We start from the raw sequence: 72,089 nt of genomic DNA on the forward strand, positions 1-72,089 counted from the left end.
CATATTCCCCACTCCTTTCAAAAGGCCCTTCTCAGGGACTTTTCTGGTGGTCCAGTGGCTAAGACTCCATGCTCCCAGTGTAGGGGGCACAGGTTCCATCCCTGGTCAGGGAACTAGAGCCCAAATGCCACAAGTAAGAGTTCACCACATGCCACAACTAAAAATCCCGTGTGCCGCAACTAAGACCTAGGGCAGCCAAATAAATCTTTTAAAAATTATTTTGAAAAAGGCCCTTCTCAAGCTCAGCTCAGGTCAGAAGGAGCAAGTGTGCATCAAGGCTACATGCCCAAATCCTAATCCCAAGACTACCAGTGCCAGTACCTTGCTGACAGCCTCTCTCCTGAAGTTGCTCATGTAGGCTCTACCAAAAGGGAGACCATTTGCTCTTCAACAAACATTTGCTGACCCATGACTCTGTGCATGTCTCAAGGCTAGAATATGAGGATACAGGGTTGAACTGCGGCTGCCCTCAGTGAGCTCCCAGTTAAGTATGTGAAGCAGACACTAAACAATGCCATAGGTCAGTGCAACAGAGGCCCCAACAATACATCAGGCACAGGGGTGAGAAGGTGGATAAGACCCTGTCCAGCACTCACCACCTCACAGACACACAGGAAAACAGTAACAGTAATGGGTTTAGCTGCTGGGAAAGAGATCTGCTTGGGGAGCTAGGGGAACTCTGAAGAGAGAGGTCTAAAGGGAGTGTTGGTCACAACGCACTGAGAAAGTCCTGGAAAATCGCCAATTGGATGCAGGCAGTAAAGGTCCCTGTTTTGTGCTTCCGTTGAGAAATCAGATTAGCTGCCAGCCACAGAGCCTCAGGCCAGTTTCTGGGTGCTTGGAGCAAGGACAAGGAAACTCAGGGGAAGCTTTTGCTTTTCTTGTTGCAGGCACAACTGTGACGCAAACTAAAGTTTGTCTGCTTCCTGAGCCTCCTCCCAGGATCTGTTCCAGTTGCAATTTCTCCTTATCTGAAAGGCCTTTTCCAGAAAGAGGCTTAGATAAATCCATTCTATGTGAACAACTGGTAAGAGCAGTGCCTCCCAGGTTGTCTGAGAGTAAGAATCACCTGGTGTCATTCCAAATTGTATTTTTGATCTTGTTTTTTTCGTGGTGTGATATTGTGACTTATAATAAATATATATTTGGTCTTCCTCCCCATTTCTGGTTGTTGTTGTTCAGTCACTAAGTCGTGTCTGACTCTTGGCGACCCCATGGACTGCAGCATGCCAGCCTTCCCTGCCCTGCACTGTCTCCCAGAGTTTGCTCAAATTCATGTCCATTGAGTCAGTGAAGCCATCCAGCCATCTCATTCTCCGTCACCCCGTTCTTCTCCTGCCCTCAATCTTTCCCAGCATCAGAGTATTTTCCAGTGAATCAGCTCTTCGCATCAGGTGGCCAAGGCATTGGAGCTTCAGCTTCAGCACCAGCCCTTCCAGTGAATATTTAGGGTTGATTTCCTTTAGGATTGACTGGTTTGATCTCCTTGCTGTCCCAGGGACTCTCAAGAGGCTTCTCCAGCACCACAGTTTGAAAGCATCAATTCTTTGGTCCTCAGCCTTCTTTATGATCCAACTCTCACATCCATACATGACTAGTGGAAAAACCATAGTTTTGACTATATGAGCCTTTGTCAGCAAAGTGATTTCTCTGCTTTTTAATACATTGTCTAGGTTTGTCATAGCTTTTCTACCAATAAGCAAGCTCTTTTAATTTCATGGCTGCAGTCACCATCTGCAGTGATTTTGGAGCTCAAGAAAATAAAGTCTGTCACTGTTTCCAGTTTTCCTCCTTCTATTTGCCATGAAGTGATGGGACCAGATGCCATGATCCTAGTTTTTTGAATGTTGAGTTTTAAGCCAGCCTTTCCACTCCTCTTTCACCTTCATCAAGAGGCTCTTTAGTTCCTCTTCGCTTTCTGTCATTAGAGTGGTATCACCTGCATATCTGAGGTTATTGATATTTCTCCTGGCAATCTTGATTCCAGCTTGTGCTTCATCCAGCCTGGCATATCAAATGATGTACTCTGCATATAAGTTAAATAAGCAGGGAGACAATATACAACCTTAACATACGCCTTTCCCAATTTGGAACCAGTCCATTGTTCCATGTCAGGTTCTAACTGTTGCTTCTTGTTGTGCATACAGGTTTCTCAGGACACAGGTAGGGTGGTCTGGTATTCCCATCTCTTTAAGAATTTTCCACAGTTTGTTGTGATCCACATAGTCAAAGGCTTTAGAGTAGTCAATGAAGCACAAGTAGATGCTTTTCTAGAATTCCCTTGCTTTTTGTATAACTCAACAGATGTTGGCAATTTGATCTCAGAGTTCCTAAAACTTGTGAAATATCCTAAGTGATGACAGCAATAGAAGTATTTGGATATTCATAACAAACCCCTTTCAACCCATCTGAGTTTATGGTAATGTGGTGACTTTTGGAAAACTCCTAAGGATGGGGACCTCCAGAGGGGAGAGGGGCTGGAGGTGAGTCAATCACGAGTGGCCAATAATTTAGTCTATCAGGATTATTTAGTGAAACCTCTATAAAGACCCAAAAGGACAGGGTTCAGAGGACTCTCAGGTTGGTGAACCAGAACATTTCTATGTGCCACCATTCTGGGTCCCAAACTGCATGAGGACAGGAGCTCTTTTTTGTTCAGAACCTCGCCCTATGTATCTCTTCATCTGACCAGTGGTTAATATTCTCTAGTATCCTTTGTAATAAATCTGTGATCTAGTGACTAAACTGGTTTTCTGAGTTCTGTGAGCTGCTCTAGCAAATTAATTGAACCCAAAGGAAGGGGTAGTTGGAACCTCTAATTTATAGCCAATTGGTGAGAAGTACAGGTGATAACCTGGACTTGTGATTGATATCTGAAGTGGAGTGTGGTCTTACGGGACTGATCTCTTGACCTGTGGGATCTGACACTATCTCTGGGTAGGTAGTGTCAGAGTTGAGTTGAATTGTGGGTAGACAGTGTCAGAGTGGGATTGAATTATAGGACACCCAGGTGGTATCAGGCAATTGGTCAGTGGTGTGGAAAAGCCCACACTTGAGAATTTTTGGAGCAGAATCTTACCTGGAAATTCTTATTCAGTAAGTCTGGGTAGGTTCTGGAAGTCTGGTTTTTTGTTTTGTGTGTATGTGTGTATTTTCCTAGAGATTTAAACAAATTTAGTTTTAATTGAAAGACCTATTTGCAGGGCATCAATGAAGATGCAGACATAGAGAACAGACTTATGGACATGGGAGGTGGGGTGGGGGAAGAAAGGAGAGGGTGGGACAAATGGAGAGCGTAACATGGAAACATATACACTACCATATGTAAAATAGCCAATGGGACATTTCTGTATGACTCTGCAAATCGATTCTTTATCAAGGGCTCTGTGAACAAAGTAGTACAAAGAGCATTGCTCACCACTCAGATTTACAAGGGTTAAGTCATAACCCACTGCATTTGTTGATGGACAGTGTACCCTGAGATGAAATCAGGATTAAAACAGAATGAGGCACTCTTTGCTTTGGACAAGCAGACACCGTGGATATTTAGATGCATGTCTCAGGAAGAATGTTAATGACCCCAGATTCTTGCATCTCTCGTACATAAGAAAGCATACTTAAAATCATTAACTTGAGATATCCATTCTTTGTAAATAACAATAATCTTTTACCAAGAATGTATGCTTGACTGCTCATGTCTCCTAGCTGAAAGTTGTGGATAAACTGGTTTCACCCCTACCACTTTGGAGCATTTTCCTCAGAGCTAAGTGAATGGCTGTCTCCCTGACTATAGTCCTCAGCAAGACAACAAATAAAACTTAAACTCATGACTCTTATGTTGTATGTTTTTCTTTAAGTCAAGAGCTTCAGGTTAAAAAAAAAAAAGAGTTTCAGGTAATTCTTTAGGCAAATTTGGGAAACCATGATTTAAAGCATTGTCTCCAGGAATTCACAGTAAAGGCTTTGATTCCTAATGTGGAATATCAAACACACATACCTGAGTGATAGAGTACAAAGGTTTTAAAACATAATAATAAAATAGACAGTACTCTGGAAGAGCATCCCATAATTACATTCTCTCATATACTATAAATATTAGCACATGAGAATCTTCTAGCAGCCTGGTAAACTAGGTAGGCCAAGGATTCTTGTCCCAATTTTAGGGAAGAGGAAACCACACCAGAGTGTAGCTTGTAATGTAACTGGAGAGAAAACAAACATGCATTAAATGATGCAAGAACAACACTAAGTAAAATGCCTGCTTTCGTAAAAAAGGATACTTTGTAACATGGTTTATAAGGTCTGAAGGGATGTGGATGGAACCCAACAGCAGACTGAAGCAGATAGGAGTCTGAAGCTTCCCCAGAGTAGGAGATATAGATATCTGTGTTTGGAAACTCAGTTATTTTCCATGGCACCATGAAGTTTTTCTACACTGCATTGTCATGTGAACTATACCAGTTACATTTTCCACAACTACATATTGTACCACAAACCAGTCTGACCTGCAAGGGAAGTATAAGCTTTGGTCCTTTTGCAATGCTCTGCTGCCTAACCAGTTTGTGTTTGCAAAATGGCACGTGATCTGGTCAAGATGGAGATGTCCTAGTAAAGGGAGGGTGGTGATTTTATGACGTTTTGCCTGGGATCCTTTCTAGGCCTACCTAGGGCTTCAGATGCAGTGAAGTTGAAGGATTTCATCCAATTGTATCATGTCTCTTCTGGATCAGGCATTCTGCTGCCAGCTATGGGTGGGTTTTGAGAAATCCTTAGTCTAGGCAGGAGAGAAAGGAAGACATATACATGACCAGTGATTACCTAAGTCAGGAAGAATTCCAAAGCAGAATAAGTAACATTATATGGTGGTGGGCCAGGAGTTAATTGTGATCATGGCCAATCCTGGAGTGTATACTGGAGGAAGTGACATTTTCACTGGTTGTTGAAAGATAGATAGGTACTGCAAAGAGAGAAGGGCATTATAACTGGGAATCTGGGAGCAAAGGTATCCGAAGCCTGAGCCCAAGGGAAATCTACTGGCAGCCCATTGCTTGGATGGGACAATTGGGAGAAATCCTTTGGGCCTTATATTTGTGGGGAGGGGACCCAGAGTGGCTGTACCTTATTCTCCTTAATGGACATCATTAAAATTTAATTTTGAAAATTCTCTCTTTAATGATACTCCAAGGGGAGATGGTTCTATGGCATCACTGACTCAGTGGACATGAGGTTGAGCAAACTCCAGGAGATAGTAAAGGACAGGGAAGCCTTGTGTGCAGCAGTCCATGGGATCGCAAAGGGTCAGATATGACTTAGCGACTGAACAATAACAAAAGGGGCCTATGAGCATTACTGACAGTGTGGCCTCTCAAGGGGGAGTATTTGGGGCAGCCAGTGCTGGTTGAGTTGTCCCAGGCCCTACTATCTTCCATGAATGGCAGTTGATGGGCTCAAGTATTGAGTTATCAGAAAAGGATTGCAGAGGACTTCATATAAAATGCTAAGGAGTTGTAGATACTGTTGAGACATTGAAAGGTTTTAAGCAGAAAAGTAATATGTTGCATATACACCTTAAATCTCTCTGGTTGCTGTCTGGGAGGTGGTTTAGACAAAGACAAGAGTGGAAGGAGAGAGTCTAATCAGGAGGCTACTGCAATAGTCCAAGCGAAAAATCATAGGGCTGAAGCAGAGCCTGTAGCACTGAGGATGGCGTGGAGAAAGAGGTGGTTAATAAGACGCCTCAGAGGTAGAATTAACTAGCCTCTGTCCTCAGTGTGTGTGTGTGTGTAGGGGAATAAGACGAGGGAGGAGTCAAGGATCACTGCCTAACAAGTGCAACGAGAGACTGTCTTCTGTACGAGTTTGCATTCTCCTCAAGGGGCAGCAGGAAAGAGAGGAGGGGCAGGTCAGAGAGAGCAGGGAGAAACCCAGAGGCCAGGTGGCAAGCAAGGAAGCCCCGCCCCTGGATCCGGCCCCTCCCCCGACTCCACCTCTTCTCCTTCTTCCCACCCACCCCGCAACTGCAGCTCATCCTCGAGGGCGGAGAGAGGTGGTATTTGAGTCCTCCGGTATCCCAGCAGGCAGTGCAGCCTAGAGATGCTGACAAAGGACCGGAGGGAGCAATCGCAGCTGCTTTCCGAGGAGCCGGTGTTGCCAAGGTGAGAGTCCCCCACCGTCCCGTCACCCACTTTCTCCGACTTCGGGAAGACGCGGAAGTTACGTTGCCGAGAGACCCCGCGGAAAGAATGAGCCGTACCCAAACCCAGAGCTTGGCTCTGTGACTGACAGCCGGGCTCCGCGGAGCCGGGACCTGGGTGGGAGGTGGGGGGAAGGCAGATGGAGTCCTTGCTGCCCCATCTCTGACTGTCAACTGCCTCGCGGATCGCGGATCTCCGCCCCAGTGTCGGGCCGGCTCTTGTGTGTTTCGCTTTTGCCCAGGCGGAGGCAGCTGGCTCGGGATCCTCCCGGTGGCTGCCAGGCAGAGTTCGGTTGCCCCGGGGATGCGACTCCAGGGACAGCTCTTTAGTGGATGTTTCGAGGAGGGCTAGGGGAGGGAGGTCGACTCCTTCTTCGGGCTGTCACCGTCCTCGCCCTTCCTCCAGCCCAGCCCGTCCCCGCGGCGAGCAATTGGAAGGAAATCGGCGGGGCTGGAGTGAGGCGTCCCGGGATCGCTGGAGGGCGATGAGTGGGGCGGAGAGGCTGGGAGTGACAGGAAACGCCTTCTTGAAATATCAGTAATGGGTGGGGGGTAAGGGGTACGTGGCCTGTATCTTTTCCTTTCCTGGACCTCCGCACGGATCCTGATGGTTGCACCAGCTGCTCGGCTGTAAACAGGCTCACATGACCGGTTTCACATGGAGCCGGCCGGTGTGGGGACGAGGGCTGGAAAGGCAGGGCCCCAACCTGGTGGAGCTGAAGTCCTAGGATGGACCGTTTGATCTCCCTGCTCAGCCTTCCAACCCTTCGTCAATGCTCTGTGATGTCCCCTCTGGATAAAGTAGCTGACATCTCTCCTCTCTGGAAGTAGCATTTCTGTCCCAGTAGAATCGAGGAGACCTAACTTGGGGGGAAAAAGTCCAGATGGTTTTTTTTTTTTTTTTTAATCTTTGAGGGCGCTAAAGAGGACAGAAACCTGAAAAATTGGGTCCTTTGGATCTTGCCTAAAAAACAGTGGTGTACTTTCAGAATGCATTGTGTTAATGTGAATTCCAGATAGAAGGGGCAAATCTACTTCTTCAGGCAGGGCACACACGGGAATAATATATTCTTTTTTTTTGGAATAATATATTCTTGATGATGAAATTCTTGTCCACTTGTTTCCTCTAAGTGCTGGGAAATCTCTGCAGAGAAAATATCATATACAGGATATTGAATAGAGGATGGACACCAGCTTTTAGATTACACATATATTTGCCTTATAAAGCAGTGGGAAGTTTGGAAAACAGGAAACAGGGCCACATATTCCTTTCAAGTTGTTCACATCTACTTAACCAAACAGGATTCAAGATTAAGCTAGTTTCTGAAGCATTTCTAGAACTCTCAGAGTAAGACATTTACTCACATACCAGGATCTTTGAAATTTTTTAATTCCCTTTATTTATAAAATATATTTAAATGTAATGGACAGTATTCAGTACAAAATTACCATGTTATAGGCAAAGATAGAAAATAGAACAAATAGCTTATAACATAATGCATGTTTCTCCCCTTAAATTGTTCTTGCACGTTTTCTTCCTAAATTTTTTACTTTCAATTTTTTTTTCTCATGGATCTTTTACATTTAACTCCAATTTCTGAAAAGCAGAAAAGAAGAAACTGCAAGAAACGCTTCCCATGTCTCTAATAGCTCAATAAAGTAATTCATTCTTTTTCTGATTTTAAAAAGTTTAAGATGAAAGAGAAAATTTAAATTTTGTCTGAAAGAGATTATTAGTGTTCTGAATCTTGTTTTGCCACTTTGTAGCATTCTGGAGAACCTTGCCCTACAATAAATAGATTAAGTGATTTACTCTTTGAGGCCCTCCATTTCTTCATCTGTAATATGAAAGTTTTGTTTTAATCTCCAGAGCCCCTTATAGCTCTCACATTCCACAAAATAGTGCAGTTTTTGATTGGGCACTATTCTTGGATAAAATAAGCTGGTTAAATAAGCCAAGATATTGGTATCAACTAAAAGGAACATACAGTAAGTAATAAGAAGTACCTAGAGTCCTAGTAGAAATAGGAATTGCATTCTGCAAAATTCTCATTAGGTAATTAGGTAAATTAACCATGGAGGTTGAACTGTACCTTTCTCTCCCTCCTCTCTGTCAGGAAATTGAAGATTGCTTCAGCTAAATCCTGCCTTCCAAATTAGAAATAACAGTTCCTCCTGACTTTCTTGACCTTCAAGGCATAGTACAAAGTCTGATTCTTTCACTCATTCCAGCTTCTACCTGAATTAAATGGGCTATGTGGTCAGTGATGAAATTAGAATAAAAAAGCTATAGCAGGTTCTCACCTTGGCAGTACCTTGATTAGATCATCAGAACAAGTATCAGGTTTTCAAAATTGCATTTTGCCAGCACATTCAGAAACTGTCAGTCTCAGGGATTGATTCATACTAACCAAACTCACAAAAGATTTCTATGTTAATATGAATACCAGTTTATTAACTTCAAGGGAGACGTAGAACCGCCAAGCAGGTCAGAAGATTCATGTACACGCCAGGGTACCCTTTGCTCTTGACCCTGTGGGAACACATAGAAATTGCTCTTGACCTCCCCTTTTTTCTAGAGTCTGTGTGGCTCACTTCTTAAAACACTCAGTAATTGATACAGTCGACAAGATCATAGCTTGCTTTTTATATAAAAACCATTTTGGTCACACTTGTATGGATATATCCTAGTCACCTGATTCAACTTGAGCCACCTGAAAAAATCTCTAAAATCTGTTTCTTCTCCATTACTCCTGCCTTAGTGTAGCCCCTCACCTCTCCATGCCACATTCATTTAATATTTATTTATTTTTTATGGTAGATACTTTGGAGTGAGACCCTGTGCTTGAGTGGTGAGTGGCAACCAGTTTCCTATTTCTGACCATATCCAGTCAGTTCCCTGCTCTAAATCCTTCCAAGCTTCCCTTGGCCTGCAGCAGTGGTTCTCAAAGCATTGTGTGCATCAGAATCATTCGGAGGGCTTATTAAAACCAGATAGCAGGGCCCCCAGCCCCAGAATTTCTGATTCAATAGGTCTAAGGTGGGACCCAAGTATTTGCATTTCTAGCAAGTTCCCAGGTGAAGCTGCTGCTGGTGGTGTGGTACCACATTTTGAGAAACGCTGGCATCCAGAATCAAGTCTAAACCTCTCAAACTTGGCTTAGAAGATTTTCACCATCTGCCTCCAGCTTACCTTTCCAGCCTTCTCTTTTGCTGCTCCCCCACACATGCTATTTTTTAACCATAGGCAATGCTAAAGCTCATTTTAAGAGTCCCTTTCAAGCCTCCACAAATACTCTTGCTTGGAATTCACCCCCATCTCCCTCCACTCCTACTGCAAACCCCTATTTAAGGCAGACTGTCACTTTCTTTATGATCCCAGAGGATTTTGTATCTATCAGCATTTTAACTCTTCTCACATCTTATCCTAATTACTGTGTATGTCCATTTTTCCTACTAGACTGAGTTTTTGGAGGGCTGAGACCATGATTTCATCTTTTCTCCATATTCCTTAGCATAGTGCCTGGTATATAATAAGTGCTCAGTAAATGTTTGTTGAAATAATTTGTGATCCTCAAACTTCTGAGAGTGCTCTACATAGCAACATATGTATTTCATATAGTTAATTAATATGGACTTTGAGAATTGTACATACATCTTGAAATAACTGAAGACATATTGGGATTTTGTAAAACAAAAGTTGCAAATAACTAGTTAGAAAGAAATGTTTTTAAAAAGACATTATTAGAGGGCATCCTTATTTCTTTTGTTTATTTATTTATTGGCCATGCCACACAGCATGCAGGATCTTAGTTCCCTGACAAAGTATCAAACCCGTGCCCCCTGCACAGAGGCCTATTCACTGGACCACCAGGGAATTCCCCATCCTTATTTCTTTTAAACCTTAAAACGTACACTACTCAACTTTTACATCGTAAATATGTAAGAGCCTAGCAATACATATCATTTATAGCAGTCAATCTTGTAAGATATCAAATTATACAAAAACTAGAAAGTGTATAAAAACAAAATTGCCTAATACTGAGCAGTGAACCATCTAATATAGTGTGAACAGTAGAACATTGCTTGTGAAAGAGTCAATTTTAGGAACAGACCAGCCATTAAAAAGCCTAATAGATAATACTAGAAGCTCAGAGATGAGGAAAGCTGACTTTATGAAATGGGAAGGCAAGAGAGGTTTTAATACCAGTGAGAGTAAAACAAAAGAACATATTGCTCTTCGCTATACACTATTCAGTTGGCCATTGGCAGTGCCTGCACCATGTATGGTAGAAAGAGATAGCCTCTATGCCCAGATAAAGGGGAACTGGCCTGAAGGTGGAGCTGGGTACCCTAATCAGTAAACACAAGAGCCAGGGACAGGTAGTAAGTAGCTGGTGCACTGTAGCCACGCAAATGGGTCACTAGTTTCTGGGGGAGGCTGTACTTCGAATCATCCTTAACTGTTTCAAACTTTGAACCACTTTGATACAAGAATCCCCAAGAATTACTTTTTTCATTTTTCTTGCAGCCTCCTACCCCCACAAAAAGGGCAAACGTCCCTGTGTATCTCAGAGCCTTGTCCTCCCCTTCCTCTGGTCCATCCTAATTGAGGACAGAAAATGGTCACACTTTGGAGTACTGGTCTCCTCCCAGAACTGAGGGTAGAAAGTATAGGTGCCGATTTCAGTGTGTTGAGGCTTTCTTTTTTTTTTTGGAGGGAGAGTAGTTTGCAAATTGGTCACAAGGTGGTGTGCACACATAAGGTTTTCTTTCCAATTTCATTCATGCTTGCATTTCTGTGCTTTAGGTACAGAGGAAAAGGATGAGGCAGTTTCCGGTCCCAGGAGCTCCCAGTGGTATTGTCTTTCTGTAAGGTCGGGGGTATATCAGAGCCTCAGATTTCTAAACCCTGCTGGCCTAGTTGGGCTCTGAGGAGGCAGGGATGATGAGGAGAGGGAAGTGGGAGGGAGGGAGGAGGGGAGAGGCAGCTGGGAGTGCTGATGCTCTCCGTTTTTCTCTTACCCCAGCCCATGGCAAGTAGCCACTATAGATTTACTGTTCCTCTAATTGGGATCGGTTGCCTGTCTTTTGTGGATAAAGGGTGTTCAGCTATGGGGAAAGGGAGCTGATGGAGGAGCCAGTTATTAGTGGACACCTGTAGGTTAACTGCTGAGTTCAGTATCTTCTAATGCCTAACACCGATCTCTAGTCTTCAGATGCAAAAAACAAAACAGCAAAACAAAACAAACACAACCCCAGAGAAAAACAATATAGCGTTATGCCTGAAATCTGGAGAGTCATAATTACTCCACATAAAACAAATGTCAATTATTCACTCTATCCAATAAGTACATTAAAAAATAATGTAATAAAATTACTGAGATCCTTGTAGATCAGAGCAGTAGATGAAGTCAACAAAGAGGGGACATTTGAAGTAGGCTTTGAAGAATGTGTAAAATTTTGGTGTCCAGAGAGGAAGAATAAAGTAAACTTTGGTTGTGCTGTGCTGTGCTTAGTCGCTCAGTCCTGTCCGACTCAGACCCCATGGACTATAGCCCACCAGGCTTCTCTGTCCATGGGGATTCTCCAGGCAAGAATACTGGAGTGGGTTGCCATGCCCTCTTCCAGGGGATCTTCCCAACCCAGGAATTGAACCCAGGTCTCCTGCATTGCAAGCAGATTCTTTATCATCTGAGCCACAAAGGAAGCTCAAACTTTGGTTACTGACAGCCATAGCTCTGCTTTCACAATCAGGAAAAGAAAGTATGTGCAACTTAGTAAGTGAAACTGTCTGGTTTTTTTTTTTCCTTGATAAAACTGAAAAGGAAACACATGCATCAAGACTTGAATTTTGGATCATCCTTTGAGAATTCTTCTTTTATGGAAGAGCAGGGGAATTTTCTAGAGATGAGGGCATGAATGGCCATCAGCATCAGGGAAGCAGGATTTTTGAACTGAGACACAGAGGAGATGATTATTGTATAGGGAAGTGTGAGTCTGAAGACCAGAGTTCTGCCACCAATATCCTGTGCAACCTTGGGTAAGACCCTTAACCACTCTGGGCCTGCTTTTCTTATTGGTAAAATGAGAAGGGTTAGGAGCTGACATTCTTTGACTCTGTGTGTGCTTGACTTTCGGAAAGCAACCTTATTAACTGATTTGCCGTGAGGTTTTACCAGCTTAATGTATAATCTGTCCCCAGAATTTTTGCATTTTATCATTTTGCAATGTTGACTAGAGCAAAAAGAAAGTGTTAGTCTCCGGAAAACCATTAATTAAAGGCAGGTGTCACGCTCCATCGTGTTTGTTGGCAGAGTCTATAATATCGCACTGGTGACCTGGTGCTAATTCCTCCCTAGTCTCCACTGGTTGGAGTTTGGGAGGCAATTTATATCTTAGCCAAGATAAGTGAAAAATGGCAACAGAAATCTGAAAAGAAATAGTAAACTGCTGAAAATGGTGACCAGGGGACAGACAGCCTATTCATGATTCATGGGAAAATATTTAACTCGTAAAGAGAAAGCTTCAAAATTCAAAAATAAGAATTTCTACTAAGCCATCATTTAAAGCTAATAATCTACTCTGACCTGGGCCAACTAACTTCTTGAGGTTAGAAACAAGAGTTTAGCACTTGTTCTGTGTGTTTAATTTTGACTTCTCAGTCAGATCTATAAACCGTCTCATACTCCTTTGTGACAAAGTTTTACATTTTCCTAGGTTTGCAAGTCATCTTAAATAAATCTTAGTTTTTCTCATTGTATTGAGTTTCTATTGCATATAAACTTATCTTAAATAATTAAAATCATTCTATTTAACACATAGGTTAAGGTTTTCAATGTTATTAAAAGATCATAAATTGGAAAGTGCAGTTAACGGATTTTTCACACATGGTTTCTAAATTCCTTATGTTTCAAAACTGGCACCTTTCTCAAATTAGCCTCTAGCAGAGTTGTTGTTTGATTCAACTTTTTTTTTTTTACTTTTAAATTAGGTCTTCATGTGGTTCAGAATTCAAAAGATATAAAACAGTATTCAGAGAAAACTCCCTCTCACCCCTGTCCCCAGCCATTCAGTTTGTCTTGCCAGGGGCAGCCCTGGCTGTCCTTTCAAAGGTATTTTACCCATATCCAAGAAAAGAGGTTTACACAGTCTTTTATCTCCCTTTTCCACACAAATAGTAGCGAACCCTACAGTCTACATTGCACCATGCCAAAGAGCTTCCCCTTTCTTCTTGATAGATAGCTGGTATCCCAACAAATGACTATATCATACTTAATATAATGAATCTCTTATTAGTGACCAGTTGGGCTGTTTCCAATCTTTTGCTGTTGCAACAACTAGCCCTACTTGCATGCCAAACTTCATTCTATGTGCCTCACATAAATTATTTTATTAATACTCAGTGCTGAAAAAAAAAACAACCCCCCTCCAAAAAAAAAATCCCTCAAACCTTTCTCATACAGGATTTCACACAAGGGAAATATTTATGCCCAACACGTTCCTAGAAGTAGAATCTCTAGATCTGAGGGTTATGTGCATTTAATTTTAGTAGGTATAGTGGATGTGCCAATTTATATTTATATCCTTACAAGCAATGTAAGAACATGCCTGATTGCTCCCACCGTGTACTGTCAAATATTTTTATTTTTGCCAATTTGACAGGTAAAAACATGTATTTCGGTATAGATTTAGTTTGTATTTCTCTTGTGAATGAAGTTACACATACTTTTGTAACTTTAAAAACAATTTGTATGTCCTTTTCTATAAAATATTACAGTGTTTGCTCATTTTTATATTGCATTATCTTTTTTTAAATGATTTGTGGGTCCTCTATATATAGTAGGGGAATTACACATTGCCTATGATATGAATTGAAAATGTTCTTTCGGCTTTACTTATAAAATTTATTTGCCATGCAGAACTTTAAAAATTTTTATATAGTTGAATTTATTATTTTTTGGCTTCTGGTTGTTAGAGAGCCTAAGATTATATAAAAAACAGATTTCCCATGGTTTCTAGTGCTTTTGTGTTTTTAAAAATACATTGAAAGCTTTGTTCCATTTGGGATTTATCACAATTAAATTTTGGAATTTTATAAGGAGTGAGGCATAAAATCAACTTTTTTTTCTAGGTGGATACCTGATCTTATCAATATTTGACTGAACTATGTTCCACAAATTAGAGATGCTACCTTTTATCATAAGCTAAATTCTCACCTTGAATTTTAGAGTAAGATGTTGAATATTATTTAGTGATGCCAAATTTGGTTGTTCTTTTCCTGATAGCTAAGCTTATTAAGAAATTGTAGGGCTTATCATTTTCTATTCAAAAAAATATCCCAAACTTCCAGGAGTACATTATACAAATAGAAATGTGTATAGCTCTTAACAAAGGAATGAAATTCATGGCAAATAAAAACTCAGAAGTAAAATAATTTTATCAGATGCTTTTCAGAATAACTTTAGTTTTCTTTTATTGAAATGGACAGTTAGTTTGGTATAGTGGAAAGAATACTGGACAAAGAGAGGCCTTCTGGCATTTTTTATCTGTCTGGTCTTTTCCTAATTTAGTAATAGCAGCAAATACTTAGAGTAGCACCTTGCCTATAGCAAGTGCTAAAGGCTTTACATATATCAATTCATTCGGTATATATAATTAATAAGAAGTTTGTAATCTGTTGAAAATTAAACAGTGGTAAAATATTATTATTAATAAAAATGTCGAGTGCTTTGAGCTTAGTCAAAACAATAACAACAACCTAACACATATGAGCTACAGGCATGCTGTAAAGTGTACAAATAGAAAGTGGGATCTGGGGCAGCCTGTGGAGGCTGACCTTACCAAGGTTCTTCCTTACTTTCACATTCTTGTGTCTTTGCTTATGCTGATCCCCCGGAATGAATGCCCTCCCTGCTTACTCCCCCCAACACAGAAGCCTTTCTTTTCTTTAAGGGCCACCCCAAATATTATCTCCTGGCCTCTCTTCCAGGTAGAATTATCCAGGCAGTCTTCTAATTACCTAGCACTTTATATACAGCAGTATGCATTATAATAAAGGTAGCTTAAATATTTGTTTTTTCTCGTCAGTTAGACTAGAGTCTCCGGAGAGCAAGGCCAGTGCATTATTCATTTTTGTATCTCTGTGCAGCTCTTGACATACTTTCTCACTTAAAAGATTGAGGGCAGGAGGAGACAGGAGCAACAGAGGATGAGATGGTTGCCTGGTATCACCGACTCAATGGACATGAGTTTGAGCAAGCTCTGGGAGATGTTGAAGGACAGCCCATGGAGTCACAAAGAGTCAGACATGAGTTAGCGACTGAACAACAACAATGTTCAGCTGGGAAAAAAGAATAAAAATGTGCATACATGATTATACAGTATTCTATTTGATAAAAGTGGACAAAGCCCCAGTCAGAATCACAGCCCTGATAGCTGGTAGAAACCAAACAATGTAATCATTTGTTAATATTTCTCTTTGAGTGTATGAGAACCTGAGTGCAAAGTATTAAATGGTTTGTGGCCTATTCTAAAGCTGTGATCTACAGGGTGAAACTCAGACATTTTCTGTGATTGTATATTTTTGCTTTCACATTTTATTTTACAAAGCCATATTTGGGGTGCTAACTAAATAAGACTGTTGTTGATCAAAATTAGATTAGGAAATAAATGCAGAAACATTACTTATCAGACAGGCAGACTTCTGCCAGCTACAACTTTCTGGAACATATTCAAGACCCCCAGAAGGAATCCAAAAAGGTCTCTGAAGTTGGAAGAAAATAGCTCTCACAAAGCTTGTGTACTGATGTAGGAGGGGAGGCATGGTGCCACTTGCATGCCAAGGCTTGCTTACTGACTTGACTTTTCATAGAAAACTCAGCAAGTTTGGATATTCGGCTTCTTTTCAAGACATTTTTGTTTGTGGGTTTCAATAGAAAAAAGATTAAGAGAACTGTCCCACCCATGCTGCCAGAAGGCACTAACTAAAGCATTGTTGTAATGATTTTTTTTTTTTGCCTTTTCATGCTGTTGATGGGGTTCTTGAGGCAAGAATACTGAAGTGGCTTGCCATTCTCTTCTCCAGTGGAGCACATTTTGTCAGAACTCTACACCATGACCTGTCCATCTTGGGTGGCCCTGCACAGCATGCCTCATAGCTTCATTGAGTTACACAAGGCTGTGATCCATGTGATCATTTTGGTTAGCTTTCTGTGATTGTGGTTTTTCCTCTGGAGGCTGTGGGATTGTAGTTCTTGACTCCTCTGTCTGCCCTCTGATGGATGAGGATGAGAGGCTTGTGGAAGCTTCCTGATGGGAGGGACTGGCTATGGGGCAAACTGGGTCTTGCTTTGGTGGGCAGAGCCAATGCTCAATAAATATCTTTAATCCAATTGTCTGCTGATGAGTGGGGCTGTGCTCCCTCCCTACTAGTTTTTTGACCTGAGGAGGCCCAGTCCTGGAGTCTACAGGCTCTGTGGTAGGGCTAGAGGCGACCTCCAAAAGGACTTATGCCAACACATGCCTCCCAGGACTGCTGCTGCCAGTGCCCCTGTCCCTGCAATAGGCCACTGCCAACCCACTCCTCTGCAGGAGACCTTCAAACACTCACAGACACGTCTGGCTCAGTCTCTTGTGGGGTCAGTGCTCCTTTCCCCTGCATGCTGGTGCGCACAAGGTTTGTTTGCGCCCTCCAAGAGTCTCTGTTTCCCCAAGTCCTGTGGAAGCTCTGTAATCAAATCCCGCTGGCCTCCAAAGTCAGATTCCCTGGGGATTTCCAGTCCCTTTCCTGGATCCCCAGATTGGGAAGTCTAATATGGGGCCTAGAACGTCTGCAATAATGCGAGAACTTCTTTGGTATTACTGTTCACAAGTACGTGAACTGAGAACTTCCAGATGTACAAACTGGATTTAGAAAAGGTAGGGGAACCAGAGGTCAAATTGCCAACATCTGTTGGATCATAGAAAAAACAAGAGAGTTCCAGAAAAACATCTACTTCTGCTTCATTGACTTCAATAAAGCCTTTGTGTGGATCACAATAAACTGTTCAAAATTCTTAAAGAGATGGGACTACCAGACCACCTTACCTGTCTCCTGAGAAACCTGTATGCACAACAAGAAGCAACAGTTAGAACCAGACATGGAACAATGGACTGGTTCCAAATCGGGAAAGGAGTACGGCAAGGCTGTATACTGTCACCCTGCTTATTTAACTTATATGCAGAGTACATCATGAGAAACGCTGGGCTGGATGAAGCACAAGCTGGAATCAAGATTGCTGGGAGAAATATCAATAGCCTCAGACATGCAGGTGACACCACCCTTATGGCAGAAAGGGAAGAGGAACTAAAGAGCCTCTTGATGAAAGTGCAAGAGGAGAGTGAAAAGGCTGGCTTAAAACTCAACATTCAAAAAATGAAGACCTTGGCATCCGATCCCATCACTTCAGAGCAAATAGATGGGGAAAAAGTGGAAGCAGTGGCAGATTTTATATTCTTGGGCTCCAAAATCACTGCAGACAGTGACTCCAGCCACGAAATTAAAAGAGCTTGCTCATTGGAAGAAAAACTATGACAAACCTAGACAATGTATTAAAAAGCAGAGAAATCACTTTGCTGACAAAGGCTCATATAGTCAAAGCTATGGTTTTTCCAGTAGTCTTGTATGCATGTGAAAAGGGAAAAGGGAAGTCGCTCAGTCGTGTCCGACTCTTTGCGACCCCGTGGACTGTAGCCTACCAGGCTCCTTCGTCCATGGGATTCTCCAGGCAAGAATACTGGAGTGGTTTGCCATTTCCTTCTCCAGGGGATCTTCCCGACCCAGGGATCGAACCCAGGTCTCCCACATTGGAGGCAGACGCTTTAACCTCTGAGCCACCAGGGAAGTCCAAGCATGTGAAAGTTGGCCCATAAAGAAGGCTGAGTGCCAAAGAATTGATGCTTTCAAATTGTGGTGCTGGAGAAGACTTTTGAGAGTCCCTTGGACAGCAAGGAGATCAAACCAGTCAATCCTAAAGGAAATTGACGCTGAATATTCATTGGAAGGACTGATGCTGAAGCTCCAATGCTTTGGCCACCTGATGTGAAGAGCCGACTCACTGGAAAAGACTGATTCTGGGAAAGATTGAGGGCGGGAGGAGAAGTGGGTGACAGAGAATGAGATGGTTGGATGGCATCACCAACTCAATGGACATAAATTTGAGCAAACTCCAGGAGATAGTGAAGGACAGGGAAGCCTAGCGTGCTGTAGTTCATGGGGTCACCAAGAGTCAAACATGACTTTAGCGACTGAATAATGAGTGTTAAAAAAGTGAGTCTTGAGTTTTTCCCTTGTAAGTCATGGAAGGTTACTTTATTTTTTTTTTCTTCTTTAAGAATTCTGATTGGCTCACATAAAATATGTTGTAACAAAATGTATTCTTTTTTTTTTTAAGTCTGAGGTTTTAAAATACTGACAACCCTTGGGTCACACCTCTTTGAGGGTGATTAAATAGGAAGCCTTCTTTATTCCTGTATTCAAGTTTGTAAGTAACTTATCATAGGTTGATATCCCGAATGTGAAAGGAGCGTGTGTAAGTTTCTTTGCAGAGTTTAGTAGAACCTGTATAAGTAAGCCAAGAGGAAAAGTCAAAAGGCACGTTTAAATGATTTGGGGATTGTTTTAATGTATGCTAACCATGCTAGTCACAGCTAGCTCATGAAAAACAGTTATCACTCAGCTGGCTTTCTCTCTTCTCTTTCCAGATTGCCAAAATGCTTTGGAGTTTTTAACTGATTTTTAAGAAAAACCCCAAATAGATTTGAGACTGTAAAAACCGACGCCTCAGCGAGGGGGATTTAGTGCCAATGCATCAACAAAAAAGACAACCAGAGTTAGTGGAAGGAAATCTTCCTGTCTTTGTGTTTCCCACAGAGCTAATATTTTATGCAGATGACCAGTCAACACATAAGCAAGTGTTGACACTCTATAATCCCTATGAGTTTGCCTTGAAGTTCAAAGGTGAGTCTCCTAGGTCTATTGTATCGATTTGAACTACTCCCTACTAATTTTTGACTTGTAGAAACTAAAATTTTTTAAAAATCACTAATGGCCATTGTGACTTTTTCTTTCAGTTTTGTGTACTACTCCAAATAAGTATGTTGTCGTTGACGCTGCAGGTGCAGTAAAGCCTCAGTGTTGTATGGATATGTAAGTCAAAATCACTTCCTGGTAACATGTTTTCAGTGTGTTGATATTTATGTGTTTAACTTGCAAAAGATCTTTTATTAAAGATGCTCCACCTTGGCACTCATTACATTTTGAATTTTTGCTGAGAGTTTGTCTATCAACATTCTTTTTAAGAAGTTTCTAAGAAATTCTAAACAGGTTGGCCACATAATAATTCATTATGTTGGAGCCAAGGTGTGTGTTAATATTTCCATGAACATTTCCTCATGGTTGTGCTTTTAGTCATAGCAGAGAGATTTATGGAGTTAAAGTTCTAACTTAATCCTATACATTTCTCTAGCTAGAATAGGGAATTTAGCCTTCTTTGGAACATCTTGCTATTATAGTGACATTTGAGGGACTAATAATGCTACACTCTGAGAACAATAGTAATATAAATTCATCTGAAATGATTCAGTAATAAAACTGAAAGTTTGTCTATACAAACAGGAAGCAAGTGTATAATTACTCATCTGGAAAAAGTTAGCTGAGCTCTTCCAGATAATTTGGTCTTAAAGTGTCAGATAAATGATTGTTTGTTCAAGCTGTTCATATTTAACTTTCACTTTAAAACTAGTGGTGACCAGATGGATCTAATGACCAGCCCTTAATTTAAGCTACCAAGTAAACTATTGCTTTAAATCTTCAGTGAGAGTAAGAAGCAGAGGTCCTTTCTCTTGCATATATTTTCATCATCTCAGAGCCATAAAATGATGTATCTTTGAGGATATGTTTTTTTTGCATATTTCTTTGATTTTCATTGTGTACATGATAAGCAAGGACTATTCCAAAAGAAATATAGTATCTTGCCCCATAAATGTGTTACCTTTGACCTAATTGTTTTGTGTTCTCTATTTAGAATAAAGTAAAAATGACTGGCACTGAAGATAACTTTCATAAAAAATTACACTTCTTTATACTCTTTTCAGAGAAATACAGAAATGATTTGTTAGCCTTCTGTTGCATTTGTCTTACTGGATTAACTACTTATTCGATTGCTTATTTTTGCCTTTGTGCATGGACTTCAGTTTTAATTGAAGTCTAGAGTGAGGTTTGTTATTTTGTTATTTGAACAATAAATAAGTGGCAATAGGAATTTTTGAGACTTTTGTGGGGAAGAAACAATTTCGTATACCCTCTTTAGTGAATATTGCTACACAGAGATATCCAGGAAAAAAATGTCATTGTGAAAAGGAATTTCCTTTACCTATCCTTTTATTTTAGACTCTTATTCATCAAATATTTAAGAACTACCCACTTCTTTGGGGTTATACTGTGATTTTTTTAAAAAAAAAGACATCATTAACAAGTTTCTGTATTTGACTATTTGGTTACACTCAGTTAATGTGTATGAAATCTCTTGCTGAATTCTGTTTGAAACCTAAACTGCATTTGTTCTTTTTCAATGTTTCAGTGTAATTCGTCATAGAGATGTCCGATCCTGTCACTATGGTGTAATAGACAAATTCCGTCTCCAAGTTTCCGAGCAAAGCCAGAGGAAGGCTTTAGGAAGGAAAGAGGTTGTGGCTACTCTTCTCCCGTCTGCAAAAGAACAACAAAAGGAAGAGGAGGAAAAAAGAATAAAAGAACATTTAACTGAAAGTTTATTTTTTGAGCAGTCGTTTCAACCAGGTACTTTGGGTTGGGTTGGGTTTTTTTGTGTGTTTTTTTTTTTAGTTTGGGTTGTGTTTAAAGTCCTTTTGAGGTCTTACATGTTTCTTACTTTAAATGAATCAGGGAGCAAAGAATAATTACTAGAACAATAACCTGCCACTCTAAACCTAGTTGACTACTGCAAAAGTGAATGTAGAGATTAGGTACCTAGAATTGAACAAGAGGCCTCGAGCTGGCCTTTTAGGGGAGAAAATAACTCCACTAGACGGGGCTGTAAGGCAGGGGAAGTCATTGCCAGAGCTCCTCAGTCTATAAAACCTGAGACTGCAGGCACTGTACTTTACAATGCTAGCACAATTTGGCAATTCTGTACTTTTGTTTCTGTGACTTTCCTATATCCTGTCTCATTGAATTAATTCGAAGAAGGAGAGAAATTGTGCTTGGCAGTAGGCCAAGCTTGGTGCGCTTTTCATATAATTTTGAAAAAAAAAAAACTCATTAAAGTTGAAGTTAATTAAACTAAGTAGATTATAATATCCCCTTCCCCTGTGGGCTATTAATTGAATCCCTCTCCATTCCTCATTTCCTTCCAGCTTAGATATTCAGGAGTGTTATGATATATTCTTTCAACATCGACACTATCCTCGTAGTCAACTCTTTGGACATCATTCCCCCATCCTTTGATCGTCTCATTATCTCCCTTCAACCCTATTATAAAGGGAGGAAGAGAAAATTTTCCATAGAAAAGCATGGTGACTTTTTGATTGTGATAGATGAATGTGATAGCACCTGTTCTTGAAATCTAAACATTATATATGAGGGAATAAAAAGCATCTACTTGTCATTACATTAATTTATCAATTCCTATCAGTTTGTTCATCTTAGAGTGTTTATTTTGACAAGACAGGCATTCGCTGGAGGCAAGTGTCTTCTCTTTCCATGCAGGGAGTGCCTGGGTTCACTAGTGATACCAGGACTAGGAATTAGGTAGTTAGTTAGATTGTTTTCTTCTCAGCAGCTGTGATTAACTGACAGGACTAGTTTTTCATGTTTTGAAGCTGAAAGAGAATCTCTGTCAAATGTCACTTTGATGTCCAGTCAATACTGTGAAATGACTTATAAATAGATGTGAAATGCAAAATTCCTCTTTTCAAATGCCTTCTATAGAAGAAAGGCCATCTGAGTGTTTGGTTTGGGGTGTTAATTTTGTAATTTCAAGTCAAGTGGTCATTGGAGATCACTTTTGTATTTAACAGACTGGTGTGATGCCCAAGAGGGTTTAGTGTTTTACATACATTTTTTTCTTTTCTTTTTAAATTTGTTAGAATTCAAGTGAAAATCATCCTAAAATACAAATGTGTATTAATTGAACATTTTATTCTTATTTTATGTTTATAACGAAACTTTGTATCTCAGGTACATTAGAGAATTGTTCGAACAAGATTAAAAAAAAAAAGAGAATTGTTCTAAATGTAAAATTAGAGTAAGTAGATGAATAAAATAGGTAATATTGACATAGTACATGGTAGTCTCTGTTTTGGGGGGGGAGGGAAACACCTCTCTAAGCCATCCTTGTCAGGAAGCTCAAGAAGGCAGGCACCTTATTTGTCTGGTTCATGATTATGTCCTTGGCACCTAGCACAGTGCCCGGCACAGAGTAGTTATACAGGAAATGTGTGCATGGGCCTCAGTAGAAAGGCCGGACATCTCACCTGGTAGTCTGTTAGATTGTTTTTCTTCGTCTTAAAAGTTTCCAAGGCTCCTGCTACTTTGTAGAGCAAGGGTAATACCACAGTAGAGCTCCTCACTCCCCACAGTCTTGGCCAGCAAGTCCCATTTGTGGGTAGTTACCCCAATGCTTCTAATAATATGGCAGGAAATTGAGTAAAGTAATAGAGTGTAACAGTAAGTTATTCAATCTAGGCTCACAAAATGATATTTTTAGCTTCTCTTGTTTATTAAATTAATAGTAAATTATGTGTGGTTTCCAGTATATGGAATTCTAAGTTTTTCATTATGTTTCTCTGAACCAGAATGTTGAAACAAATTGAGATTGTTCTATGGGAGTCATTATTTTTGCATGTCTTTAGCTGTAGAAAATGTTTATTAGGTATGTTATAGGCACAACAATATTGTGAGGTTCTCTCTTTGAGTTTTGCTGGAAAAATGACTAGAGGCTCTATCTCAAGATATTTGGATCTTAAAATGTAGTGAAAGGCAGTAAAAATGAGAAATTCTTCTCAAGTTTATGTATTGTATAAAAGACATCTTAGTAACAAATTAAAGGAAGGAAACAATACCTATAATCCCACACACTTAACAAATCTGCCTTTATGTGTTCCGTGTTACTTTCTAGACCTTGTCTATGAGCATAAATATAATTATATGTATATATATATATATATATATATATTTCATTTAACAGAAATTGAAGAGAAACCCACAAAGCATACTTTCACAAAATACCAAAGCCCAGGTCGTGAAAAAGGTGTTTTAAAAGGATTCATCTGAATCTTAGTGGGTTTATCTTAATTATATTACTAAAAAAATGCTATGTATGATGCCAGGTTTGAGCTAGTGCTCTTTGGCTTAAGAAAACTACTTTCTTTATTACTGATTATAATAAAGAATTGAAAATGACCTAAAAGTCTATAAATTGGGAATTGATTAAATTACAAATATTCAAAAGATGGAATGTCATGCAGACATTTACAAGGATTTAATAGAATGGGCTTCCCTGGTGGCTCAGTGTGGGGAAGATCCCTTGGAAAACGAAATGGCAACCCACTCCAGTATTCTTGCCTGGGAAATCCCATGGACAGAGGAGCCTGGCGGGCTTCATTCCATGGGGCTGCAAAGAATGGACACAACTTAGTGACTAAACAGCAACACAATATACTGACATAAAAACAGATTCAAATATTTTTCTAAGTGAGAGGAAAAAGTTAAGAACAGTATGTATAATATGGTCTCATTTAAGTAAAAAATCATTTTACATGTTTATATGGGCATTTATAAAATCTGCAAGGATCTATATACCAAGCTATTAACAGTGTTATCTCTAAGAGGATGGGATTACAGAAGAACCCTTATTTTTTTCTGTATCTGTAAATTTTTTCCAACCCTGTAGTATCAGAAAAACTTTCCACTTTGAAAAATGTCAAGCATTTATGTGAATGTTTTTGAAATTTCTCTAAACAGTAAAAATTCCTTGAAATTATCTTTACTGTGGGTTTGCATTGAGCAATGCAGTTGTCAGAAATATTTGCCTTGAAACTTACCTTTGCAACAAGTACAAAAATACCGTATTCATTAGCAAAAGACAGACTGGTTTTTAGGCATTTATGCTATTGTTTCATCTCAAGCAACAATCACTGTAAACTTTGAATTTGTTTTCAGCTATCTGGCTTCGGTGAGGCTCAATTAAGCTTCACACAACAGCTAAGGTATTAATAATTTAGAAAAGCTGCATCTAATAATAAAATGAACCGTGTTTTTCATGAATAAAACACAAAGATTGTGTTGCTGTTGGCTATTTCTTTTAATGAAAAGAAGGGTAGTGGGAAAAGCTGTAAGACATAAAATGCTGGTGGGTTTCTTAAAAATATGCATATGAATACTGTATAGTTCTGTACAGCCAGATCTGTAGAAGGGCATACCTGATAATAAATGTTTTTAAATTTTATATTATTATAGTAAGAACACAACATGATGTTTACTCTTTTAACTAATTTTTGTGTGCAATATAGTACTGTGGACTGTAAGCACAATGCTATACAGCAGATCTCTAGAACTTACTCATCCTGCATAACTGAGATTTTTATGCTCATTGATTAGCAACCTGGCCCCTGGTAGCCAACATTCTACTCTCTGATTCTATGAGTTTGTCTGTTTTAGATTTCTCATACAAATGGAATCATGTAGTTTTTGTCCTTTTGTGACTGAGTTATTTCATTTAGCAGAATATTTGTCAGATATTGTCTCTGCTGTTTTCTTACTTCTATACTATAAATGCAGGTAGAGTGGAGGGCAAGAATTTTCATAGGCAGTTTTAATAACATTAAAGTTGAACCTTTTCTGCTGCCCTAACATTTTCCAAAATGGTAGCAGGATGCTGCAGTTATTAGGACCAAACCTGTCTCAAGGTCTACCAAGGATACTCCCAGAAGGTAGTGTAGCTCTACTGCAGTGGGCTCCAAGGTGGAGTACACACAAGCAGTGCATGGGGGTACAGGAAGACAATGCTAGAACTTCAATTTCTATCTGTTTTTAGCCCATTCTATTAAAATTCTATTTGTGTATTTTATATTAAATATAATAGTACATTACTTATGCCTGTAATTTGTAAACATACACAGATGATACATGCTCGAACACTTTCTACAAATTCCAATGGGGTGGTGGGGAAAGGATGATGACCACTAGAACATTCCATCCTGTAATGGGCTTCCAGATAAGTCCAACAGATAAGGTCCCATGGGACAGGAATGATGGAGAAAGTATCAGATAAGGTCCCATGGGACAGGAATGATGGGGAAAGTATCAACACCAGAATCCTGGTGAGTGGTGGCCAGTCTATATGAATGAACTTTTATCTTAAGTTGTTTTTAGAAGAAATCTCAGGATTCTTGTCTTTTTGCAGAAAACAGAACTGTCTCCTCAGGACCTAGTTTACTGACTGTCTTCCTGGGAGTGGTGTGTATTGCAGCTCTGATGCTTCCCACGCTGGGGGATGTGGAATCGCTGGTGCCTCTCTACCTCCACTTAAGTGTGAATCAAAAATTAGTGGCTGCTTATATCTTAGGTAAGTGTTTTAAAGACGCATTGGGGCATAGCATAGGCAGGTTTTTTTTTTTCTTGAAAAGAATAATACATTATTCCTTTATTTATCCCATTATTTCTTTAAAAAATCTATTCTGGACTAAATTGTATCCTAAACACTTGAAGTATACATTGTAGAAACATGACAGTTATAGAAACACTAATATTAAACCTAAACCAAGCATTCCTAACATGAATCAAGGCCCAGAATCTTTAAATGGCTCGCCTAAGGTCTATTGATTATAACTGATTCTTTTTAATTTTTAAAAATTTTAACACAATTTTAAAGATTACTTTCCACTTACAGTTATTGCAAATATTGACTACATTCCCTGTGTTATACAATACATCCTTGTGCCTCATACCCAACAGTATGTACTTCCTAGTCCTCTACCCCTATGTTGCCCCTCCCTATGTAGGCAATTTTTATGGCCTGGAGGTGGTAGTGGTGGTTTATGTGTATATGGGGTGATGGTGGTGGCTTGATTTTTTTTAAAGAAAAACAAACAAAAAATTGCTTCAGAAGCATGTTGATGTAAAGTGTATTTTAAGATTTAATTGTTGGCTTACTGTTGGTTCTTTTGAACTTATTTATCTAGTACCAAATACTATATTTATTCCATTATTGTCCTTTTGCTGATTTACAACTGTATGGGATTCCCAGGTAGTGCTAGTGGTAAATGAACCCGCCTGCCACTGCAGGAGACGAAAGAGACACAGGTTCGTCCCTGGGTCTGGAAAATCCCCTGGAGAAGGAAATGGCCACCCCCTCCAGTATTCTTGCCTGGAGAATCCCATGGACAGCAGAGCCTGGCGGGCTACAGTCCATGGGGTCACAAAAAGTCAGATACAACTGAAGTGACTTAGCATGCACGCAAAACATGTATAAACTGTAAACTGCATACATTCCATTATACAGCATTTCACTTCTAGGAACTGACCTTAGGGAAATACACAAAGCACATACAGTGATAAAGATGAATAAGACAGCCTTGTTTAATACTGCGATCCTTTCTCCTTAAACTAGTTTCCTTGTCTGCTATTGAATCATTTCTTTCAGTCATCCTGGCTTGAAATCTTATAGTTAAATAGTTCAACTGAATAAACATTTATTCAATACCTACCATGTGTCAAAGATTAGGATTCTGGTGATGCATGACTCTTTCCTCATTGTCTCCTCTCACCTTTTTTGAGATGCCAACTCTTTTCAGTTCCTTGGTGTGCTCACTTTTTTTAAACTTCAAAATTGTCTTCTGAGTTGTCTCCCTGACTTCTATCTGTGTCCCTTCTCTCCCTATTCCTCCCCCTTTTATCCCTGTTGTTTCCCCCTCAACCAAAATCATCCATCACATTACCGTCAGGTTGATTTTCATTCTGTGTTGGTTTCACCACCACCACTCTCTACTCAACAACCTTCAATGATTCCCCATAATCCACAGAATGAAGTATAACTCCATAGTTTGACACTGAAGACTCTCCATGCTCTGAGTCCTCTCTGAGTTAATCTTGTCTAGCTGCTTCCTAATATAAATCCTTGGTTAGAGCCCATTAGGTTATTTATTGATCCCCCAAAGCTCATCTGGAGCCCCAGTCCTACCTCCATGCCCTTGTTCTTGCCATTCACTGACCTGAAATGCCTGCCCATCTTACTGTTTTCTGTCTTTCTTGTTCATCTTTTAGGCTTACTTCAGCTTAACCTTTTGGGGCATCTTTGATCGCCCCAAGTCCTATGTGGTTATTTTCCTTCTCTGTGCTTTATCACTCACTTTTTAAGAACCACTCATTTAGGACCGAGTATATTCTTATATTATTAAAATTCTTATGTATGGAGTCTCTTCAAAAGAAACAAGCTAAGCAGAAATGCTATGCTTTTGTCTCTTTGTGGCTCTAGGACACTGGACTGCAAATAGGCTTACATTGTTTTTGTTGATAAAGTTGGCTGCGTTTACTGACACTTTAAACTGCCATGTCTGCTATTATTATAGCTGATGTGACTGGAAAATGTGAGAGATATATTTAATGGTTAAAAAATTAACTATGGCCAGACATTAGTGATTTAATTACATCTATCCAACGACTGCCAATTGCTATATATTGGATATCTTCTGTTATAGTATCTGTATAGTATCAAAATTCAAATTTATTTTGAGTTCTTGGTAGAGTGCCTGGCTTTGTGCTATAAAGATTTTGTAAAATGCGTGTCTTTAACTGTGCTCCAATTTTTTCTTTCAGGTCTTATCACAATGGCTATACTTAGAACATGAACAAGGAGTTCAGTTGACTTCTGAAGTACATTTATCTTGAAAATATGAATGTGGACTGCCTTTTATCTCTATTTCACCCCATTAACATGCTACAAACTATTGAATGATTTAGAATCATTTCAAATGTATAATATATATTTTAAATTACTCTATAATTTTATTCCAAGGACTCCAGCACATTATGTTACAGATAGCAAGGAGGCTTCTGAGTGACACTTAGGAAATTATTTGAAGAAATTCTTTTTATATCTAAGCCAGCCATGCAAAAGACTTTAATTAAGATATTTGTTATTTTATCATCCTTTTTCTAATTCACTTTGATTGTTGCAGTCATGTGTCCTTCAAAGTTAAAGGCCTAAAAGAGCAAACTGACCAGCCTAAAAGTAAAAGTACATTTACTTCCTAGGTACGAACATCAATGTTCCTATGTAAACTATGCCTTGTCCTCTATCATTATAAACAGTTGCCATGGTGTTTCTAAAATAAGAGTTTTACAGTTAATATGTAGAGAGTAATAAAAAGCATAAAGTACTGAGGGATCATGCTTATCTTAGTCTCACAGAAGATATATTTAATTCATTTGATGAACTGCAGAATAGGTTGTGGTCCAGCCACCAAGAAGTAGGGTGACCATTCTATTTGGTCTAAGAATTCTAAAGGAAGGTAGACATTTGTTTAGTTATTTGGTACACCCTAGCTTTACCTCTAGATAATGCTTTATGTTAATAGGAGGAAAAATCACTTATCTTTTCTCCATAGCCCTCTGCGTGACTGTAAGGTACTAGCCCAGATTGGGGCTACCAATGCCAGGTGGTTTATGTGGAGATGATTTTTCACCTTTAAACTCTAAGCCAAGTATCAATATAAAAAATCCTTGATATCTGTCTATTTTATACCAGTCACTGAGACATTTTTTAAGTTGTATTTATAAGTTTGTATTTATTATTAAAACAACTTTACCAAAAAAGTCCCCTGAAGCACAACTATTTACATTTCTTTATAGCCTCTTCTGATCTCTAACATATATATGCAGTTTTAACTGTTAGTGTTGTAGTAATTGATTTTTTGACTTAGGATTTTTATCTGAGAGCACAATGCATTGAGTCTCTTGAAAATCATGTTCCAGATCTTTTTACAGAATGAATTTATGCACTGCTACTGTAGTATTCTCAAGGATAAACACAAGATATATGCTTGATGTTGATTTTTGCAGGAAACAGTACTTTGCTTCTAAAGTCAAAGCTTTTATGTATACTCTTTCATAGAAAATCTTCATTGTTTAACCATTTGGGGAGCATAAATCATTAAATGGATCATGTCTGTACATTGTGTAATGACTAAAAAGCACATAAATGTAATCTATTTTGAACTTTGTAAAAAAAAAATTACCCTTGTGTTTGAAGTGAAGTCGCTCAGTCATGTCCAACTCTTTGCTTCCCCATGGACTGTAGCCTGCCAGGCTCCTCTGTCCATGGGATTTCCCAGGCAAGAATACTGGAGTGGGTTGCCATTTCCTTTCTCCATGGGATCTTCCCAACCCAGGGATCGAACCCAGGTCTCCCGCATTGTAGGCAGATGCTCTACCATCTGAGCCACCAGGGAAGTCTGTGTTTGAAGATTATCCTTCTTGTTTCTCTGTCCATCTCAAATCGTGTGTGTGCATGTGTGCGTGTGCAGGTGCACGTGCACGCCTGTGTGTGTGTGATTACACATTGTAAAGAACAGAAATTACTTTAAAAAATAAAATGGAGACCTGAAGTTTCACATTGATTTACACATTTTGTTTCGGTATGTCTCTGAGGAACTCAAAGTTTTTGTCTCCGTGTTCAATTCTTTGCAACTCTATGGACTGTAGCCTGCCTGACTTGTCTGTCCATGGGATTCTCCAGGCAAGAATACTGGAGTGGGTAGCCATTTCCTTCTCCAGGGGATTTTTCCAACCCAGGGATCAAACCCAGGTCTCCTGTGTCTCCTGCATTGGCAGGCAGATTCTTTACTGCTTGAGCTATCAGGGATGCCCTATATCCTAAAGCTGTCTCCTTTTTCTGTGAGTTAAATAAACAAAAATGAGAAGTGAAATACATGAGCTAAAATGTCTTAAGTTTTTTAATTTACCAAGGGAGTTAATTTGTTATTAGAATTTTTGAATAGGTGCGAAGAGTTGACTCATTGGAAAAGACCCTGATGCTGGGAAGGATTGGGAGCAGGAGGAGAAGGGGACGACAGAGGATGAGATGGTTGGATGGCATCACCGTCTCAATGGACATGGGTTTGGGTAGACTCCGGGAGTTGGTGATGGACAGAGAGGCCCGGCGTGCTGCAATTCATGGGGTCGCAAAGAGTCGGACACGACTGAGCGACTGAACTGAACTGAACAGTTACATGCTTCAAAAATAAAAAACTAAAAAGGTATACAGTAAAAACTCTCTGCTCAACATCCCTGCCCACCCCATTGCCTATCCACTCAGTCCTGTACAAGTGACCACTTTTATTAGTTTAACTATACTTTGTTTCTCCAAATACAGATTCTTATTTTAATGCTTTATATATAAATGGTAACATGGTCTATATATTGGATTGGCCAAAAAGGTGGTTCAGGTTTTACATAAGCTGTTACAGAAAAACCCAAATAAACTTTTTGGCCAACCCAATACTATAGTGCCCAGCTATTTTTCTACTTAATGCTATATCCCGGAAGAACTTTCTGTATCAGTAGTTAAAGAGTATCCTCATTCTTATTAATTTTTATTAACTTAAAAGTGAGGTTGACCATCTTTTCATAGAGCTATTTATTTACATTTTTGGTTCGCCATCCCCTGCTTTCTGGTGAGTGGGTGTTTTTTCCTTATTGGCTTGTAAGAGCTCTTTGTGATATGAGTTGCAAATATTTCCTTTCAGTTTATCATTTTTCTTTGACTTTGCTTATTGTGTCTTTACCATGCAAAACTTTTTTTTTCTTTTTTTTTTCCATGCAAAACTTATTCTGGGGTAGTTGCATTTATGAATCTGTTATGACTTCTGGATTTTGAATCATAGAAAACACTACCCCACTCCAAGGTAACAAATCATAGATACACATATGCACACAAGCACCAGTTAGAATATATAATGAGTCCATTTACAATAGCAAAAAATTTAAAAACTCTAGGTTTTAGAGGGATGGGAAGGAGGTTAAAGAGGGAAGGGGCATATGTATACCTGTGGCTGATTCATGTTGATGTATGGCAGAAACCAACACAATATTGTATGGCAATTACGTTTCAATTAAGAAAAAAACTATATCAGGAAAAGAAAAAACCCTAGGTTTAAACTTAAAGTCCCAAAACCTTTATAAGGGAAAATAAAACAATCCAGGGAAACACAAAACTAGACCTGAACAAATGGAAATTGTAGTATTAACATCATAAACATTTCTTATCTTTCTAAGTTATATAAATTTAACATGATCCCAAAAAGAATACCACAAAATGTTGGTGTTTTTTTTTTCCCACCTAGACAGGTTGATTCTAGAGTTCATATGAAGAAATGCTCATAACTAGGAAATCTTGAAGAGTAAAGGGGGAAATGTTTCCAGAAATTAAAGCTTTTATATAACTCCAATAATTCTAATAATGTGCCATTGGTCCTTGAACAGACCAAAGAAAAAGAACTGGAAGTACAGAAATACACCCAAATATACCCAGGAATTTAGGTAAAGGTGTTTTCTCCGAACAGTGGAGAAAAAAATACACTGGCCAATAAATGGCATGAAAACTGGATAGCCATCCAGAAAAAAAAATGAAATTGGATTGATGCATTCTAATGGGATAAACTCCAAATGGATCAAAAATTTTAAAGTAAAAAGATGAAACCATCAAGGTGCTAGGCAACAGTATGGGAGAATTAATTTCTTTATAATCTTGGAAGGGGTTAATTCTTTATTATTATTTTTTAAACTTTTTATTTTATATTGGAGTATAGCTGATAGTTTCAGTATACATGATAGTTTCAGGTGGACAGCAGAGGGACTCAGACATACATATACACGTATCCATTCTCCCCCAAACTCATAAGGGGTTAATTCTTGATGATTCAGTAACAATATTTCATATCAAAGACTAAATTGGTAATCAGTGTCACCCCTTGACAGTAGTTATTCTCCCGTCTTCAGTGTGTAATTTCCCAGTTTTGTACAAGCACCCCCCCAAACTAGTTTTCCAAGTTAGATCCCCAGAATCATAAAAATACTTGGATTTTTCCCTTTTAGAGATTACTTGATTCAACTCACTTAAGTTCTCCCCTTTAATTCAAATCTGCTGCATTTTGACAGGTTATAATCAACAAAAACTGGGTGACTGGCAAGTGATTATACACTGAGTGTCTGCACTGTCTGGATTTACAGTCCATATTTGAGTGTGTGGTGGCATGGGTGGAAGGCAGAAAAGAAAATGCACCTCAAATAGCCTTTGATCCAATTCGGTGCTGAAATGCATGGCATACCCCACAAATGCTGCCAGAGCTGGAGAGGCCTAAACTGACCTTAAATGATGGGCTTGATTCATACACCGAGAGGACTTGGGTTCACAAGAAAAGGTAAGGATGAGTGTGCCATGAGGTGAGGCGAGTTGTTTTGAAACAATTTCCGGGGAGATATTTGAGACTGTGATGTGTATGTCATTGCTTCCTGTCTACTATGAAGAAAACTTTTTCTCTGCCGTGATTAAAGAGGCTGAACACAGACTAGAGAGGAAAGACCCAAGATTGCCAAGGGGCCACTGGCATTACAAATTTTAATCAGCAACAAGGTAAAGAAGTTGTCATCGTGAAAATGAGTATGATTCATCGTGAAGGCAGTTAGCAAACAGGAAATGCACAGCAAGAGGCATGGCAATAGTTGTAATTATCTGTCACTGTAGGTGTTTTGCCACCTTGAAATGGTTAGGCCTTCACAATTCTGCCACCTGAATTCATTTCAGAAGGAGTTATACCAAGTCATCATGAAAAGCTTCAGGATTCAAGAAGGGATTCTGGAAACGAGCATCTCCTTGATATTTTCATTCAATGAACAGTTAAGTTAAAAAGACTACATAACAGCTGCCAAGGAGACACCTACAGGGTTTTGACAAGAACGTGGAAACAACTCTGAGGTTTCAAAGTTTTGCTATTATGAAGGATATAGAAAATTTCAAGTAGCACCTAAAACCCTGACATTTGAGAGAACAGGCCTAAAAGGAACAATTTAAAATAGACCTAAAGGAAATTGGAGGTGAGGGCAGGCCAGAGACAATGCACATGGATTCTCTAGGCAAGAATACTGGAGTGGGTTGCCATTTCCTTCTCCAGGGGATCTTCGTGACCCAGGGATAGAACCGGCATCACTTATGTCTCCTGCATTGGCAGGTGGGTTCTTTACTACTAGCGCCACCTGGGAAGCTCGTAGCAATACTTGCATGCATGCAGAAGATTCAAATGGAGGGAAACTCACCGTATTGTCCCAGCACCAGAATGTCAAATTAGTAATTATTTCATTAGGAAAATATTTGCTACACCTATAATCTTGAAGTGATAAACAACATACCAGAGCAGAACATTATTCTCCAGGATTAAATACCAAACAAAATAACAAAGAGCTGACTCAGCTTTGGGCCATTGGGATGATACCTTGTCCAGTTACCACATCAAAGGCCCTTTAAGTAAACCATAGGCAGAAAAAGGAAGATTCAATTAGGACACTGGTTTGGAGAGGATTCATGTGACCAAGAGGACAAAGAAATGCAAATAGACTAAACTCAAGCTGGCTGGTTCCTCTATTTTGTTCATTTAGTTTCTAATTTTCCCCTGTCACCTGGTTATCAAAATATGTCTAAAAATCTAAAGTGGCACCTACCCTGAGCTAAGTCAGCTCAGTACCTAATAAAAATTGGGCCCAGGTCAAGGGAGATGATGATGGGGAATGTCCAGCTCACTAAATGCATCTTACAGTTAGCTGGGAGGCTGCTTTGTGAATCACCGACTTAATGAACACACAAGCTGGGCAGGTGGGGAAAAGCCCTGATTCAATAAAGTGAAAAGAATAAATAAAATTATTTCCTGAGGATATAGTCAGATCTGGGGGCTTCCTAGGTGGCTTAGTGGTGAAGAACCTGCCTGTCGATGCGGGAGACACAGGAGGCTCAGGAGACGTGGGTTTGATCCCTGGGTTGGGAAGATCCCCTGGAGGAGGAAATGGCAACCCAGTCCAGTACTCTTGCCTGGAAAATCCCATGGACAGAGAGCCTGGTGGGCTATAGTCCATAGGGTTGCAAAGAGTAGGACACAACTTAGCGACTGCCCATGCATGCATCAGTCAGTTCAGTTCAGTTCAGTCGCTCAGTCTTGTCCGACTCTTTGTGATCCCATGGACTGCAGCATGCCAGGCCTCCTTGTCCATCACCAACTACCAGAGTTTACTCAAAATCATGTTCATTGAGTCAGTGATGCCATGCATGCATAGATAGATTTTAGTCCACCAAGGTAGAGAAAAACAAATTCAAAACCCATCTTGACAAAATAAAGTGTGAACTGTGATAACATTAAGGGAATAAAACGTGTTAAACCCTGAGATGGATGGGTAAATTACTTTTGCAAAATCCTAAGTCATAGCAGGCCAGGTTAGGAATGGATTTATTTGGGGGAATTGAAACAAAAGCTCCCTCTCTCCCCTAGTGAACGTGTTTTTGGAGCTAATGACTGTACTTCTACACCTGTATCTTCTACTGTTCACAGGCTGTTCGAAAACAGGTGTTCTTGTTTGTGGGGTTTTCTTAATAGACTTTATTATTTAGAGCAATTTTGGGTTCACAGCAAAATAGAACAAAAAGTACAGACTTCTCGTATATCCCTGCCCTAACCCCCAACTCATGCGTAGCCTCCCCCACCATCCACATCCCACGGAAGTGCATTTGTTATAATGGATCAATCTACACTGATAAATCATTATCAACCAAAGTCCCTAGTTTACAATAGGATACACTCTTGTTGTCCATTCTATGGGCTTGGACAAATTCATGCCATGTATGTACCATTATAATATCATATACATTTAGTATCATATAGAATGATATCACTACCCTAAAAATCCTTTTTAATTTAAAAAGTCTTATTATTGAAAATGTTAAACATGTGCAGAAGCAGAGAGAATAGTATAACGAACCTCTCCCATTTACCCATTATCTGCTTTCAGAAATTACCACCATGGCCAATCCAAATGAGGCACTTTTGCAAAGGCTATGAGAATAGAGCTATAGGCAGACTGGTATTACCTTTGTGGGAAAATAGTTTCTTCTCAGTGATTTTTAAGCAAGTGATTGAATTATTTTGGAGTGACCATGTATTAAGCATTAACTGTGCTAGGTACTTTGCAAATGTTATCTCAACCCTTGCTACTCCAAGTGTGGTCCATGAACCAGCCTCATGGGCACCTCCTGAACCTTATTGGCAATGAAGATTCTCTGGCCCCACCTCAGACCTTCTGAATCAGGGTCAGCAGTTTAGTAAGACCCCCCAGGTGATCTGTAGGTGAACAAAAAGTTAAGAAACACTGACTCCTTGGTCCAGGATAGACATTTACAATAGCATCCTAAGAATCTTGCAACAACAACTCAAGGCAGATGCTATCATGCCCAATTTACAGATGAGATAACTAAAGCTCAGAGATATTATTCGGCCTTTTAAAGGCCTCCACAGCTAAACTTAGATCTGCTCGGCTTCAGAGTTTATAATTTTACCACTCACAGTATGCTGTCTCCCAGCTAGGGCACTCACTTTGGGATCAACTCAGTGACAAAGGAAAAGGAGGTGATAGTATGTGTTTACACAACACAGGGACAACCATTCATCTTGGAAGATAACAGTGACAACAACAACAGAAAACCAAACTGTTTGCTATCATACAAACAATCACTTGCTCCCTTGAAAGATTTTTTCACTTTTAGACCACTTATTATGGTATCATATAGACAGGTAAATATTTCAGAGTGGTCAGAGGTCAGAAAAAAAAGTTGGACCACTTTTCAAAGTTAGTCACCAGTGACAGTACCTGTTGGCCAAAATATGAACCAAACCGCAAACCACAAACTCTCCCAGAACAGATAGAAGATGTGCTATAGACTCATATAACTGGTACATGCATTTAAAAAATCCATCAGGCCAGTTTGACATCACATAGGCAGGAAAGGCAGGTTTCACTTTCCAACCAGATGAGCAGTTTTAGCCTATAGCTCTGCTTACACCGAGGAGGGAACCTTAAATGGGTGAGCACTGCTGGGCAATGTAATAGGCCCCTTTGTTTTCTGGATAGCTTTTTGAAAGGAATATTACAGCAAAAAGTAGAGAAAAAGCACAATTGGGGAGCACACCCCAAATTTAGCAGAAATTCATTAGATCTCAGGAACTTCTCTCCTCTAATCCTGGAAGGAGGTTAAGGCCATTTCCTTCTCTTTCTATTGCCCTAATGACTCAAGGGATCAGCATGACCACTTGCTTTTGCAATGAGTTGATCTGATGATTAATTAGCCTCTAGCAGAAACCTGATGAAGTTCTCAGTTCAAAGCCCCAGGGATCTAGTTCAGGGCAATCTGTCCTCACAAAATAAGACAAGGTGAAGAGGCATGCAAACTGGCCTGGTGAGAGGGGGCTGCAGGGGTTTTGATTGATGTTCTACTTTACACCCAAATGACCAGGACGCATCCTGCTGTTGTGAAACAGTGTTCCTACTGCAAAATAGTAAATCTACTGGCTCAACAAAGCTCATTGTCTACATGCATGAAATCAAATTCCTAATGTGTCTTCTCTGTCTTATAAACACTTATTTGAATCACTTTATCCCACATTCTTTTTTTTAAAAAAATCACACATTCCAATAGATTTCATCACATTTTATGACCAACCTTGCCTTCATGCTAAAAAATATATTGAACAATACTAAGAACTGAGTCAAAATAGGCCCCCTAAAGCCATGTAAGGTAAAATAGATGACTTATAAAAGTTATTTTAAGAATGTTTTTCTAAACATTGAAGAAGATTTTAAATTGTATTTTTTATACTGTATTTGAAGATTTTTTAAAAGATCTCTTTATTTATTTTCTTTTTTGGCTCTGGTAGGTTGTTGTTGCTTCATGTGGGCTTTCTCTACTTGTGGCAAACAGGGGCTACTCCTCATTACGTGTGTGGGCTTCTCATTGTGGTGGCTTCTCTTGTTGTGGAGCATGGGCTCTGGGTGCCTGGGCTTCAATAGTTACAGTGGGCTTAGTAGTTGTGACTCATGGGCTTAATTGCCCTGCGGCATGTGGGATCTTCCCATATCAGGGGTTGAACTGGTGTCCCATGCATTGCAAGGCAGCTTCTTAACCACTGGACCACCAGGGAAGCCCTGTATTTGAAGATTTTGATCACTATATTTTCCCCTCTGAAAATTTCACAAAGATGTTTCTAAGATCTGTTTATCTAAATGACCACCTTTGTAAGGTTAGGAGGGCAGTTATTTATCCCACTTTTGTGGATGAGCAAACTGAGGCTCTGGCAGTTGAAGTTAATTGCCTTTCACAAGAAGGCCTCCCAGGGAGGAATGAAGTCCGTCAGTCGTGTTTGACTCTTTGTGACCTCATGGACTGTAGCCTACCAGGTTCCTCCGTCCATGGGATTTTCCAGGCAAGAATAATGGAGTGGGTTGCCATTTCCTTCTCCAGGAGATCTTCCTGACCCAAGGATTGAACCCAGGTCTCCCGCATTGTAGGCAGACGCTTTACCGTCTGAGCCACCAGGGAGGAAGGGGCACTGCCAAAGTCAGCATCCTGACCATGACCTGGCCTTGTCTTCCCTCCTCTTAACACAGGTTGAAGAAAAAGATAGCAGAAGAGTAGTCACAAAATTACCCCCCAAAGAAACTAAGGCAGCAGAGAACATGCCAGGATTATTAAGTTAGCTGGAAATATCTTTTCACTTTGGAAATTACAAGTTGTCCACATGGGTTATTTGATGAGGGGAAAACACCGAGACATGAGTATTGAAGGTCTTTGGGTTGTAAGTTATGATGTGGACCCAGAGGAATGGCACTTGAGGTGGAGCACATAGCTAGCTGCATTCTCTCCTTTCTTTTCTCACTGCTTGTACTCTCCCCACCCAAGGGGAAGTCAGGAATGTTGTGGGAGGCAGGGGCCCCTATTAAGAAAGTAGGGAACTGGGCCACTGTTGTTCCAGCTTCAAGAAGAGGGCATTCACTAGACTGTGGTGTCTCCTGGGTCAAAGTCAGATGTCCTCCCACCTCTGCCTCTGGGGCTGCTATGAAGGGAACCATTAGTTTGAAGTCATTTATTCCAAAGGGCACATCCTAATGGGGCTGAGTCTAGATCTGTATACGTGCTACTGTCCAGTTAAGGAGAGCACAGTGCTCTTTATAAGAAATGTTAAACTTGTGAAAAGATTTCAAAACTGTCCAGGGGAGAGGAGGTGGGGGATCCAAATTAATCCTAACTGTGGAACCCCCGTGGCTTCACTTCTGCCAGCCCCTTCCGGTTTTACCATTACTTTGAGTCATTATTTTCTCATGTTCTTAAAACAGGCTATATGGTGCCCTGTAAAACTCTGTTCCCCACAAGGGAGTCCTGGGGAGTTGTGCTACAGTAAGATTATCTCACAGAATGACAGTTGTAGATACCACGTAGATAACACACAATCAGCCCAAGAAACAAATACCACACATGAACCACATACATTTGAAAGGCCTCAATTGCTGGGAGCCAGGCTAACCTATAGTTATGGGATTTCTGGAATTTTCTGTGAGCCTTTCAGGCTTCCAATGTTTCATTCCTCTCAGTGTGTGATGGGAAAATCAGCAGGTGAGAGGGCATTTTGTTAATATTTAACCTAAAGGTAAGAGTTTTGCTAACTACTGAATAAATTTTATGGAAAGAAACAATATCCTTGCTCTAAATATTTATGTGAAATACCTCAACATTCTAAAATTCTGGAGAAGGTTCTGGTTTGCATGTCATAGGGGCTGGCTGGACACTTAGAAGAGAGGTAGTAGACAAAATTTGGGCTTGGGAAGGCCTGGAGAAGTTACTCCTTCAAACCTGAGATTCTGTGAAAACTAGAGTGCCAATCCATTTCCTAAAGGAAACTACTTTTTAAAAGTACACAATTATAGAGATGGATAACAAATTAATGGTAAAGATTAATGTGGTAAAGATGTTGGGGATGGTGGAGGGTGACAGGGTAGGTGTGACTATAAAGGCATACACTAGGGAGATCTTTGTCGTGACAGAATAGTTTTGTGTCTTGATTGTGGTGGTGGTTCCATGAATCTATACATGTAATAAAAGAGCATAGAATTATACACAGACATTGTACCTATATCAATTTTCTGGCCTTTATATGAAACTATAATTATGTGCGATGTAATCATTGGGGGAGACTGGGTGAAGGGCAACTTCCTATGAGTCTATAATTATTTCAAAATAAAAAAGTTAACAAACATCAAGCACAATCCTGCATTTCTTTTAAATACCCTACAAAACCCTTCGTTTATCCAATTTTTCTTTTAAGAGAACCCCACCCCCACACACCATAATTCCTTGGTTGTTAAGGATTAGAACTACAGACTTAGGAATAAACTTTTCCTTTTCCATCGTAGTTTCTTCATTGGGGAAAAAAATGTCAGAATGCATGTGTCCTTTTTCAAATTTTTAATCTACAGAACTGATGGTTTGGACTAAGCTATTCAGTTGGTAATGCCTTAAGCAGACTGGGTGGTTCTACATCTGTCTAAGCCAGCTCTTCTCCCTGTCATGGAAAAAAAAAGCACAAATACGTTAAATTCCTGTCATGCCTTCCATGCAAAAAGAAGCATAAGGGTAGGTGGGTGGGAGAGGACAGGTCAGGAGGGTGTGGGGTCCTGTGGTAAAGCAAAAGGCTCCTCTCGGCTCAGACGGAGCTGTGCTTCTGATGTTGAGAAGTGTAGAGAAATTGCCCCCCGGAGCTCAAGGCACTTGGAAGATAAACAGTTCAACTAGCCTCAGAGAGGGGGCCATTGGAGTTGAATGTAGAAATGTGAACCAGTTTCCCCTCCCCATCTCCCCAAGTCCACCAGAAGTGGAGGTGGACAGAGCCTGAGCCCTTCAGTGAGAACAGGTGGTCGTAACAGGCAGGTTTTAAAGGGGTTTGGGATGGGAGCACCTGCTGCTGATTGTCAGCGTCCCAACACTCTCTACTCCCAGAGAGTCCCCAGCGTGGCCTGCGTAGGTGCCATGCATCTCACTGAGACTTATTTAATTCATCTCATCTGGCCCAGAGCACATGACTATAAGCTGCCTCATATTCTCTTATTTTGAGTCATAGGGGCCTGTGTTCATATCCTAATTCTACTGCTTACTAGTTTTGTGATCTTGGGCAAATGGGGATAATACCTGCATTACAGGGTTTCTGAAGTGTCTGGAACCTAATAGGTGCCTAGCAAATGCTAGCCTTCTCTTTGCTCTGCTCATTGTTCCCTGTATGGCTGCTACATTACTTCCTAGACTGGAAGCTCCTTGGGAGAGCTCCTTTATGTTCTCTCTCCCCTGTATCTAGCATAGGGTTGAGCACACTGTTAATGAGTCCCTATTACTAAATGGTGCCTTCCTGGCTGCCTCAGTGATACTACTGATGGAAACCCAGAAATGGGCACAAGAGAACATCAACATTCCACTGCTGCTTTGTTTTTGTTTTTTTTTCACTTTTTTAAAAAAAATATTTTTAATTGAGTTATAGTTGATTTTCATTTTCATAGTTTCCAGGTGTATCAACATACCATTTCAATATGAAAGTAACATGCTGGATTCTTTACTTCCCTGATACATCGTTCTAGTAAAACAGTTCACATGATAAGGCCCACATTTATTTATTTATTTATTTATTTTTTAATAAATTTATTTATTTTAGTTGGGGGCTAATTACTTTACAATATTGTAATAGTTTTTGCCATACATTGACATGAATCAGCCATGGGTTTACATGTGTTCCCCTTCCTGGACCCCCCACCCACCTCCCTCCCCATCCCATCCCTCTGGGTCATCCCATTGCCCCGGCCCTGAGCCCTTGTCTCATGCATCGAACATGGAATGGTGTTCTCTTTCACATACGATAATATACATGTTTCAATGCTATTCTCCCAGAACGTCCCACCCTCACCTTCTCCCTCAGAGTCCATAAAATTGTTCCATGCATCTGTGTCTCTTATTCTGTCTCGCATATAGGGTTATCGTTACCATCTTTCAAATTCCATATATATGCATTAGTATACTGTATTGTTGTTTTTCTTTCTGGCTTACTTCACTCTGTATAATGGGCTCCAGTTTCATCCATCTCAGTAGAACCGATTCAAATGTATTTTTTTTAATGGCTGAGTAATATTCCATTGTGTATATGTACCACAGCTTCCTTATCCATTCGTCTGCTGATGGACATCTAGGTTGCTTCCATGTCCTGGCTATTGTAAACAGTGCTGCGATGAACATTGGGGTACACGCGTCTCTTTCAATTCTGGTTTCCTCGGTGTATACGCCCAGCAGTGGGATTGCTGGGTCATATGGCAGTTCTATTCCCAGTTTTTTAAGGAATCTCCACACTGTTCTCCATAGTAGCTGTACTAGTTTGCATTCCCACCAACAGTGTAAGAGGGTTCCCTTTTCTCCACACCCTCTCCAGCATTTATTGCTTGTAGACTTTTGGATAGCAGCCATTCTGACTGGTGTGAAATGATACCTCATTGTGGTTTTGATTTGCATTTCTCTAATAATGAGTGATGTTGAGCATCTTTTCATGTGTTTGTTAGCCATCTGTATGTCTTCTTTGGAGAAATGTCTGTTTAGTTCTTTGGCCCATTTTTTGATTGGGTCGTTTATTTTTCGGGAATTCAGCTGCAGAAGTTGCTTGTATATTTTTGAGATTAATTGTTTGTCTGTTGCTTCATTTGCTATTATTTTCTCCCATTCTGAAGGCTGTCTTTTCACCTTGCTTATAGTTTCCTTTGTTGTGCAAAAGCTTTTAATTTTAATTAGGTCCCATTTGTTTATTTTTGCTTTTATTTCCAATATTCTGGGAGGTGGGACATGGAGGATCCTGCTGTGATTTATGTCGGAGAGTGTTTTGCCTATGTTTTCCACTAGGAGTTTTATAGTTTCTGGTCTTACGTTTAGATCTTTAATCCATTTTGAGTTTATTTTTGTGTACGGTGTTAGGAAGTGTTCTAGTTTCATTCTTTTACAAGTGGTTGACCAGTTTTCCCAGCACCACTTGTTAAAGAGATTGTCTTTTCTCCATTGTATATTCTTGCCTCCTTTGTCGAAGATAAGGTGTCCATATGTGCGTGGGTTTATCTCTGGGCTTTCTATTTTGTTCCATTGATCTATATTTCTATCTTTGTGCCAGTACCATACTGTCTTGATGACTGTGGCTTTGTAGTAGAGCCTGAAGTCAGGCAGGTTGATTCCTCCAGTTCCATTCTTCTTCCTCAAGATTGCTTTGGCTATTCGAGGTTTCTTATATTTCCATACAAATTGTGAGATGATTTGTTCTAGTTCTGTGAAAAATACCCTTGGTAGCTTGATAGGGATTGCATTGAATCTATAGATTGCTTTGGGTAGTATACTCATTTTCACTATATTAATTCTTCCAATCCATGAACACGGTCTATTTCTCCATCTGTTTGTGTCCTCTTTGATTTCTTTCATCAGTGTTTTATAGTTTTCTATATATAAGTCTTTCGTTTCTTTAGGTAGATATATTCCTAAGTATTTTATTCTTTTTGTTGCAATGGTGAATGGTATTGTTTCCTTAATTTCTCTTTCTGTTTTCTCATTATTGGAGTATAGGAATGCAAGGGATTTCTGTGTGTTAATTTTATATCCTGCAACTTTACTATATTCATTGATCAACTCTAGTAATTTTCTAGTAGAGTCTTTAGGGTTTTCTATGTAGAGGATCATGTCATCTGCAAACAGTGAGAGTTTTACTTCTTCTTTTCCTATCTGTATTCCTTTTATTTCTTTTTCAGCTCTGATTGCTGTGGCCAAAACTTCCAAAACTATGTTGAATAGTAGTGGTGAAAGTGGGCATCCTCGCCTTGTTCCTGACTTTAGGGGAAATGCTTTCAATTTTTCACCATTGAGGATAATGTTTGCTGTGGGTTTGTCATATATAGCTTTTATTATGTTGAGATATGTTCCTTCTATTCCTGCTTTCTGGAGGGTTTTTATCATAAATGGATGCTGAATTTTGTCAAAGGCTTTTTCTGCATCTATTGAGATAACCATATGGTTTTTTTCTTTCAATTTGTTAATGTGGTGTATTACATTGATTGATTTGCGGATGTTAAAAAAACCTTGCATTCCTGGGATAAAGCCCACTTGGTCATGATGTATGATCTTTTTAATATGATGTTGGATTCTGTTTGCTAGAATTTTATTAAGGATTTTTGCATCTATGTTCATCAGTGATATTGGCCTGTAGTTTTCCTTTTTTGTGACATCTTTGTCTGGTTTTGGAATTAGGGTGATGGTGGCCTCATAGAATGAGTTTGGAAGTTTACCATCTTCTGCAATTTTCTGGAAGAGTTTGAGTAGGATAGGTGTTAGCTCTTCTCTAAATTTTTGGTAGAATTCCGCTGTGAAGCCGTCTGGTCCTGGGCTTTTGTTTGCTGGAAGATTTCTGATTACAGTTTCGATTTCCGTGCTTGTGATGGGTCTGTTAAGATCTTCTATTTCTTCCTGGTTCAGTTTTGGAAAGTTATACTTTTCTAAGAATTTGTCCATTTCTTCCAAGTTGTCCATTTTATTGGCATATAGCTGTTGGTAGTAGTCTCTTATGATCCTTTGTATTTCTGTGGAGTCTGTTGTGATCTCTCCATTTTCATTTCTAATTTTGTTGATCTGATTCTTCTCCCTTTGTTTCTTGATGAGTCTGGCTAATGGCTTGTCAATTTTGTTTATCTTCTCGAAAAACCAGCTTTTAGTTTTGTTGATTTTTGCTATGGTCTCTTTTGTTTCTTTTGCATTTATTTCTGCCCTAATTTTTAAGATTTCTTTCCTTCTACTGACCCTGGGGTTTTTCATTTCTTCCTTCTCTAGCTGCTTTAGGTGTAGAGTTAGTTGATTTATTTGATTTTTTTCTTGTTTCTTGAGGTACGCCTGTATTGCTATGAACCTTCCCCTTAGTATTGCTTTTACAGTGTCCCATAGGTTTTGGGTTGTTGTGTTTTCATTTTCATTCGTTTCTATGCATAATTTTATTTCTTTTTTGATTTCTTCTGTGATTTGTTGGTTATTCAGAAGCGTGTTGTTTAGCCTCCATATGTTGGAATTTTTAATAGTTTTTTTCCTGTAATTGAGGTCTAATCTTACTGCATTGTGGTCAGAGAAGATGGCTGGGATGATTTCAATTTTTTGAATTTACCAAGGCTAGATTTATGGCCCAGGATGTGATCTATCCTGGAGAAAGTTCCATGTGCACTTGAGAAAAAGGTAAAATTGATTGTTTTGGGGTGGAAAGTCCTGTAAATATCAATTAAATCTAATTTGTCTATTGTATCATTTAAAGTTTGTGTTTCCTTGTTAATTTTCTGTTTAGTTGATCTATCCATATGCGTGAGTGGAGTATTAAAGTCTCCCACTATTATTGTGTTATTGTTAATTTCCCCTTTCATACTTGTTAGTATTTGGATAAGGCCCACATTTAGTGCAAATACAATTTTAGGCAAATATTATGTAGCTCAAGTAAAATTAAAGTCAGTGACTAAGTATCTTGACAAAGTGGCTTTTTGATCAGTTTATCAGGTGTGAAGCATGAAAAATATCAATTGCAGACTTACAGGCTTATTACCACCAAATGCAAAAGGTTATCAAACATAGCAAAAAGAGCATTCTTGGGACAATTAACTGTAATAGTATACTTTATCAATATTATATTTCTTGAATTTGCTAACTTAACTGTGTTTATATAAGAGAATGTTCTTAGAAAATACATTGAAGTATTAGGGGGCGATGGGACATGTTGTTTGCAACTTTGAAGTGTTTCAGAAAAAAGTGTGTGTGTGTGTAGAAAGAGAGAGAGAGAATGATAAATGTAACAAGATGCTAACAATAGATAAATTTTCATCAAGAGTGTGTGAAATTTCTTTTTACTGTCTTTGCAGACAGTTTTCTTTAAGTTGAAAATATTTCACATTAAAATTAAAAAAATATTATTTCGAGCATTTAACCATTGTGTCTGATGCTGTGACAGGTATGATATTCAAGGGAGAACAAGACATGGTCTCCATCTTTAACCCAGAAACTCACAGTCTGGGGCTGGCAGGACAAAAAAAAAGAGGCCAGGACAATTCAGTGTGGTAAAGGGTGGCACAGAGGAGGTATGCTTAAACCCAGACTTCCTAGGATGAGATGGTCAGAGGAGGCTCTTCACAGAGGAGGTAAAGGAGAAACTTAATGTTGGGGGAACTGATTAGGTTTGGGGATGCCAATGGGACATGTAAGCAGAGTTGACCAACAGACTGTGGGTGCTGTAGACAGCAAGAGAAAGCCACCTGCCTTCTGAGGACAGACAAAAAGTCCTGGATTAGCAGGTGTCAGGGGCCAAGCCCAAATCACCATAGCCTCTGAGGTAACATAAGAAGTGCATGCATAAGCAAAAACACTAGAAGCCGAAAGGTTGAACACAAGTGGGCTTACTGATGGCTTAGGATGAACTTTATGGTGTAGTATACTGAATGTCCTAGAGACATCAGCCCCTAGATTGATTAATATAAGTAGCCTGGATACATACAGGCATGGCCCCAAATTAGTTAGGATTGCTAATAACAGACTGTGAGGCAGGAAGAGGATGTTAAGTGATCATAAGAAACTAAAGAAGTGATTTTTGAAGAACAGGATGAACTTTACCAGCAATAAGGAAAAGGTAATACCCAATTAACACACAACAGGATGGGGAGAGATTGTTGTTAATAGGAAAAATCCCGAGAACAGTACCAGGTTCCATAATAAAGGGAAATCAACAAGGCAGTACTGCTGTTTCAGATGTCAATGGGGGAATGGGAATTTCCACTCAATAATTAGATACAGGAGCCAGGATGAGAAAGTACCTGAATGTTCCTACCAAGGGCCTGGTGGGAACTCTTTTTTTTTTTCCTTTCACTGAAAACTTTTATATTATGGAAAATTTATAAAAATAATGAGAACAGCATTAGCTTAATAATGAGAACATTTTATGGCTTTAACAGCACATAAAACTGTCAAAATGTGACAATTTTTGACCTACAAAAATGACAAGTTCATGTTTCAAAAGAAAATGAACCCCCATATACCCAACACCCAGCTTCAGTGATTATCAACACATAATTTAATTTCATTCGAATTCCTACCCATGACCCTGGCAAAGTGACTAATTTGAAGCAAATCTCTAGTGGGATTTTTTTGTGCTTTAAAAAATTATTTAGTATCTATAAAAGAGATTCAAATTATATATATATATAAAATAATGTTTTTAGTTAATTTTCTCAGTAATATATCCTTGTGGTTCAAAATTCAAAAGGTACATACTGTTGTATAATTTTAATATACACAATTTTTATTTTGTAATTATACTTCCATAAAGAAAAAAAAAAAGTACAAAACAAAAGACAAGTGAAAAGTCACATTCCAAACCCTTTCACCTAGCCAACACCTCCCCCTCCTCAGAGGCAGCCAACATTAACAGTTTTTTATGTATTGCCGGAGTCCAGCTCCAGCAGGTCCAGGGGTTCCCTCAGGATGGACGGCGTCGGCGATGCGAATGAGAAGACACAGCGAGTCTCAGTGTTTCCAAGTGTCTTCCACTTTAATTTATTTTTTAAAAGACAGCTTTTATATTTTTAGTGGTATATAGAAACAAATGTAAAGTATAGAGTCATACCAATTCAGCTTAACGGACATACCGATTCAGCTTAAGGGGTATATCTTAATGCGCTATCAAGTTAGCTCAGTGGGCCAGCAGTTTCAACCCTCATCGAAGCCATTTGCATGTCTTTAGTTACAAAAAGCCTCATTTTGTTTACGTTGTCTTCTGGCCTGGTGGCCTGCTAACACCTTGTGACTCTCCATTGATAAGGGTTGATCAGTCAGAACACTTTTGTATAGGGCACACCAGGAAAGAATTCATCAACAGGAAGTTTTAAGGTAAAACCTGTTTTTGGTAATTTACTCCATGCCTTGAGCTTAACAGAAAAGAATGTGGTTCCATAAAGTCAAAGAACAGCAAGCTGAAATTCAGCTCTAAGTAAGAATCATCAGTTAAATCAACAATTGTCTTATTATTTGTATTAAAGCTAAACTTCTATTTATATAAATCTCTAACTATTATGCTTTCATTATATAGGCTAAATACGTTAAGAGTAAAAACATAGTGAGTAAATATAGATTAAGTAACAGTTTCACAAAGCAATATTTTTTGTATTTCCTAACAAGCCTTTTTTCTTGCAAAGGGTTTTGTGCCCATAGGGGCTTTCTGTGCGGAGGCTCTCAATGCTGTTTTATTACTAGGGAGCAGTTATGCACATTAGCTCCAAAGGCACAGGTACATTTATTAAACAAACCAATATGTTAGCAAAAGGAATTTAGATCAGCATACTCTATATCCCAGATAATTTTATTTAGGGTGCTACCATTCAGGGGCCTTGTTGATTTGAGGTTTCAGAACAATCTATTTTAGAAGGGAATCAGGAAAAGTCCTTTTGCCTAAGTCACAGAAAATAGGAAGAGGTTTATTATAGCAAGCATCAGAAAGAGAGATGTCATCTTTAAGGTGAGCACTGAGGCAGCCTTCCGAGATTCCCTGAGGCCTGAGTTGCTCGCTCGTCAGGTCTTCTCCTCATGACTCTGTCATGGGTGGGACTCTCGTGAGCTGGCTCCCGGCAATGTATCCTTTCTGGGATGTTTTACTCATGTTAGCAAAGAGATTGAGAACTATTCCCACTGATTTGTACCTTGCTTCTTTCAGCTAAGAAAATATTTGCGATCATTCTATATCAGCACACAAATAGCCTCCTCCCTTCAGCTACCTAGCATTCCATTGAAGAACTACAGTTTATTTAAGGAATCAAATCACTCTTGGTGGACTTTTAGGTTGTTTCCAATCCGTTGCGGTTACATACAGTGTTGCAATGACTCAACCTTATGCATTCATTTTGCGCCAAAGTAAGTAAATGTATCTATCTGTAAGATAAATGCCTCAAAGCTGAATTGCTGGATGAAAAGGAAAGCACACATAATTTTGATAGATATTGCCAAATTGCCCTTCATCGAGTTGTAGTTATTTTAATGCTGTCTTCACCCTTGTATCATGTGCAGTTTACTTTCTGCTCCTTTCCATTTACTCCAAGTGGCACTATAGGGGACCATTTCAACATACAGTATCAAACTCAGAAACACCCCCTCTGACCTCAGCCTTGTATGGATCTCCCTCTACCACTCTGCTGCCAGGACCACCAGCCTGTCCTTCCTCCCCACTCCTTGCCCAGAGGCATCAGTAGCTTGCTGGCTTCCTTTCCTCCTTCCAAGCTAGTGCTGTGATCAGCCATCTTAGCCATGCTAGCATTGATCTCTGGACTCACTCTCCCCGTGACCTTCTGTAGCACCTGCTCTGCCAATCCTCAGCCCCGTGAAAACCCCACCATCCATTTTCTCCACCTCCCACTCCCAGCCTCCTAACTATTGCTGGAGAAGGTCATGAAATTGGCTCTGTTACAAAGCCAGGCCAGCCAGCCTCAGCAGGGCCCCAAGGGCTACAAGGTAGTCCTTTTAAATATCTGTATCAAATTTCTCTCAGTGATTATTTCAAATCCTCTCCCTCTCCTCAGATTCCTTACCCTACCCTCACCCTGACCCCAAGCCCTCAGTTGAGGGCCAAGCTTTGAGTTTCAATAAAGGACATAGGTCATCAAGCAGTAACTCCCTTGATTCTCTCTCTTCTCTTGGTACTTGACCTCGCGTGTCCTTGGATCACTGCATTTTCATATCTGCCTGCTCATCCCCCACTCCTCAGCCTCCAGAGAACAAGGGACTCCCTCCTCAAGGTTTCCTCTTCCACCTGTGCCCTTGACACTAGGGTCTCTTGCCTTCTCCTACACTTGGCCATCCGCTTTCCCTTTGGGCAAGCTCTCCCTCCTGGGTAGTTTTTCTCTGTCAGCCTAAAAACACTTCCCTCATATCAGTGTCTAGTCTACACTACCAACAAACTTTAAAAATTTAGTCATCTTTAAAATTACACAAGTAATCCTTGCCTCCTGTCTTCACTTCTTCCAAGTCAGCCCCAAAACTTAACAGAAAACTCAGAAAATAATGATAAGCAAAAAGAAGAAAATAAAAGCCACCCATAATTCACCATGTAGCTGTTAATATTTTGGTGTGTTTCTTTCCAATCATTTTATATGCACATATATAAGTTTAGATATCTATATGTATTTCTTCTTACAAAAGTGGATCATCTTACACAAAGTACTGTCATACTGTATTTCAGACATCATGGGCTTCCCAGATGGTGCTAGTGGTAAAGAATCTGCCTGCCAATGCAGGAGACACAAGAGACGCAGGTTCAGTCCCTGGGTTGGGAAGATCCCCTAGAGAAGGGAATGGCAACCCACTCCAGTATTCTTGCCTGAGAAACCCCATGGACAGAGGAGCCTGGCTAGATACAGTCCATGGGGTCTCAGAGTCACACACAACTGGGAACACACGCGCAGACATCTTAGGTTTGCTATTTCTTAGTCGTCTGATCCTGGTTAAGTAAATTAACGTCTCTGAGTCCATTTCCTCCTGTGTAAAATGAGGACTATTATAGTAACTACCTCACAGGGCTGTTGTGAGGATTCAGTGAGACAAAAATATATAAAAACACTTATCACAGTGCCTGACACATAGCAAGTTGAATTAATGTTAGCTATTATAATCTTCCCACATCAATAAATATAGCTCTACATAATAATGTAATGAGTTCTGTCAGTGCTGTGTCTAACAGGAGTGACTAAAGCACTGCAGTGACTCACCAACACATATTCATTTGACATACAAGCAAGTATATTTGTGGAATAAACTGCCTAAAGCACAGCTGCTGGTTCAGAGGCTCTGCACATTTGTGGTTTTGATAGATATTGCCAAATTGCCCTTCCTCAAGTGGGAGTTACCGTGATTTCTCTAAGTTATCCCTTATTGATGAATGTTGAGGCTGTTTTCAAATTTTTCATTGATAGATGGTGAAGAACATTCTTATAACTAAATATCTGGTTGGATTCATGATTATTTATTCAGACCAAAGGAGAGAGTATAAGTAAATGCACAGAGATGTGGGAGCAAACGGTGTGCACTGGAAACTGCTAGTATCAGTGGTAATCAGAGGGTAGAAGGACAAGAGGTGAGCCTGTAAATAGATTGGGACCAGATTGTAAAAGACTGTGAATTTCACATTTATTCATCTAATCAGTCACTAAATATTTAGTGACTATCTGTTACAGGCCATGCACTGTTTTAGGCAGTTTATTCACTTAGTGAACAAAAGCAAAAAGATTCCTGCCCTGAGGAAGTTTACATTCTAGTGAAGAGATACAAACAATAAAAGTAATAAACAAACTACAGAGAATGTAAGAAGGTAATAAGAAAAAAGGAAAGATAGAGTAGGCTAAAGGGGATGAGGAGTGCTGGGAGTGAAATTATGATATTATAGTAATATAATGATATGTTGTTCTTAAATATCAATAATTAATATTAATATTGCACAGTGCAATATTAAATAGAGTGACTGCTGCACTACAGAGTTTAAATTTATTCTAGGAATGAGGAATCACTGAGGTAGGCATTCATATATATTTATCATCATCTGTGCCATATCCACATACTACCTGATACCTAATGGTTTCTTTAAATTGACTTACCTTTCCCTACCTAAATTTATTTTAAATGAAGCTCTATAACACCAACATAAATGGAAACTCAGTATTACATGTCACAAAAGTCTAGAAGGGGATACTGGATGATATCTCTGGCTGGCCTCTTCCCTTCATTTCAGAGACTAGTTAGTATATAAGAACAATAACAACCAGAACTTTTAAAACTGCATGCTTATGATTTGACAGGTAACTTGGTATTTTACATGCTGCAGATAATTAATTTTATCTTCACAGTAATTCTATGCCACAGGTACCATTATGGTATCTGTTTCTTTAGGAGGAAATTTGGGCAAGTGATTAACTCTCCCAAGCCTCAGCTTCCTCCTAAATAAATGGAGACAATAATGAGGATATATACACAGAACTCATACAATTCAACATCAAAAAAACAAACAACCTAATTTAAAAATGAGCAGAGGATCTGAATAGACGTTTTTCCAAAGAAGACATACAGAAGGCCAACAAGTACATTAAAATTTGCTCAGCAGCACTAATTACCAGGGAAATGCAAATCAAAACCACAATGGGATATCACCTCACACCTGTCAGAATGGCTATTATCAAAAGAGACAACAAATAATAAGCATTGGTGAGGATGTGGAGAAAATGGAGCCCTCATGCACTGTTGTGGGAATCTAAATTGGTGCAGCCACTGTGGGAAACAGTTTGGAGGTTCCTCAAAAAATTAAAAATAGAACTACCCTACAATTCTGCAATTCTACTTCTGGGTATTTTCCCCAAAGAAAACAAAAACACTAATTCAAAAACATGTGCATCTCCATGTTCAGTGCAACATTATTCACACAGCCAAGATATGGAGGCAACCTAAGTGTTCATCGATAGATGAGTTGATAAAGAAGATGTGATATATATATATATATATATACACAGTGGAATATTACTCAGCTATTAAAAAAAAGAATGAAATCTTGCCATTTACTAAAACATGGATGGACCTAGAGGGTATTGTACTAAGTGAAATAAGTCAGATAAGGACTACTGTACAATTTCACTTAGATGTGGAATCTCAAAAACAAATGAACAATCATAACAAAACAGGAAAGAGTCATAGATACCGAGTACAAACATGTGGTTGCCAGAGGGGAAGGTGGGTTGGGAGGATGAATAAAATAGGTAAAGGAGACTAAGAGGTACAGACTTCCAGTTACAAATAAATGAGTCACAGGGAACTAACATAGTGTTCTAGGTCAATAATACTTCATTTTTTCAAAGGGAAAATAACCTAAATGCCCCCAAATAAGGATCTAATTGAAGAAATCAAAGTCAGGGTAAGATAGTAAGCAAACATACACATGTGCTATGTACTTATAGCCTCTGGTCAGAATTTATATTAATATAAAAAACTGTTAAATTTTTAAATAAGTAAAACAAAAAATATGAAATTATATATATTGCATGATCACAAAAATATCTCAAAAATATAAATAGGAGAAAAGGCTGGAAGTACAGCAAAATATTATTGATCATCTTTGAGAGTTAAGACTATTAGTAAATTTTTAATCTTGTAGTTCTTTGGATTTCCCAAGTTTTCTATGAGTATTTACTATTAAAAGGAAATTTTTAAAAACAAAAAAGGCAATATAGGACAAAAGGGCCCATGGCTTCTGCTTACTCCATGTCATGCTTGGGAGAGATGGGGAGAGGGGACAGGAATAGAAGGGAATAGAAGCTCCCAGCTACATCATCCCCTAACCACTAACCCCCAAAATCCAATGACTGAGGTTAGAGCTAAATTACTGCTTTAAAATACAAACACCTTCTATCAGAGTTAAATTTATTGGTCACTTTAATTTTCCTGTGAAGAACTTTAATCAGAATTTCTAAATTGATTATAGACTTGCTAGGATGGGAGTTTTGATTAGAAGATGGTAAGACAATGAACCTCTAGAGCACCAGGAGGGAAGGCTGGCACTTGGGCCACTGGAGGGAAAGAGGAAACAGAAAGCAAGGTAGGAAAAACACTAAAGACAAACTCTCAACTTCAGTTGTCTCTAATTCAAGTCCTTTAGGGGAAGAAACAGAACATAAATGTGATAAATAATACATCAGCAGAGAGACAGTGCCTAGTTTCCGTTGACATGATTAGTCTCTGAAAGCATAGTACTGCCATTCAACTTCCTGAGAAGTGAGCTTTGTTTCTTAAAAAAGGCCATTTTCGGGACTTCTCTGGTAGTCCAGTGGCTAAGGCTCCACACTCCCAATGCAGGGGGCCAGGGGTTTGATCCCTGATCAGGGAAATAGATCCCATATGCTACAACTAAGACCCAGTGCAACCAAAAAAAAAAAAAAAAAGGCCATTTTCATTCATGAAAAATAATATGGGACTTTGAACCACTCAGCCTAAGAATCTGAACCTGAGACCTCTTTCCCTAGTTTCAGTTATCTTTTAATAGTGAGATTCCCATAAAATCACACAGAGGAACCCAGGTTCTCTGAAAGGCTTACAAGCAAGAAAAGTTCAATATGATGTAGTAATGTAGTCCCTCAGTATTGATTTATAAAGGGAAAGTAAGCCTTTGAATGGCGTGAACAATATTTTTAAATAGTTTAGAGAAAATTAGAGACTGAAGAAAAGCTTGTCATGGAAACAAACAAACAAACAAAAACTAGAAGCAGAATGGTTTTATCTCTGACATCAAGCAAGCATTGCCTAATGACCCCCAAATGTGATATTAGCCCTCAAATGTGGTATTGTGTGAGTCCTGAGTCACAAAGGAAAACAATGTTGGATCTGCTTGATGCAGACCACTACATCTACAATGGGATAGACATCCCTAAAGGTAAGTAAGTACACTATCTCTGCTTTCACAATGTAGTAAAAGAGAGAACAAAACCTTTTAGTTGATGGCCAAATGCAGTACTACATTTCTAGTACACAAACAGTTTCCTTCTCCTGTTCAACATTTGAGGAGTCCCAGACAAGTCTCAGACAATCCTGGCACCTCTGCTGGAGTTCCTATTTGGTAAAGCGAAATTAGCAAAGTATGTTGCTTGATAACATGTGCTCTATTAAACCCTTGGATCTTAGGTATGATGAAATAGACCAAGTACATCTATTTGGTTTGCTTTTTTTTCTTTCTTTCTTGCACCAAGATCCAAAGGCTGATACCATGCTTCATAGCTTTCTCGGTACCCACAGCCCCCTGACCAACAGGACACTGGCAAATACCTATGAAAGTCAGACTCTTCCCCTGTCAGTAACTGAGTGAGTTTGGGAGGCTACATACACATTTAGTATGTCACTGGGACTTTTGCAAGCCATAGCTTCTCTTTAACTGACTATGATTTATCTATGAATTTATCTTGAAGTTAACTAAAAGCGAGAAGTCATATGAAGCTATTCCTAAAGAAACTTAGAAGCCTCTGGAGAAAGTTAAGTCAGTTTATTTTCTAAGTCAAATAGGATTATCTTTTGAAGGAAGTATTCCCTTCAGCTGATCATCTTAAACAGTAATGAATAATTGTATTTGGCTAAATACCCAAATCCAAGATAAACAAGGTAAATTCTTTGAAAGCAAATATAATCTGATGAGCATTTTTGATAAAATAAACATAGTTAAACATATTTCCTCACTCTCATTGATGGCTTTCCTATCTCAAGCAACATTTAACACAACAAATCCTTTTGAAAATCAGGATTTCAAAATCAAACTATCCTTTAAACAAACTACATACATGGGCCACATAAATGAACATGCATTGCTGGTGGGAATATAAAATGGTAAAATTATTTTGGAAAACAGATCAGCAATTTCTTCCAAAGTTAAACATGCACTCACATAACATAGCAATCCTACTAGGTACTTACTCAAGAGAAATTAAAATACACATCTACACAAAAGCTTAAACACAAATATTCATAGCAGCTTTATTTGTAATAACCCATAACTGGAAACAACCCAGATATCCATCAAAATGTGAATGGATAAGCAAATTGTGCCATATACATACAACAAAACACAACTCACCAATAAAAGAGATGAAGTACTGATCCAGGAAACAACATGAATGGATTTCAAGGACATTCTAAACAGAAGCAACTAGACACAAAAGAGTATATACTGTATGATTTTATACATATATATGAAATTCTATAAAAGAGAACTCTAATCTGTAGTGATGAAAAAAGGACATCAGTGGTAACCTGGACCCAGTGGTAGGAGTAGAGGAAGATTAATGATGAAAGGTCAGTGGATATTTCCATGGAAGTGGTCTATATCTTGACTGAAAGCTTAAAATAGGTGAAATTTATAGTAAATGTGTAAATTATATCTCAACTAAGTTGATTTTTTTCTTTTTCAAATTCTTTTCCCATTTAGGTTATTACACAATATTGACTAGAGTTCACTGTACCATACACTAGTTTAAATAAAAACTCTTCAAAAGTTTAAAATTTAAAGATACATCTGCTTAGCAAGTGTAAGTAATAAGTATCCTGTGTAAAATGTGGACCAAGATGCAGTCTCTACAATTAGGAAACCACTCTCTTGAAAAAACTAAGCACACAGGAACATATGCATGGTAGAAGGCATTGAGCCAATGCTATTGAGAGCTGGTATATACAGTTTGACAGGTTCTTTTAAATAGTGCCTACCACGTGGGAGAATGGCAAAAGGAATAAAAAGCAAAGGATTCACTAGGCTGGAAAGGAGACCAATATACACTAGGTTGGTTGGGAGTGCTCACGCGTACTCAGTCCCTCAGTCGTGTCGGACTCTTTGCGACCCTATAGACTATAGCCACTAGGCTCCTCTAGCCATTGGATTCTCCAGGCAAGAATACTGGAGTGGGTTGCCATGGGTGGGAGAACTGGGATCAGATTAAGGACAAGATATGATGTTCTTCATCACTGTGAACCCTGGCTTGTCACTGTCATCTTATGAAATGCATCTCAATAGAGAGGCCAATTAATCTGGATGCAGCTTGACTAATCTAAAAGCTGATATCAAATGACTGAGACAAAGAGTAGAAAATAGTATAGGACAAGAGGTTTTTCAGATTCCTTGGCCAGACTACAGGGCACCTCTTGCCCTCACCATCATTATCCTTTCGGTGTTTGGCAAACATTCTATTAAGGTTACAATAAATGCAAGAGATCTGATGAAGAACTGACCTGGAATATTTTATTCATCTATATAGCTTTAGAAATTAAAAGATGGGAAAAATAGATAATTGAGTATCTCTCATACACAGTCTTAGGATAGGATTCAGAGTACAGTCATATCGCACTGGGAAATAATCTGAAATTATTTTTTTAATCAGAGGGATCTAATAATGTCACATGTTTTTAGGAACTGATAATGAAATGTGAAAAACAAGAGTGGACTGTTGTGGTCATTTTTGGGTGCCACACTTGAAGGATATTGACAAATTGGAGGCTAATGGCCAGGATGGTAACAAGGCCTGGAAACCATCTCAGAGAAAAAAAGACTAGAATGGAAACCTAGAGTAGAAAAGATCTGTCTGGACATGGTAGCTGTTGCCAATTATCTGAAAGTCTACACCTGTGGGACAGGTGATGCTGCTGCTAAGTCGCTCAGTCATGTCCAACTCTGTGCAATCCTATGGAACTGTAGCCCACCAGGCTCTTCTGTCCATGGGATTCTCCAGGCAAGAATACTGGAGTGGGTTGCCATGCCCTCCTCCAGGGGATCTTCCTGACTCGGGGATTGAACCTGAGTCCCCTGCATTGCTGGTTGATTCTTTACCATCTGAGCCACAAGGGTAGAGGTGATAGATAGACTGCCTATATTTGTGGCATTCCCTATGACAAATTAAGACCAAAGAATGGAAGATAGATTTCAGTTCAATATCTGGGGGAATTTTTTAATGAGCAGAACATTCAAACAGTTGAAAGGCTCTTTGACTCTCCTTCAATGAAAATTAAAATAGAAGTGAAGAGTCCCAGGTGGTGCTAGTGGTAAAGAACCCTCCTGCCAATGCATGGGGGCTCCCCAGGTGGTGCTAGTGGTAAAGCACCTTACACCTCTTACACGTGCCAGTGCAGGAGATGTAAGAGATGTGTGTTCGATCCCAAGGTTGGGAAGATCCCCTGGCGGAGGGCACAGCAACCCACTCCAGTATTCTTGCCTGGAGAATCCCATTGACAGAGGAGACTGGCAGGTTACAGTCCATAGGGTCACAAAGAGTTGACTGGACATGACTGAAGTGACTTAACATGCATGCATGCAAGTGAAGAATCCAATAGTGGTAAGGGAGCACTGATGCTCTTATCCTTTCCCTCACATTAGTCAGAACTGCATATGAGTTTCTAAAACATATTTATCTTCTATTATTTCTTGATTATACAAGTAACAGATTTGCTATGTGAAAAAAAATGAAAATACAGACAAGCAAAGAGAAACACAAATGAAAACAAAATCATGCATCTTCTACCTCCTGGAAATGTAAACATTTTGGCATATAGCCTTACAGACTTTTTTCTGCTATAGATCCCTATAAAATATATACACATACTTGTAAAAAACATAAATGAGATACTAACACTACTGAGAGATGAGATAATATGAGATAAATAACACTACATAAATGAGATAATAACACTACTTTTTAACTTTACAATACAGTATAAACATTCTTAACAGGTACATCATTCTTAACAGGTACAGAGATTTCCATGGAATGACTATACTGTAATTTGTTTACCCAAAGTTTCCCAGAAGGCATTCTATATAACATCAGTTCTACAAGATGACCCTCAAAAAAATAGGACTTAGGTTAAATAGTTTAAAATGCCCCATACCATATTCCCTTTCTTGGGCTTTCACATGTTAAATAAATGAATTAACTGAGTTCCCCAAACTTACTTGACCAGAGATTGTCCATGGCCTCTCCCTTCTTTAATTCTTCAGGACACTTACTTATATTTTATGAAACACTCTGATAAGTGCTGGCTTAACTGATACTTTAGTGTTAGACGTTAGGTTTCTAGTTTTTTACATAAAACTTGCCATTTTAACCATATTGAAGTATACAATTCAGCAAATGCGTGCATGTGTGTTCAGTCGTGTCCAACTCTTTGTGACCCCATGGACTGTAGCCTACCAGGCTCCTCTGTCCATGGAATTTTTCAGCACGAATACTGAAGTGGGTTACCATTTCCTACTCCAGGGCATGTTCCCAACCCAGGGATCAAACCCGCATCTCTTGTGTTTCCTGGACTGGCAGGCAGATTCCTTACCAACAGTGCTACCTGGGAAGCTTATATTCACAATTACATTCCCACTCTATATTTCCAAGGTTTTTCATCATCTCAAACAGATATTCTGTACCCATTAAGAATCCCCATTCCCCCTCCCATCAGCCCCTGGTAACCTGTAATCTACTTTCTGTTTCTACGAATTTGTGTAAGTAAGTGGTGACATGCAATATTTGTCCTTTTGTGTCTGGCTGATTTCACTTATAATGTTTCCAAGGTTCACCCATGTTGTAGCATGTGTCAGAACTTCATTCCTTTTTGTGGCTGAATAATAGTTCATGGTATGGATATACCACTTTTTATCCATTCATCTGGTGATGGACGCAAGTTGTTTCAACATTTTGGCTATTATGAATGAATAATGCTGCAAGGAACAGTGGCATACAAGTACCTGTTCAAGGCTCTGTTTTCAAGGAGTGGAATTATTGGATCATATGACAACTATGTGTTTAATATTTTGAGGGACTAATAGACTGTTTTTCACAGTTGCTGTGTCATTTTACATTCCAGTGAGAAAGGTGCAAGGGTCCCATTTCTCTGCATCTCCACCAATACTTGCTACTTTCTGTCTTTTTATTAGAGCCATCCTCATGTATGAAATGGTATCTCTTTGTAGTTTTGATTTGCATTTCCCTAATAACTAATAATGTTGAACATCTTTTCATGTGCTTATTGACCATCTGTATATCTTCTTTGGAGAAATGTCTATTCATGAAGTCCTTTGCCCATATTTGAATTGGGCTTGTTGAGCTATTGGAATTGTTTACATATTCAGGATTAAACCCTTATCAGATATGATTTACAAAAATTTTTTTACACTAAAGGTTGCCTCTTCGCTGCCTTGATAATGTTCTTTGATTCACAAAAGTTCTTTATTTTTATAAAGTTCAATTTATTTTTCCTTTTGTTGCTTATACTTTTGGTGCTATATCTAAGAATCCATTGCCAAATCCAGGGTCATAAATATTTACCCTCTTCGTTTTCTAAGAATTTAATGGTTTTGTTGTTGTTCAGTCACTAAGTTGTGTTCGACTCTTTATGATCCTGTGGATAGCAGCACGCAAGGCTTCCCTTTCCTTCATCATCTCCCGGAGTTAGCTCAAACTCATGTCCATTGAGTCAATGATGCCATTCAACCATTTCATTCTCTGTTGCCCCCTTCTCCTCCTGCCCTCAATCTTTCCCAGCACCAAGGTCTTTTCCAACAAGTTAGCTCTTCATATCAGGTGACCAAAGTGTTGGAGCTCCAGCTTCAGTATCAGTCCTTCCAATGAATACTCAGGGTTGATTTCCTTTAGGATTGACTGGTTTGATTTCCTTGCTGTCCAAGGGACTTTCAAGAGTCTTCTCCAACACCACAGTTCAAAAGCAGCAATTCTTTAGTGCTCAGCCTTCTTTATGGTCCAACTCTCACATATGTACATGACTACTAGAAAAACCATAGCTTTGACTATATGGATCTTTGTCGGCAAAGTGATGTCTCTGTTTTCAAATATGCTGGCTAGGTTTGTCATAGCTTTTCTTCCAAGGAGCAAGCATCTTTTAATTTCATGGCTTGCAGTTGCCAGCCACAGTGATTTTGGAGCCCAGGAAAATAAAATTTGCCACTGTTTCAATTTTTTCCCTTTCTATTTGCCATGAAGTGATGGGACCAGATGCCATGGTCTTCATTTTTTGAATGTTGAGTCTTAAGCCAGCTTTTTCACTCTACTCTTTCACCCTCATTAAGAGGCTCTTTAGTTTCTCTTCACTTTCTGCCATTAGAGTGGTATCATCTGCATATCTGAAGTTGTTGATATTTCTGCCGGCAATCTTGATTCCAGCTTGTGTTTCATCCAGCCTGGCATTTCAAATGGTGTACTCTGCGTGTAAGTTAAATAAGCAGGGTAACAATATAACAGCCTTGCCATACTCCTTTCCCAATTTGGAACTAGTCCGTTGTTCTGTGTCCAGTTCTCACTGTTGCTTCTAGACCTGCATACAGGTTTCTCAGGAGGCAGGTAAGGTGGTCTGGTATTCCCATCTCTTTAATACTTTTGCAGTTTGTTGTCATCCACAGTCAAAGGCTTTAGCATAGTCAATAAAACAGAAGCAGACGTTTTTCTGGAATTTCCTTGCTTTCTCTATGATACAACAGATGTTGGCAATTTGATCTCTGTTTCCTCTGCCTTTTCTAAATCCAGCTTCTACATTTGGAAGTTCTCAGTTTATGTACTGTTGAAGCCTAACTTGAAGGATTTTGAACATTACCTTGCTAACATGTGAAATTGTACAGTAGTTTGAAAATTCTTTGACATTGCCCTTATTTGGGATTGGAATGAAAACTGACATTTTCCAGTCCTGTGGTCGCTGGTGAGTTTTCCAAATTTGCTGGCATATTGAGTGCAAAACTTTAACAGTATCATCTTTTAGGATTTGAAATTGCTCAGCTGGAATTCCATCACCTCCACTAGCTTTGTTCATAGTAATGCTTCCTAAGGCCCACCTGACTTCACACTCCAGGATGTCTGGCTCTAGGTCAGTGACCACATCATTGTGGTTATCCAGGTCATGAAGACCTTTTTAGTACAGCTCGTCTGTGTATTCTTGCCACCTCTTCTTAACATCTTCTGCTTCTGTTAGGTCCATACCATTTCTGTTCTTTATTGTGCCCATCTTTGCATGAAATGTTCCCTTGGTATCTCCAATTTTCTTGAAAAGATTTTTAGGTCTTAATATTTAGGTCATTGATCCATTTTAAGTTAATTTTTGTATACAGTATAAGGTTGGAGTTGAATTTCATTGTTTTGCACATGGATATTCAGTTGTCCCAGCCCAATTTGTTAAAAATGTTAGGTTTTCCAAAGTGACAAATAATATTACAGTAAACATCTATTTCAACTTGTCCTATATTTTCTCCTAAGAAAAATTCCTCAAAGGGTTGCTATATCAAAAGATGTACACATTTTGGGGCTTCCCTGGTGGCTCAGTGGTAAAGAATCTGCTTGCCAAAGCAAGAGATACAGGTTCGATCCCTGGTCCAGGAATATCCCACATGCCACAGGACAACTAAGTCTGTGCACCACAACTACTGAGCCTGTACTATAGAGCCCAGGAGCTGCCACTACTGAGCCCACATGCCACAACTACTGAAACCTGCATGCGCTAGAGCCTGTGCTCAGCAACAAGAGAAGCCACCACAATGAGAAGCCTGTGCACCGCAACTAGAGAACAGCCACCACTCGCCACAACTAGAGAAAAGCCTGTGCAGCAACAAAGACCCAGCGCAGCCAAATAAATAAAAAATTTTTTAAAAGATGTACACATTTTGAAGGTTTTTGATACATACTAAACTTCCTCCAGAAAGGACATTAGGAATCCACCACAGTGAATTCATATACCACTTCCCTCATGCTCTCAACAGCTTTGTTTATTACACAAGTTTTTAAAACCTTGGCTAATCAGTGTAGCATGAGGATGTATTCTAAATCAAGTTTAAGGGAATTTTAGCTGAACGTCCCTTGACAGACTTAACATGCTAGCCTTAGCAGTTTTCTCTCCAAAGACCTCACAGTTATAAAAATACTATAGAAGAATATGACAGTGTAAACCACTGCAGAGTTTAATATGTCTAGTTAAGAAAGCAAACTATTGATGGACACCTAGGGTAAATCAATTTTCCTCCACTAAATTTAAAAAAATAAAGAAAGCAAACTAAACCTTTCCTCTCAGAAAAGCGGGACTAGAAATGAAAAGCACAATTAGGTTCCTCTGCTGGATAATGTGATTTCAAAATACTTCTTTCCTCAGCGCAAAGTCACGGACCAGCTGTTTGTGACTTTCAAGTATGTCCTTTTTCATTTGTGTTCAGTGGAGAGTTACCAAACACGAATCATGCTAAGAAATCAACTAAACTGCAATAGAGGAAGAAATTTTTTTTATTGCCATACAATAATTATCAAGGAAAAAGAAAAGGCTGTTTTGCTGGTTATCTGCCTTTTAGTACTGGTAGAGCATTTCCAAATGTGTATTGGGATAGAATTTCTATAGTTGATGTTGCTTTTGGCCCTGTCTCCTTTGCTACTCTGAAACAAATATACAAACTATATCTCTTTTTTTTGTCTCAAGCTGTAGTTATAGTAGAAAGAAAACTTTATGGTGAGTGTTTTGTCAGTGGAACTTGTTATTAATATGGAACTCCTGAGAGGATCATTTTTCCACACAAAACAAGAAACCAGGGGGGAATTAGCTTTCCACATTTCATCATAAAGCATGCATAATTCATAGAAGAGAAGAAACTATTGATGAGGCTAAACAGAATGAATTTCTTATTGCCAGAAAGGATCAAAATATTAGGTAAAAAGCTGTCTAATTTCCTAAATATTTTCTTAAAGCCTTTTGGAGTTTAATGTCATCATGACTTTTGCTGTCATGCTAGCAAAGATGAAGGCAGATGTTTTTACAGAATCAGTAAAATTTTAAGAGGCAGAAGGGATTTTAGAAATATCTAGTCTAACTCTGTTTTACAGATTGGAAATATGAAACACAGAGAGGTGACGTGACCTGCCCAAAGTCATACGATGCCAGTGACAGACCTGGAGCTACAGGTCAGGCTTTCTGACTCCTGTACTCACTAATAATGTAGACTGGTCAATCAACTAACAGGTTGGTGTGAACCAGTGTTATCAATTTACTTTTTTGTCAGTAATGCCACAGAGATCTCCAATTTCATACTATAGCTTATTGGTCAATTTAAAGGATTCAGTTAATAACTGTATCAATTTAACACATTTCTTCTGAGAGACTATGTCTCCCACTATTAAGAAAGTTGAGCACGTTTCCAACATTCTATATGATGCGTGACTCTTTTCACCTATACCTTATGAACATTTGCAAAAATTAATCTTATTTACTCTCAGGTTAAGAAGCACATTTTAAGAAATCTGTGAGATATCATGGAACTTAAGGGAAAGAAAACTACCTTTTCACCAGAGTAACTTATTATTCTCTTGCCTTTTTTAAATGCAGAATTTCAACTATCTGAGAGTGAAGTCTATGTATATGATAGATTTTTCAAGCTCAACTTTCTCAGATTTAAAATATTTAAAAACACTTCAGGCAAATTGTAATTAGTTTTCTCCATAGATATCCAAAGTACCATACATGCATTTCCATCATTGATATTTATATATAGTTGCTTCTAGGTGAATTTTAAAAATTCATTTAGAAGATGAGATTAAATATGCTGTAGTGGGAGTACTAATAATTCAGGGAGCAGGAACAAAGATTAATGCAGAATTAGAATCTTAACTCATGTGCTTTTAATAGCTCATTTGATTTGCCTCAATTCTAAAGAGCCAGTGAAACAGGCCACCGAGATACAAATTCTAACCCCACGCCCCTTTTTAATGTAAGAACTTTCTAATATTGAGAACTGTCCATCAATAGAATGAACTGGCTGGCCTGCGAGAGATTAAGTCAATCACTTTGAAATCACAAGATTTTAAACTAAAGCTAAAAGACAACCTGTCTGGAATTCTTAAAAGGATTCCTGCATTGAGAGGTAGATTAAAAGACTTCTAAACTCCTTTAAACCACTAGACCATTCAGGTATGACCTAAATCCCTTACGATTATACAGTGGAAGTGACAAATAGATTCAAGGGATTAGTTCTGATAGGCAGAATGCCTGAAGAACTATGGACGGAGGTTCATAACATTGTACAGGAGGCTGTGATCAAAACCACCCCCAAGAAAAAGAAATGCAAAAAAGGCAAAATGGTTGTCTGAGGAGGCCTTACAAATAGCTGAGAAGAGAACAGAAGTTAAAGGCAATAAAGAAAAGGAAAGACATATCCATCTGAATGCAGAGTTCCAAAGAATAGCAAGGAGAGATAAGAAAGCCTTCCTCAGTGATCAATGCATAGAAATAGAGGAAAAGAATAGCACGGGAAAGACTAGAGATCTCAAGAAAATTAGAGATACCAAGAGAACATTTCATTCAAAGATGGGCTCAATAAAGGACAGAAACAGTATGGACCTAACAGAAGCAGAAGATGTTAAGAAGAGGTGACAAGAATACACAGAAGAAATATACAAAAAAGATCTTCATGACCCAGACAACCACGAGAGTGTGATCACTCACCTAGAGCCAGACATCCTGGAGTGCAAGGTCAAGTAGGCCTTAGGAAGCATCACTATGAACAAAATTAGTGGAGGTGATGGAATTCCAGGTGAGCTATTTCAAATCCTAAAAGATGATGCTGTGAAAGTGCTGCACTCAATATGCCAGCAAATTTGGAAAACTCAGCAGTGGCCACAAGACTGGAAAAGGTCAGTTTTCATTCCAATCTGGAAGAAAGACAATGCCAAAAAACATTCAAACTACCGCACAGTTGCACTTATCTCACATGCTAGCAAAGTAATGCTCAAAATTCTCCAAGCTAAGCTTCAACAGTATGTGAACCGAGAAATTCCAGATGTTCAAGCTGGATTTAGAAAAGGCAGAGGAACCAGAGATCAAATTGCCAACATCCGTTGGATCATAGAGAAAACAAAAGAATTCCAGAAAAACATCTACTTCTGCTTTATTGACTATGCTAAAGCCTTTGACTGTGTGGATCACAACCAACTATGGAAAATTCTTCAAGAGACAGGAATACTAGACCACCTTACCTGCCTCCTGAGAAAACTGTATGCAGGTCAAGAAGCAATAGTTAGAAGCAGACATGAAACAACAGACTGGTTCCAAATTGGGAAAAGAATATGGTAAGGCTGTATATTGTCACCCTGCTTGCTTATTTAACTTATATGCAGAGTCAGTTAAGTTCAGTTCAGTTGCTCAGTCATGTCCAACTCTTTGCGACCCCATGAATCACACGCAGCATGCCAGGCCTCCCTGTCCATCACCAACTCCTGGAGTCCACCCAGACCCATGTCCATCAAGTCGGTGATGCCATCCAACCATCTCATCCTCTGTCGTCCCCTTGTCCTCCTGCCCCCAATCCTTCCCAGCATCAGGGTCTTTTCCAGTGAGTCAACTCTTCGCGTGAGGTGGCCAAAGTATTGGAGTTTCAGCTTCAACATCAGTCCTTCCAATGAACACCCAGGACTGATCACCTTTAGGATGGACTGGTTGGATCTTCTTGCAGTCCAAGGGACTCTCAAGAGTCTTCTCCAACACCACAGTTCAAAAGCATCAATTCTTTGGCGCTCAGCTTTCTTCACCGTCCAACTCTCACATCCATACATGACCACTGGAAAAACCATAGCCTTGACTAGACGGACCTTTGTTGGCAAAGTAATGTCTCTGCTTTTAAATATGCTGTCTAGGTTGGTCATAACTTTCCTTCCAAGAAGTAAGCGTCATTTAATTTCATGGCTGCAATCACCATCTGCAGTGATTTTGGAGCCCAAAAATATAAACTCTGAATGTTGAGCTTTAAGCCAGTTTTTCACTCTTGTCTTTCATTTTCATCAAGAAGCTCTTTATTTCTTCTTCACTTTCTGCCATAAGAGTGGTGTCATCTGCGTATCTGAGGTTATTGGTATTTCTCCTGGCAATCTTGATTCCAGCTTGTGTTTTTCCAGCCCAGAGTTTCTCATGATGTACTCTGCATATAAGTTAAATAAGCAGGGTGACAATATACAGCCTTGACGTACTCCTTTTCCTATTTGGAACCAGTCTGCTGTTCCATGTCCAGTTCTAACTGTTGCTTCCTGACCTGCATACAGGTTTCTCAAGAGACAGGTCAGATGGTCTGGTATTCCCATCTCTTTCAGAATTTTCCACAGTTTATTGTGATCCACACAGTCAAAGGCTTTGGCATAGTCAATAAAGCAGAAATAGATGTTTTTCTGGAACTCTCTTGCTTTTTCGATGATCCATCAGATGTTGGTAATATGAGAAACACTGAGCTGGAAGAAGCACAAGCTGGGATCAAGATTGCCGGGAGAAATATCAATAATCTCAAATATGCAGATGACACCACCCTTATGGTAGAAAGCAAAGAAGAACTAAAGAAAGAGCCTCTTGATGAAGGTGAAAGAGGAGGGTGAAAAAGTTGGCTTAAAACTCAACATTCAAAAAATGAAGATCCTGGCATCTGGTCCCATCATTTCATGGCAAATAGATGGGGAAACAATGGAAACAGTGACAGACGTTATTTTCTTGGGTTTCAAAATCACTGCAGATGGTGACTGCAGCCATGAAATTAAAAGATGCTTGCTCCTTAGAAGAAAAGCTATCACTAACTTAGGTAGCATATTAAAAAGCAGAGACGTTACTTTGCCCACAAAGGTCCATCTAGTCAATGCTATGGTTTTTCCTGTTGTCATGTATGGATGTGAGAGTTGGACTATAAAGAAAGCTGTTCGCCAAAGAATTGATGCTTTTGAACTGTGGTGTTGGAGAAGACTCTTGAGAGTCCCTTGGACTGCAAGGAGATCCAACCAGTCCATCCTAAAGGAAATCAGTCCTGAGTATTCACTGGAAGGACTGATGCTGAAGCTGAAGCTCCAATACTTTGGCCACCTGATGCGAAGTGCTGACTCATTGGAAAAGACCCTGATGCTGGGAAGGATGGAAGGCAGGAGGAGAAGGGGACGACAGAGGATGAGATGGTTGAATGGAATTACCGACTCAATGGACATGAGTTCGAGCAAGCTCTGGGAGTTGGTGATGGACAGGAAAGCCTTGCGTGCTGCAATTCATGGGGTCACAAAGAGTCGGACATGACTGAGTGACTGAACTGAAACTGCTTTAAGTTCTAAGATTCTGTGATTTCACTATTGTATTTCTCTCCTACTTTTTTAGTACAGAGATCTTTTCATATGTGTATTTATGGTCATACTATCTTAGACTACCTTGTATCATTATTTTCACACTTATCCTGCTTGACAGTAGGAAAGTTATCTCACTCATTTTCATATACAGTTTTAAGTATAGTTTGTGTACACAGAAAATATTCAATACTTATTGAATATACTTGATATTGCAAACTCAATTAGTTGATTTAGTCATTATAAATTTGAAGAACCATATCGTTTTCCTGATCTGAGAATCGAACTTACAACTGCAGTGAGTTTTCATGTTAGGATAAATTTGAGTGCTGCTCTTTTAGAAGGTTATAAGTAAAACAGGAATACGTGATTGAACATGAACACATATTTGAGGATTAAAAATGATGCTTTTAAAATATTTGAAAAACACATTTCCACTTTCATTTATCTTCTTACTGACAACGTGAAAACTAGCATATATGTACACATATACACATTTATTATATTTAAATGTATAAGAAGACATACAAACACATGTACAATATGATCACCTCTTGTTCTCACATTTTTAAAGATGAGTTATAAGATAGATGATATAAAAAACTAATTAAAAAAAATTGGAACAATCAAAAATTCCAAAATCATCCTGTTGTGGGTTGAATTATATCCCCAGAAAGATAATGGTGAAGTTCTAACTCCCTGCACCTCTTAATGTGACCTTATTTGAAAATAGGGTCTCTACAGATATAATCCATTTCTATTATTTTGGGCTACCTGGTTTGTGGTACTTTGTTATTGTAGCCCTAGGAAACTAGTACATGTCCTTCATGTGGAAAATTGGTATGGCAGTTCCTCGGCATGTTTAGAATTACAAAACATAGTCTTATTATAATTGTTAAAACTTAACCATAAAATATCTCATGTAAAACTTAGAATTGCTTTGGTCTGAAAATTAATCAATGGAAAATCATTTAAGAAATGGAGACTCCCAATATACAAGTTCAAAAGGTAACAGAATGGAAAACCAACCACAAGGTCCTCAATTCTGAGCATATTATAGTGAGTTGTGGCACCCTAGGATTCAACTAAAACAAGAAAAACTAAGAAAATAGAGTGAAAGAAATTGTCTGAGTTGACAAAACTGTATTAGGATGAGATAGTCAAGATTACCAAGATTTCTGGATGAAAGTTCCTCACACACTGAGTTACAGTCTCACCTTCATTGCTTACTTTTTCCATCCTTAGTCTTTGATCATTCTGAAAAACGCTTTTTTTTTGCTCAAGTGTCAAATAATGCATGGGGACCTTTTTTTGCCAATAATATATAATTTCAGCAAGTAACATCACTGCAATAATACCTCATTCTGTGAGAGCCCCCTTATATGTTCACAACTCATCAACTAAAGTCTGGCAAGAAGCTGAATAACAAAGTCAATATTCATAGTTCACGTGTTCTAAGTTGATTTATAGAAACTTATCCCAGTTTCAGGATGATCCCAGTCATCTCAGAAATATTCAGTTTCATTTATCCATAGGTGAACAGAATCTGCCCTCCCCCCACTCCCTCACAATATATATCCATTCTAATCAATTCCATCAGGGCCATTGACAAACGATTCTTGATGCCTATCTTTTTCCCATGTGGGATACATGTACATCAGATTTCAATCATTCTGATTATTTCTAATGACAAAGAAAAACATTTAATAAATATTTTAGATAGCCATTTCTACTTTCATTAGCTGAGGAAATTTAAACCAATTCTCAACTACATTTCATGAAGATATAATACATTTCTATTTTTCAAAATGCTAATACTGGCCCCAATTACTTAGAGCATTTACTTTAGATTTAAAATTTTTAACAGATGATTTTTCTTATTTAAAAAATCCTTCAGAGTTTTGAAGAGAAAATTGGATTTTAAACAAATCTTTATAACCCTTTGGGAACAACTGGAAGCACATGATTCTTGCAGAAAAGCCCTAACATATTAAGCCTGTATTTAATCAAATCAGTAGTCATGATGATGAATACAAGGTAATTCATAGAATGTAAAAGACCACGATTTATTCACACTGTCTTTTTTCACACTTAATTAGAATACAAAATTGATCAGGGATAATCAGGTTAAGTACAAATTGAGTGAAGCCCCAATTACATATTATTTTCTTGCTATTCAATTAGCTTCCATTCATCTTGCCTCCCCTACATACTTCTTCCCAACAAATTAAACATCCAAGGATTCATGTGAAAAATTGGCAATCCTTGGATCAGTACGGTATAGCTAGCTTAGTTTTTAAAACTGCTTTTGATAGATGATTTTTCTTTACAGAATAGAAACTAGCAATTGCTGAAAATATTCAAAAACTAGCATAAATATTCAGCACATAATTTTCAAAATCATTTTACCTGTTGATTAATGGAACAATTATATTTCATTAGAATATAAATTTTATTTATTTTTTATTCACATAAATAGAGCTCTCAATTTTTTTTTAAAAGTCAAGGCACAGCATGTTTCTATATATTAGCAACCTGAAGATGTATGATTGTATCTTCAAGATACATCTTGTTTGGAAAATATCTTTGAAAGTATTACTACGTTGCTTTTAAGAGCATACACAGGAATTAGACATGCAAGTTCTGTAGATAAACAGAATTTCAGGAAATTGAGAAAAAAAGATAAAAAGAAATAGTCAATTATATCATAGACAATTCTGTTATTGATCCAACATGTATGTGTGTGTGAGAGAGAGATAAGCAAGTGAGTGCATGTGTGTTTCTCCACTGGAGAGAAAGTCTTGGGATGAGTGAATCATTTAGTTGAAAGTTCATCAATTACAATAAATGGAGAACTAGAATCAGAAGGCAACACAGGAGAGTTTGTGACAGTGCTGATTTTAGCTGGTGAATTGTGAGATGATCCTGCACTGCTGTTGTTTCTATCAAGAACATCTGAGGATAGATTAGGAAAAGAAAATGCCATTCATTGATAACAGAATTCAAGAGATCTCTGCGCTTTGTGTACAAATGAATGCAAAACACATGAACAAGGGATTGGCACTGGTCATAGAGCAGTTTAATAAGAGGAGTAAAACAAAACCAACAGTAACGATAATAAAAATCCATTCACTGTACTTTCCATTTTAATTATTAAAAGTTGCTTTCTTGGCACACTTTTATTTTTTTTTATTTTTTTATTTTTTCTTGGCACACTTTTAAATCATATGCTCACCCTAACAAAGCACAAAAAATCCAAGGTAGAAAAGATGGGCAGATGACTCTTTCCCAAGCTTGCATTTTTATGTATTAATATTTCTCTAATACCATCTGACCTGTCTCTTGAGAAACCTGTATGCAGGTCAGGAAGCAACAGTTAGAACTGGACATGGAACAGACTGGTTCCAAATAGGAAAAAGAGTACGTCAAGGCTGTATATTGTCACCCTGCTTATTTAACTTATATGCAGAGTACATCATGAGAAACACTGGGCTGGAAGAAACACAAGCTGGAATCAAGATTGCTGGGAGAAATATCAATAACCTCAGATATGCAGATGACACCACCCTTATGGCATAAAGCGAAGAAGAACTAAAGAGCCTCTTGATGAAAGTGAGAGAGGAGAGTGAAAAAGTCGGCTTAAAGCTCAACATTCAGAAAACTAAGATCATGGCATCTGGTCCCATCACTTCATGGGAAATAGATGGGGAAACAGTGGAAACAGTGGCTGACTTTATTTTTCTGGGCTCCAAAATCACTGCAGATAGTGACTGCAGCCATGAAATTAAAAGACGCTTACTCCTTGGAAGGAAAGTTATGACCAACCTAGACAGCATATTTAAAAGCAGAGACATTACTTTGCCAACAAAGGTCCGTCTAGTTAAGGCTATGGTTTTTCCAGTGGTCATGTATGGACGTGAGAATTGGACTATACAGAAAGCTGAGTGCTGAAGAATTGATGCTTTTGAACTGTGGTGTTGGAGAAGACTCTTGAAAGTCCCTTGGACTGCAAGAAGATCCAACCAGTCCATCCTAAAGGAGATCAGTCCTGGGTGTTCATTGGAAGGACTGATGTTGAAGATGAAACTCCAATACTTTGGCCACCTCATGTGAAGAGTTGACTCACTGGAAAAGACCCTGATGCTGGGAAGGATTAGGGGCAGGAGGACAAGGGGACGACAGAGGATGAGATGGCTGGATGGCATCACCGACTTGATGGACATGGGTCTGGGTGGACTCCGGGAGTTGGTGATGGACAGGGAGGCCTGGCGTGCTGCAATTCATGGGGTCACAAAGAGTCGGACACGACTGAGTGACTGAACTGAACTGAACTGAATACCTCTTAATCTAATGCCAAAAGCCCACTTCTAAAAATGTGTCTACCATATACTAAGTGTTGGGTAGAAGAACTAAAGTTAATAGTATCCATTTGGGATAGTCATTTTATAAAACTTACTAAAAATATTTCATAATATACCACACTTTTGAATATGTACAATAGCCAAAGTAGACTGAAAAACCAAAAGTGGCCAATGAATGCTCAAAGTCTCGTGTTAATACCTACCACACATTCCTATCAAACACTGGGATTAGTATCAGAAGAAAGCATATTGGTTGCATCTTGGAAAATTCTCTTTGGATGGTATTCAGATGTCATTTCACCTATGACAAAGATTGCATATCAAGGTAGATATATTTTATCTAATGTGTTTATTATGCTCTCAACTGCAATAGTAAAACTTGTTCATTGCAATTAATTTATAAAAGAAAAACAAAAGGAAAAATTTTTACATTGCAATTATCCAGAGATCACTGTTTTCAGTAGTTCCTGAATATGTGTGTATACGTGATTGCTTTTTTAAACAAAATTGGATTTGCACTGTAAATATTGTGATATGTAATCTACTTTTTGTTTTTATGATTATAATTTTTCTCATATTATTAACTAAATTCTACACGTGTTTACAAAGCTATGTATTAAGGATATACCATAATTTAACCTCATTCCTTATTTTGAAACTTCAAGTT

At 38.9% G+C, this 72,089-nt stretch overlaps 1 protein-coding gene across 1 annotated transcript; it reads left to right on the forward strand.

Moving 5' to 3' along the window:
• Window positions 1-6,079: 6,079 nt before the first annotated feature.
• MOSPD1 (motile sperm domain containing 1) lies at window positions 6,080-29,863 on the forward strand. Its single transcript, XM_081566450.1, has 6 exons — window positions 6,080-6,155; window positions 18,938-19,193; window positions 19,307-19,382; window positions 20,815-21,032; window positions 25,657-25,818; window positions 28,068-29,863. The coding sequence occupies exons 2-6, from the start codon at window positions 19,040-19,042 to the stop codon at window positions 28,097-28,099; spliced, it is 642 nt and encodes a 213-aa protein (XP_081422576.1). The 5' UTR covers window positions 6,080-6,155; window positions 18,938-19,039; the 3' UTR covers window positions 28,100-29,863.
• Window positions 29,864-72,089: the final 42,226 nt, after the last annotated feature.

Source organism: Giraffa tippelskirchi, chromosome X, assembly GCF_054371585.1.
Source record: "Giraffa tippelskirchi isolate mGirTip1 chromosome X, T2T-mGirTip1v1.2.pri, whole genome shotgun sequence".
NCBI lineage: Eukaryota > Metazoa > Chordata > Mammalia > Artiodactyla > Giraffidae > Giraffa > Giraffa tippelskirchi.

Excerpts from the sequence above, each read along its gene's own strand:
- MOSPD1 (XM_081566450.1), top strand. The coding sequence starts at position 19,040 with ATGCATCAACAAAAAAGACAACCAGAGTTAGTGGAAGGAAATCTTCCT. Across the intron at positions 19,194-19,306 it reads GTTTGCCTTGAAGTTCAAAG|TTTTGTGTACTACTCCAAAT; the intron begins GTGAGTCTCCTA and ends TTTTTCTTTCAG. Across the intron at positions 21,033-25,656 it reads TGAGCAGTCGTTTCAACCAG|AAAACAGAACTGTCTCCTCA; the intron begins GTACTTTGGGTT and ends GTCTTTTTGCAG.